Genomic DNA, 70,000 nt, shown 5'->3' with positions numbered 1-70,000 from the left:
AGACAAAAGCAGCCAGGACAGAGACAACTGGGTGGCCATAGACTCTAATGATTTTGTTAGACTATAAGCAGAAAGTTTTCATTTGCAAACACCTTGGAGAGGGTGCAGAGATCTCCAAGTGTGGGGATTGGGGCCTCAAGCACATGACCGATAAACAGGGACAAAGGACCTCTATGCTCAAGGGACTGAAGACAGACGAGGAGAGCCCTAGGGAGAATTGACGGGTGGTATAAGAGATGGTGGGTCCTTTTCATATAGCAGAGAACAGCCAAAGAAAGAAAGAATTAATGCCAAGTGCAGCTGGGGAGGCCCAGACTGGACCAAAGGAAAAAGGAATTTCTATCCAGGGCAGGGCAGTGGTGTGACAAGTCCCCCAGAAGGAGTCTGGAGCAGCCCAAGGCTTTGTGTGGCCAGGCAGAGGCAGGCAGGACGCAGAGCTGCCAGCAAAGGAAGGGGCCAGCGAGGTGGGGCAGCCGGGGGATGACAACAGCCTGCAGGGACAGAGGCACAGGGCATGGACACCGTAGGACAGCCTGGGCTGTAGAGGGCACAGGGATGGGCAGCAGCTGAAAGGCCCTGCCAGAGCCAACTGCTGCAGCACTTGGGCCATGGCTGCTGGCCCTGGGCCTGAAGCCAGCAGGGGACAAGTGAGCCTTGCTGTGCTGGGGCCTCATTGCCTCCTTGTCCCTGCTCAGCAGCCTGGCAGGGGCCGCCCCATGGTCCTGCCCTTGGCATTGCACATCCCCAGAGCCCAGTGGCCCGGGAAGAGCCCTGAGCAATGAGGGAGGGACAGGATCTGCCTTGACAGGGGCCTTGGCCCTTTGCATTCCTGAAACACATCCAGGTTTTCTCAGCATCAGAGACACCTTTCCCTTGTTTGTCCCCTCCTGTCATCACTGCCACCAGTGTTCTGCTCTAACTGGAACCTGTGGACACTTTCACACGCATGGTCCTCATTGGAACCCATTAAAACTTCAAGAAACTTTGGAGTTTGATTGTGACTTTGAGATCTTGAGAAGTTTTTTGAACACTCAGGGACTGAGTCTGATGTAAACAGCACCAAAATCCTGAGAGGTTCATTAAAGTCCTTGTGCTGTGTCTGTGCTGCTGAGCTGGGCTGGGCTCCTGGCAGAGCTCCCAGTCTCAACCAAGAAAACCTTCAAAAAGACATTTCTGCTGAGGAGCAGCTCCTCTCCCAGCCCAGCAGGGCTGAGGGCACTGCCTGCAGGCACTGAGGGTACAGGAGCCAGGCACAGACAGGCTAATCAGGATTGGGAAGACATTGAGCTAAGACTTCACTTGGAGAAACATCTTTACAGCTCTCTACATGGTGATAATATGTGGGTAATGATGTCTTGGGTTTTAGCTTTTATATTTTCCAGATTCTCTGCTGTTTAGTCTCTTACTCTGAAACTTCATATTACATGTTAGTAAGTTCTCTTCACGGGCTAGTTAGACAAAGCAATTGATTCCCAGCTAGACAATCAAGTACAACCAGTACCCATAAATCATAAACAACGGCTAAGGGCAGAGGGCAATCCAGGGAGCTGAGACTCCATAACCTGGGGCTGTGGTTGGATTATTGACCCCATGATACTGATGAACCAAATCTTATTAAAGTGTAAAAATCTTGTGAGCAGTATCCATCTTGGATTTGACTTGCATGTAGCTCCTGCCAGGCTCTAGCACTGCCCAACGCGTACCCTTTCAATAAATACCTGTTTTATTCCATTTGCTTTGTCTAGTCTCTGCTCCTAGTCAGCCTTTCCAGGCATCAGTTCCAGGGCAATGTCCCCTGTGCTCCGGGAGGGATGTCTTGGAGCCAGCACATCCCACAGCCTGGAGGATGTGTCATGAGGACTGTCCCAGTTTCTCTGAGGCAGGGGAGGAGGAGGAAAAGGGGGAGGAGGAAGATGAGGAGGAGGATGTGTTGCAGAGCAGGGCTGCCCTGGGCAGTGTCAGAGGAACAGGGCAGGACGGCTCCTGCTGCCAGGGACGGCTGCAGGGGCTGAAGCTGGGGCTGCAGCCAGGGCTGCCCAGGGCTGTCCTGCACAGCAGCTCCTGCAGCCCTCAGGGCTCTTGGCCAGCCCAGGGCATGTGCCACCTGCCAGGGGCAGCTCTCAGCCTGCCTGGCAGTTCCCCATGGACTGTGGGGAGAAGTTGGAGGGGGAAGGAGCCACCCCCATCAGGGCAGATTCCTCCTGCTCTGGAGATGGTGCTGCATGGCCAGAGCTGCTCTCATCTTTCCCCTCAAGGGAAGGGAAAGGGGCTGTCAGGTGTGTCTGTGTCACTGAGACTCCTGCACTGTCCCACTGGGCATCAGCAGATCTGCCTCACATCTCCCTCACAAAGTGCCTCCTCACCCTCCTGTGCCTAGAGACAGCAGCAGCAGCACCTTGGCTTGCAGCATCTCAGTTTGTCTGAGCTGCCCTTAAGGCCCTGCTGCCAGGGAGATGCCCCTGGGCAGTGCCCTGTGGTGGGAGGGTTGTGCAAGGCAGAGCTGAGCCCCCAGGGCTGGGCTGGGCTCTGGGAGCACTGGCAGGGACAAGGCTTGGATAGGGAGAAACAGCTCCCAGCAGGCACAACCCCAGGGGGCAGAGAGACAGACAAACCCTTGGTATCCCTTCCTCTTTAGATGCACAGGGAAAGAAAGAAAGGTTTAGAGGAAGTTACTTTGAAACCAGATCTTTCAAAAAGTCTGCTTTATTTTTCAAGCACATTTTAAGTGCAATCACTCTGAAATAGAGGGAGGTGTAATGAGCAAAGTGCACAAGTGTACGACCAGCATGTCTCACTGCACTGGGCCAGAGGGATCCCTGTTTTCTCTCTCGGCACTCCAGTGCTCAGGATGAGAGCAAGCAGTGCTGAAAGAGGATTTCTCTCCTTTCGAAAGCAAAACACCGAGGTCAAAGATCAAGAAAAAAAAAAAATTCACAGAAATTTTCCCAAAGAAAAAGAAACAATTTTGGGTAAATATGTAAGAAAATAGTATGCATTGACTCAAGAAAATCCATCCAAACTTGCCTATGTCTTCTTCCAACAGCCCACCATGGCCATATTGAAGAAATGTCCAACAGCAGCTCCATCAGCCACTTCCTCCTGCTGCCATTGGCAGACACGTGGCAGCTGCAGCTCCTGCACTTCTGCCTCTTCCTGGGCATCTCCCTGGCTGCCCTCCTGGGCAACGGCCTCATCATCAGCGCTGTAGCCTGTGGCCACCACCTGCACACCCCCATGTTCTTCTTCCTGCTCAACCTGGCCCTCACTGACCTGGGCTGCATCTGCACCACTGTCCCCAAAGCCATACATAGTTCTCTCTGGGACACCAGGACCATCTCCTACTCAGGATGTGCTGCACAGCTCTTTCTGTTTCTGTTCTTCATTGGAACAGAATTATCCCTCCTGACTGTGATGTGCTACGACCGCTACGTGTCCATCTGCAAACCCCTGCACTACGGGACCCTCCTGGGCAGCAGAGCTTGTGCCCACATGGCAGCAGCTGCCTGGGCCAATGGCTTTCTCACTTCTCTGCTGCACACAGCCAACATATTTTTCCTGCCCCTGTGCAAGGGCAATGCCCTGGGCCAGTTCTTCTGTGAGGTTCCACACATCCTCAAGCTCTCGTGCTCCACATCTTACCTCAGGGATGTTGGACTTACTGTGGTTGGTGCCTGTATAACTATTGGTTGTTTTGTGTTCATTGTTTTCTCCTATGTGCAGATCTTCAGGGCTGAACTGAGGATCCCCTCTAAGCAGGGACGGCACAAAGCCTTTTCCACCTGCCTCCCTCACCTGGCTGTGGTCTCCCTCTTTATCAGCACTGGCACATTTGCCTACCTAAAGCCCCCCTCCATCTCCTCCCCATCCCTGGATGTCTCAGTCACAGTTCTGTACTCAGTGGTGCCTCCAGCCCTGAACCCCCTCATCTACAGCCTGAGGAATGAGGAGCTCAAGGTTGCCCTGGGGAAAATGATGACTGTATCTTCAGGAGCAATATCCACTCTGTTTTCCTGCAGAGCCTTCAGAATGTAACCCTTGAAATTCTCAGATTTTTTCTCATAGTTGTCTATATATTTTTCCACTGGTACTTCATCTTATTCTTTTCCTACTTTTGAAATGCTTTTTAAAAATATTATTTTATTAGTCTTTACATTCCTGCATTAATATCTACCTTTCTTTTAAAAGACGAAAATATCTAAGAGACCGGTTTCCTGTGGATTTTAATAAAAACAAGTTACTTGTGTGTCCAAGATGCTTCCTCAGCCCTTCTCTGTCTCTGCAGGGCAGTGCCTGTGAGCAGAGGCAGTGGTGAAGAGACTCCCAGCACAGCAGCACAGCCAGGCACAATGGCCCTGGCTCTTCCCACATCTGCTCTTCCCAACTCCACCCTCTCCTTGCCAGCCCTTCTGTGGCTGTAAGGCCGCAGTGCTCTGGCAGCTTGGTCACTGTCCTGCTGCGTGTCCGTGCTGTGAGCACAGGCAGGGACAGGCCATGGGCACTGCTGGGACACAGCTGGGCTCCAGCACAGCAGCTCCATCAGCAAAGGGCATCTCCTGAGGGCAGGGCAGGAAGGCTTTGCTCTCCTCCAGAGCTGCTGTCAGCAATGTGCTCCAGGAATGCAAAGCAAAGCCCAGTGCCTGGGGCAGAGGGGCAGTGTGCAGGGGGCACACAGCAGTGTCCTGGCACAGCCAGAGCTCCTGGCATGGACCTGAGGGAGCAGCAGAGCAGGGCCTGGGCTGTGTCATTGTTCTGGCCACAGCCTGGGAAGGTGCCCCAGGGCAATTGTCCCACACCAGCCCCTGCAACCACCTAACCCAGCACTGGCCTCTCCCCCACCTGCAGGAGGTTGTTTGTCCCTGCATGGAGGGACACCAAGTGACCAGTGAGCAGTCTGTGTTTGCTCTGTACTGAGGGGATTTCAGCAGTGCATCGTGTGTGTGTGGGGAGATGAACCCAAGTGAGCACAAACACCATCATCAGCACTCGGGGGTGGCACAGTTCTGGTGGCACAAACGGTGCCTTGAGGCCACTAAACTCTGGGAAACCACCTGAATTCATTGCTGGGCTGTGCTTTAGATTCCATAGAGAGAAACAGGCTGGGCAAGGGGGCTTCAGGAAAAAATGCTCAGGACAGCCATGGACTGCACAGAGAGACCATTGGGGTGGGGGTTTGTGGGGAGAAATCAGAGCTGCCTCCCTTCTGAACCACCCTGAGCACCAGGACATGGCAGTGCTGTGTTCTGGGCACTGATCTGGAACTGAGGGATGTGGAAAAGGCCTTTGGTGTCAGGGATGTTGAGAAGGCTGGGCAGTGTCACTCTGAGACCTCTCTCAAAGCCCTTGGAAAGGCCAGAGCCATCCCAGAGGGTCCTGGGCACTTGGGAAGGGCAGACATGGAACCAGTCTGCAAACAGGGCAGGTAGGGGCACTGGGAGAGTCACAGACTGGTCAGGCTCAGCAGGGAAGGGCATGTGGCAAATATTCCTGCAGCCATTCCAGGCACTGTCAGCACAAGGCAGGGATGGAAGAACCCCCATGGGAGGGAAAAGAATGGGATGTTGTGTACCCAGACTTTAGCCAGGCCTGGGACATGGTCTGCTGTGCTCTCCTCAGAGCCAGACTGGACAGAGCTGGGCTGCAGGAGTGAAACATGGGGTTGGTGGGAATTTGGCTGATCAATGAGGGTCAAATGTCATCTGTGTCACAGAGTCCCCTTGGCAGCCACTCTCTGGTGACATCCCACAGTGACCAGCCCTTGACCACCACTGGGGAACATTTCTATTATCTCTATAATGGCATGAAATGCACTTTCAATTCCTTTGTGGATGCTCCCAAGTTGCAGGCAGCCTGTGACCAAACACATCCAGTTAATGATGACTGCAAAAGATAATTGGGCAAGATGATTGAGTTGGGTAAATTTGCCTTGCCATCAGGTGCAAACCAAGCAACATGAAAAGGGAGAAAAAACTTATGCAGCAGAAGAATGTCAATACCCACAATAAAAAGCGCCACAAACAATCTAACTACAAAAAGCAAAGACCATAAACAGAAGCAAACAAATCCACAGGAAATCTCCTATCAGTGGAAAATGTTTAACTACCCAAGGGCAGAAGTGTAGGTGGTGTTCTGAAAGAAAAATGTCATAAAAAATAAATAAATCCCCTATTCCCTTTGCTCCCCCCACGTCTCTCAGTTTATTGCTGATCACAGTGTGACACGGAATGGAACATCCCTCGGGTCAGTCCAGCCCAGCTGTCCCATCCCTCTTCCCTCAGGAACACTTGCCCACCCCAAACCCATGGGTTGGAGGGAATTGCTGGCATGTCTGATGTGGGGTGAGCACTGTGACAAGGACAGGAGAAGAGAACATTTACTTTTATCAAGGACAGTAAAACAGAAGAGCACAGGCTTGGAGAAACAGATCAAAGATGTCACTCAGGCAAACACAAGTCATTCAAAATGCAAGCAGGATGCCAGCTCAGCTCTGAAAGACTACTGATAAAGCAGAAATTATGCAAAACAAGGAAATTGCCATCATTCAAAAGCAGGATGGAGGAACAGCCACCATTACCAGATGCTGAAGACAGACCCCAAAGAACCACATAAGGATTTGTGAAAATGGGTACCACTATGTCAAATAAAGTCAAAGGAAGTGGGGATAGCTAATGAAGGCATAATCAGTGTGTGTGATAAATCTGTTTACCTGATGCCCATTACACACAAATGGATGAAGGATTACCAGAGTGACCACCATGCTGTAATAAAGAATACTCAAAACCCTGTTCAGAAGTTTCTATCCAGCACATTTCAGTATCAGTGCTGTCCGTGACTCCATTATGTCCCTGGTACAGTTCCACAATAGCCCCTTGGTTCTATTGGGGTCCATATTGTCAAAACGGTTCCTTGGTTCTGCACTGCCACAATGCTCTCCTTGGTTCCACGAAGCCTTGGTGTGTCACAACTTCCCCTTGGCTGATGAACTGCTACAGTGCCTCTTGGATCTGCAGTATTGCAATGGACAATTGGTTACAAGCAGCCTTGCTGGGTCACAATGAATATTTGGTTCAATGGGGCCCCAGTGTCCCAATGGCCCCTTGGTTCCATGAGGCCTCGCAGTATAACAATGGCCCCTCAGTTCCATGAGGTTTTGTACTGTCAACAATGGTCTCCATGGTCCTGCAGTGTGAAAATGGCTGCTTGGTTCCATGGGGTTCCTCAGTGTCACAGTGGTGCCCTTGGTTCCATGAGGCTCTGCAATGTCACAATGTCCCAGAGTTTCCATGAGCTTTTGTCCCTTCAATGATGTCCTTTGTTCCAGTGAGGCTCCTCAGTGTTCCACTGGAATTGTGATTCCATGAGGTTCCATAGTGTACCATGATTGCCTTGATTCCAAGAGGTTCTGTTGTGTCACACTGGACCCTTGGTTCCATGAGGTTCCATGGTGTGGCCATGGTCTCCTGGGATCTGCAGTATCACTATGGACCATTGGTTCCATGCAGCCCTGCTGTGTCACAGCAGCTCCTTGGTTCCATGAAGCCCCACTGCATAACAATGGAATCTTGGTCCTGTGAGGTTCTGTACTGTCACAATGCTTTCCTTGGTTCTGGACTGTAACAATGGACCCTTGGTTCCATGAGCATCCAAAATGTCACCATGGTCTCCTGGGATCTGCACTGTCATGATGGACAATTGGTTCCATGGGACCCTGCTGTGTCACAATAAACGCTTAGTGCCATGAGGTTCTGGAGTGTCACAATGGTCTCCCTGGTTCAATGATGCCTTGGAGTGTCACAATGGCTGCTTGGTTCCATGAGCTTCCATAGTGTCACAATGGTCTCCTTGTTTCTGCCATAATGGACCCTCGGTTCCATAGGGTTCCTAAATGTCACAGGTCTCCTTGGTTCCATGTGGCCCTGCTGTTTCCCCATGGTCCCCCTTGGCTCCATGAGTTTCTGTGCTGTCAGCAATAGTTCTCTTGTTCCAATGGTGCCACTATGTCACACTGGACCCTGGGTTCCATGAAGTTCTTGATTGTCACAATGGCCCCTTGGATCCATGGGGTCCCATAGTGTCACCATGGTCTCCTTGGATCTGCATTGTCACAATGGACCATTGGTTCCATGTGGCCTGGCTGTGTCACAATGGTCTCCTTGATTCCATAATTCCCCTCAATGTCACAATGGAGCCTTGTTTCTGTGAGGCTCTGAACTGTCACAATTGTCTCCTTGGTTCCATGAGCCCCTGCTGTGTCACAAGGGTGTTCTCGGTTCCATGAAGATACAAAAGCTTTGCATGAACATGAAGCAGCAACTGCTTAACACACCTGGGAACATATTTCTGCATTCAAAAGAGGGGTGAAAGGTGAGAATGGCACCAGCATCTTCCATCTGCAACAGAGATCCAGGGAAAGGGCAGAGAACCCAGCTGAAAGACTCAGAGAATTCTGCTTACAGAGGTCATTTCTGGTCACACTGTCCCTTGTAGAAAGGTGACAGCACTCCAGCCAGCCTGTACTAAGAATGTGGTTCCTGAGTGGGGTTTGCTGTTCAGGAAACCTGCTCAGGCATTTCCATTCTTTCCTCACCAACAGGAAAACTTCTGCTGGGCCTGTGCGCAGGCATAGCCTGAGGAGAGCAGGTGGGACATGGTAACAATAGGCATGTCTTTCTGCAGAGCTTCTCTCATTCTGTCTCTCTTTCTTGCTCTTCTAATGCTCTTTATATGAAACACCTCAACTACTGAAGTGTTTAAAGGTTTTGAGGTTAAATGGGCAAACATTACGAAGTTACTGCTATGAGAAGATTTTTATGATAACTTGGATGCTATATTAAATACTTTTCCAAAATGTCATGATTTTATTTACTTAGCCAGTAAAATTTTTTGTCATTTTCACCTCTTGAGAATATGTGGCTGGTGTTTCTCCTATGCACCAAACCCGAGTAAAGGAACCTTTGGTCACCCCCAGCATTTCAGTGTTCTGGGGTGTTACAGCCCTGCAGGCTCACAATGGCCTCTTGTTTCCATGAGGCCATGCTGTGTCACAATGGCCCTTGGTTCCATGAGCATGTGCAGTGTCACACAGGTTGGTGCCATTTGTCCTTGCTGCCCCTCCCATCCCAGTGCCCCAGGAACAGCCCCGAGCCACCCATGAGGGACAGGCCCTGCTGGGCCAGGCCTGGGCTCAGGCCTTGGCCTTTCTGCTGCCTCCAACCAGCCCAGGCCTTGCTCAGCATTGCAGTTCCTGCTCACAGCCAATGGCTCCTGCAATCCTGCCCTCAAGGATCTGCTCTCACCAGTGCCTGGGGAGCCTTTGGCAGTCCCTGCCCTCAGTGGGGCCACTGATGCTCCAAGGGACTTGGAGTTTTGCTTCTGACTCCTTGGGCAGCTTCTTCAACCTTCTCTCAGTGCCTGGAGCTCCTGGACCCAGCCCCAAATCCACCGTGGGCATCATTAAAATACAGAAAGCCCTCAGGAGTTCTTTGTCTTCCTTCCAATGTCTTCAAGTCTCCAGGGCTTGTGCAGCTGCTTGGAGTCAGTTTGGAGTTCTGCTAAGGAGGAAAATTTCAAAGTTCCCCTCATTATATTTTTCTTTTTTTTATCAAAGGAATGTTTTCCTACTTTTCATTTTGGAGAAGAGGTGACAGAAGCCTTCCCCGATGCTTAAGGTCTCCTTAGTTGTCCGGGCACAGAGAAGAAGCTCCTGAAAGTTTGAACATGTTTGGACAACCTGCTTCTCATCTCCAGCATCACTATGAGGGACATTGCCCACCTTTTGGGAATGGCATCCCAAAATATCCATAAATTTTCATGTACTTTATTCTCCATTTTTAATATTTAATTATTAAATTTATTTATTATATTAGTTTTTATTCATGTTTTTTATTACTTAGTTTTTATATTTTAAAAAATCAATACATTTCTTACAGCCAAGGAAATTAATCTTCATTGGTTCTACGTAGCACAACTCCCTAATTAATTAATTTAGCTATAGTGATTTTTTTTTCTCCCTCATTATGATAATTAGTAATGTTTGTAGACATTTTGTCATTTTTATTATCATCTTATTCTCAGGCAGGGTCAGAAGAGGAATTCAGGATCTGGGGAGACATTTCTGGGGAACATTTGGGGCAATTTTGGGTCAGGGGATGGAATTTAGAGCGAACTAGATGGAGGATACTTGGGGTAGCCATGTGGGAACTTGGAGGGGCACTTAGGGATTCTGATGGACAATTCGAGGTGTGGGGGAGCACTTGGGGGTCCAGGGGCACTTGGAGGTCAGGGAGGGGAATCTGGGGCCCTTCGGGATCCGGACGGGCACTTGGGGGGCTCTAACAGGGCTCTGTGGGAGCGGTGGGTGATGGGAGTTGTAGGCGGGGTATAATATGTTTTAACGGGGCCGTGGAGCATCACGGGAGTTGCAAGCACTCCTGCAATGATTGTTTATATCCGCCACAGAGCATGATGGGACCTGTAGTCCCGGAAGTGGCTCAGACGGGGCATCTGAGGGTCTGGAAAGGCATTTCGGGGAGACTTTTGCGTCCAACCCATGACTTCAGACCCTCAGACGGAACATGTACGGTTCGGGAGCCCTTGGGGGGAGCTCAAGGAGCTCTATCCAGGCTCCTTATGGCACGGGGCACCGCAGGAGTTTTAGGCACTCCAACGGGGCTCTATTGGGCCCGGGGCATGATGGGAGTTAGAGGCAAAAAGAAAAGATGGCGCCGACACCAGGCACCCACCTCGAGGTCCCGATGTCCAGCACTGATTGGCTGCGGGCAGTGATGGGCAGAGTCCTCAGCAAATGGGAGGTGGCAGAGGCGGGAACAGCCCATTCAACCCCTGCAGTCCCTCCAGTACAGACCAGTTCATCCCCAGTGCATCCCCAGTACAACCCCAGTGCTCCTCCTGCCCCTCCCAGTACAGCCCAGTTCATCCTCAGTACAGCCTAGTCCAACCCAATACACCTGAGTCCCTTCAAGTTCCCCCCAGTGTCATCCATTGTAAGCTCCAGTGTCCCCCAGAGTTCCCCACAGTGTTCCCAGTGTCCCCAGTTTGTCCCAGTATTTCCCAGTGTAATAAATAAGAGGACTTTTGTTCGCTCCCTGACAGGCTTTAGGCCTTGAAGGAATATTGCCAGAGACTTGTGAGGCCAGGATGTTAATTGCTCTGCTTTGATCCTCTGACAAGACCTTGAAAAAGATACCGCCAGAACTTGTTAATTGTTTTGCTCTGCTTGCTAGCTCGTTTGATAGGCTTGCATAATCACATATTGTTTTAAGTGCCAAGAAAGGAGTCAGTGGATGAGGAAGACTACTCACCCTCATCCCCCGACCACCAGAAGGCAGAAAAAGACCCCCTAGCAACTGGAAGAGCATGCGCAGAACTACTAGAGGAGGAGCACGTAACCCGAAAACTGAACAGCATAAAAGAAACAAACTAAGGGGGGTGGGGCGCGGCAGTTAGTGGAGCGAGACTCCTCTGCTGTCCAGCGCTGACTTTGCTTTTGCCTTCTGTAACCAATAAATCTTTTAAATTGTTATTTGATCTTTTATGGCCCATTGCGCTCATTTATAACAAATTTTGGTGCCGTGACTCGGATCGAGATTTTGGAGGGGCTCTCTGCCTGCGGGGATGCACGCCCCACCATTTTGGTGGCCCCACGGACGGGGGTCCTACCCCAACCTCGACCGACAAACCTAAAATTAAGAAAGCAAAAGCAAAGGTAGGAGGGCCCGGTTGACCCCTTAAATTTTGTGCACAAAGTCCGGACGAAGACGCAGGACGCGTAAGTATAAGGGATCCGTTCGGGCGGGGTCGGGATCCTGGAGTACAATGTGTGGTGTGTGTGTGATAGGGGGACTGACAGCCAGATTCCCCAAGCGAGTGTGGACCCTTAGTAGTGCGGTTCCCATCGGCCCGCGAGGGCGTGGGCCACGAAACAGGGGAAGCCAAAGTGATTTTTGGTGAGAGTGAAGGTACTCCGGAGGAAATGGGGCAGGGGAAGAGTAAACCTCCTGCAAACGTTAAACTCCCACCCATACCTAGAGATAGTCCCTTAGGATTTTTACTAGAAAACTGGGACCATTTCCCTGGAATGGAAGGGAAGGATAAGGCAAAAATGATATATTACTGTGTAGAAGTCTGGGGTGGGAAGGAGATTTCAAGAAACGTGTTTTGGCCAATATTTGGGTCAACAGAGGATTGGATAAAACAGAGATTAAATATTTGGGTAAATACAAAAAAACCTGTTTGTTTAGAGGAAAGTGAGTGTGCAAAAATTTGGATAGCCCGTCCTGAGGTTTTTATCTTTAAATTGACCAAAAAAGGGAATAACAAAAATAAGAAAAAGGGAGGTAGGAAAGAAGAAATCCTGATGGTACCCCCTCCACATGTGCCCCCACCGCAGACCCCTGCCCCCAGTGCACCTCCTCCAGAGGAGGATTCGGATTCAGATCATTCGAGCTACTCAGGACCAGTCACTAGAGGGAGATCTAGGAAACAACAAGAAAATTTATTCCCATTAAGAGAAATGCCTATGGGGGGTCCTCAGGCAGGAATAGGATTTATATCTGTACCCCTCAGTTCAGGGGATGTTAGGGAATTTAAAAAGGAAATGGGACTTTTATTAGAAGACCCGCTGGGAGTTGCTGAAAGAGTGGACCAATTTTTGGGTCCTAATATGTACACCTGGGATGAATTACAGTCCATTTTGAACATCCTGTTTACAGCTGAAGAGAAAAATATGATTAGGAGGGAGGGGATGCGTATCTGGGACACCCAACACACTCAGGGTCCTTCAGCTCACACCAAATGGCCCCTTTAAAAATCCTCAGTGGGATCATCAGAATCCTGCACATCGAACACACATGCAGGACTTGAGGACAATCATAGTTCAGGGAATTAGAGAATCAGTCCCGAGAGGCCAGAACATCAATAAAGCATTTAATGAGAGACAAAAGAAGGATGAAACCCCCACAGAGTGGTTAAAGAAGTTGAGAAAGAATTTCCAGCTTTATTCAGGAATGGATCCAGATGGTCAAATGGGACAGGCAGTGTTGAAGGTACATTTTGTGTCTAAATCTTGGGAAGATATAAGGAAGAAGATACAAAAGCTGGAAGATTGGCAGGATAGAGGCTTAGATGAGCTATTGAGAGAGGCCCAAAAGGTGTATGTCCGAAGGGAAGAGGAAAGTCAGAAACGGCAAGTTAGAATGATGGTTGCTGCGGTATGAGAAAGTAGGGAACAGGGTCAGAGAGAGACACAGAGGCGGCCAGTAAGAGAGCTTAAGGAGTCTAGGGATTCAAAGGAGAGACAGGACATTAAGGTGTGTTTTTATTGCGGGAAAAAAGGACATTTCAAGAAAGAGTGTAGGGTCAGGATTCGAGATGAAAAGGAGTTCAAGACAGATTAGAGGGGTCAGGGGCTCTATCTCTTGGGGACACGGAAACATCATAAGGAGCCCTTGATAAAACTGAAGGTGGGTCCTCATGGCCAGGAAATAGTTTTTCTGGTTGACACAGGAGCTGAAAGATCAACTATTCAGTTTTTGCCAAAAGGATGTAGTCTATCTAAAGAGACTGCCACGGTAGTAGGAGCAAAGGGAGAACCCTTTGAGGTGGGGGTTATTAAAAGGGTAACAGTTGAATCAGAATCAAGAATCGGGTTGGGAGACTTTTTGTTAGTATCAGAATCTGAATATAATTTATTGGGGAGAGATATGATTATAGAACTAGGAATTAGGATAGAAGTAGTAGAGAAGGAACTGCAAATTAAACTCTGTCCTCTCAGAGTGGAGGACGAAGAAAAGATAAACCCTGAAGTATGGTATAATCCAGGAAACGTGGGGCAGCTAAAAATAGCCCCATTTTCGGTGATTATTAGAAATCCGGAAGTCCCGGTAAAAATAAAGCAATATCCCATATCCCATGAGGGTCGATGGGGATTAAAACCTGAGGTAGAGAGATTGTTGAGCAAGGGGCTGCTAGAACCATGCATGTCACCCTTCAACACACTGATACTGCCTGTGCACAAATCAGATGGCACTTATCGGTTAGTACACGACTTAAGGGAAATTAATAAATGCACAGTGGCTCAGTTCCCCGTGGTGGCAAATCCATATACACTCTTAAGTAAATTGGGGCCTAACAACTTATGGTATAGTGTCATAGATTTAAAGGATGCCTTTTGGGCTTGCCCTCTCGACGAGGCGAGCCGGGATTACTTTGCATTTGAATGGGAGGACCCCGATACAGGGAGGAGGCAACAGCTGAGGTGGACAGTGTTACCTCAGGGGTTCACAGAATCTCCAAATTTGTTTGGACAGGCATTGGAACAAATTTTGCAGGATTACCAAACAGGACCGGGAGTAACCCTGATACAATATGTAGATGATCTGCTTCTGGCAGGAGAACATGAGGAGGATGTAAGGAAAGAAAGTATAAGGCTGTTGAATTTTCTGGGGCTTAAGGGGTTAAAAGTTTCTAAGACTAAACTTCAGTTTGTAGAGGAGGAGGTAAAATATTTGGGCACTATTTAAAGAAGGGAGAGAAGAAAATAGACCCTGAAAGGATCCAAGCAATTATGTCACTACCTATTCCAAAAAACAAGAGACAAGTTCGTCAAATTTTAGGACTTACCGGGTACTGCAGGCAGTGGATTGAAAATTATAGCAGTAAAGCTAGATTTCTTTACCATAAATTAACACAAGAAGGGCTAATGAAATGGAGTCAAGAAGACACAGAGAAACTTCAGGAATTAAAGGAAAGTTTAGTCCATGCCCCGGTCTTAAGCCTCCCGGGTGTGAGGAGACCATTTTTCTTATTTATAAACATAGAAGAGGGCATTGCATTTGGGGTACTTACCCAGGATTGGGCAGGGAAAAAGAAGCCCATTGCATATTTATCAAAAATTTTAGATCCTGTGAGTAGGGGCTGGCCAACCTGTTTACAAATAGTGGCCGGATGTGCCCTCTTGGTGGAAGAAGCTAGAAAAATTACTTTTAATGGTAATCTCAAAGTAATGTCCCCTCACAACATCCAGAGCGTATTACAGCAAAAAGCAGAAAAATGGATTTCAGATGCTAGGCTTTTAAAGTATGAAGGAATTCTATTAGAGGCACCAAATTTGACGTTAGAAACCACTGCACTACAGAACCCGGCTGCATTTTTATACGGGGAACCGGAGCATGAATGTTTGACCCATGACTGTATAGCTACAATAGAGGAGCAGACGAAGATTAGAAGAAGAGGAATTAGAAAGTGGTGAAAGACTTTTTGTGGATGGATCCTCCAGGGTAATAGAAGGGAAAAGAAAATCAGGGTATGCAATAGTGCAGGGTCCGAACTTGCAGGTGGTAGAGTCTGCAATTAGATAGATCATGGTCTGCCCAGGCATGTGAATTATATGCAATATTAAGGGCCTTGAAACTTCTTGAGGGGAAGGAGGGGACAATATATACTGATTCTAGATATGGATTTGGAGTAGTCCATACATTTGGAAAGCTATGGGAAGAAAGGGACCTTATCAACTTACAGGGGAAGGATTTGATACACCAGAAACTTATAGTTGAGATACTAAAAGCTCTGAGAGGGCCGACAAGGTTAGCAGTGGTTCATTTAAAGGGACACCAACGAGGAATAGATTTAAAAAGCAGGGGGAACAACGCTGCAGATCAGGAGGAAAAATGGGCAGCCCTAAAAGAAATGGTCCTAAAAGAAAAAGGGGGGCAAAGGAGCAAAGATGGAGTCAAGGACAGTGAAAACACTGATACAATTTTTACGAATGAAGAGAAAGAGAGACTTAGAAAAATGGGTGTTACAGAGGAAGCAGGAAAGTGGATATTAGCAGACGGCCGGGAAGTGCTACCAAAGGCGATAGCTCAAAGGGTATTGTATAAATTACATCAGAGAACTCATTCGGGAGCCCAGGGGCTGGTGGATCACTTTGCCGCTAGGCACATGAGCATTGGGCTCCACGATATAGCTAAACATATCACAAAGAGATGTCCTACCTGTTTGCGGGTAAATCGAAGTAACCTCAGAAAACTACCCCATGGGGGAAGGCCTCTAGCAAAACAACCCTTTCCAAATATTCAAGTGGATTTTACCGAATTGCCAGAGGTGGGGAGGATTAAATATCTTTTAGTAGTAGTAGATCATCTTACTCATTATGTAGAAGCCTTCCCGACATCAAGGGAAACCGCACGAACAGTAGTAAAAGCCCTGCTGGAGGAGATAGTCCCCAGGTATGGTGTGCCAGAAACAATTGACTCTGATAAGGGGCCGCACTTTACATCAAAGGTAACTCAGGAGCTGGCAGCAGCATTAGGAATAAAATGGGAACAACATACTCCTTGGCACCCTCAAAGTTCAGGCCGGGTAGAAAGGATGAATGGAGAAATAAAAAAACAACTTACTAAATTGGTACTAGAAACAAAATTATCATGGGTCAAATGCATTCCCCTAGCCTTGCTGAACATTCAGACTCAACCCCGAGCAGATTTGGGAATTTCCCCATTCGAGATGTTATATGGCATGCCCTATAGTTTAGAAAAGGCACAGACAAACCCAAATGTTAGTGAACGATACATTAACGAGTATTTAATAGCTTTGATGAAATTCAAAAAGCAGCTATGGGAAAAAGGAATGTTGGTTCAGAGACCACCATTAGATCTTGTATTACATCAGGTTCAGCCCGGGGACTGGGTACTGGTCCGAAGTTGGAAGGAAAATCCGATAACACCCAAGTGGGAAGGACCTTACCAGGTGTTGCTTACAACAGACACAGCAGTACGCACTGTGGAAAAAGGGTGGACTCACGCAAGCCGAATCAAGGGACCAGTAGATCCGTCTAAATTCACCAACGACTCTGGGTGGGAAGTAAAAGGCACACCTGGGAGCCTGAAACTGACACTCAAGAAGCGAGTAAGCTCTAATTAAATGACAGATTACATTATTCTCACCCCACCACAGGTATGACAGTTTTTCCACATGGGAGATAGACTGTGGGATCCAACATACTATTCCTTCCTAGCAGAGCTCCGAGCAACAGGAGCACCAGTGGGGGGGGGAAGATCTGCTGAATGCAGCAGTGAGAATAAGATGTAATGCTGAAAATTGCTGGGGAAATTGTAACCCTTTTGTATGCTTTATTTGTTTAGTTTGTAAGGAGGAGTGGTGGACCCATTGCAGCAACAGTTACCCTCCAAGGGGAGTGTGTAAAAATTGTTATTCGGACCAAAGGCTACTCACCTCTCAGGTCCTGGCTACCAAAGTGGCTGCCAGAGAACTCTTAAGAGGGTCTGAAGAGTGGTGGAAAATTTTTGCAAAAGGGATAAACCCCCAATTCTATTGTTATCACTCTAACGAACCTGCCCCATTTGTGGCCAAAATAGTAGCCACCCTGTGCAGACGGTGGGTACCTGAACTTAGTTGCTATACCCCTCTGATTAAGAACCGCAAGTGGTATAAATACATAAAACGTATCAAAAAGCATGGGTCAAACACCCCTCCTGAAGAATACTCCTGCTGCCGAGAAGATGGAACTCCCCATAGCTCGTGGCAACCGAGTTGATGGGCAAGGCAGAGGAGATGAGAGCAGTGGAGGGGGGCGCCCAAGTAAAAGGGGAGAACGAGGAACAGGTACCCAGAGCCGTCGAGAATCCAAGGGAAGAGAAAAGTCTGAGGTAAATTGGGAAGCGTATAAAAAGAGCAGTTGTGGAAAATGGGGAAGCTACCACCTCCAATTAGGAATCCTATATATAATGCTTTTGAGATCTGCGCTTGCAAGCCATGAACCCTTTAAATGGTCACTAATACAATGGGAAGGTCAGAAAGAAATTCAAACACAAATTACTTTGAGAGGTCCTAGCTTTAACATAACCCTGGATGACCTACTTGATAGGACAGGTTCTAGCCCCTATAGTGTATTCTACATATGTCCAGCATCTAACCCAGGGAGGTCATACTGTAACTACCCCGGAGAATTTTACTGTGGATATTGGGGCTGTGAAACAATTTCCCTGGGATGGTCGGTCCAAATCCAAGATAAATACTTAAGAGTTGAAAGAGGTCCACATGGATGTAAAAAGCCCTGGACAGATCCGTCAGGGGTGGTGACTTATATCGGTACTTGCAAATGGGTCTATCTTAACGTCACGCAACCCCAAGACCCAGGATGGGTAGTAGAAAAATTCTGGGGAGTTAGAATATGGGAACCTGGAAGAGACTGGGGGGGACATATTGTTATAAAGAAGGAAATTGTACCCCATAATCCTCAACCTGTTGGACTAAATCCTGCAATAACAGACTCAGAAGCCACAATAATAAATCAAGGTGACTTAGACAACATGACCCCAGAAAATTTCATGGAGGCCAGTAATAGATCACAGTTAATGGAGACCACAGCCATGACACAACCAAGTAGAGGGACCCTATGGAAGATCCTACAAGCCACCTTTAGGGTGTTAAATGGCACATACCCCAATTTAACTAAAGAGTGCTGGTTGTGCTACAGTATTAATCCACCCTTTTATGAAGCCTTAGGTTGTGTAGCAAAGTCTAGAAAAATAAACGGGACCAATCCCTCCTTGTGCCTTTGGAAAAGGGGAAAAGAAAGCACCCCAGGGGTATCGGTGGCTCAGGTAACTGGGAAGGGGAGAGGTATAGGCAACATACCTCGGAATAAAGACCACCTCTGCGGGGTAAAAATGGCTGTAACCGACTCCCACAAACCGGCCCAATGGTTAATCCCTGCTGCAAACACCAAGTGGGTTTGTAACACATTAGGGGTAACCCCGTGTATATCAATATCTAATTTCAATGAAACATCCGAATACTGCATTCAGGTCATGGTAGTCCCCCGGATTGTGTACCACCCAAAAGACTATGTGTATGCTCATCAATTCACTCCAAAACACCACTTAGAGAAACGAGAACCATTTACAGCCCTCACAGTTGCTATATTACTAAGTATAGGAAGTGCTGGGGTGGGGACAGGAGTGGCTTCCTTAGTGAACCAACAGCAAGGATTTAAGGATCTTAGAATTTCAGTAGATGAAGATTTAAGTAAAATAGAGAAGGCAATAGACGGTCTCGTAAAATCAGTAAGATCTCTTTCGGAAGTTGTATTGCAGAATAGACGGGGATTAGACCTGTTGTTTTTACAGCAAGAGGGACTGTGTGTGGCTTTACAAGAGGTGTGTTGCACCTATGCAGACCACACTGGGATAGTAACTGACACCATGGCTGAGCTCTGAAAACAACTGGAGCAGGGCAAAAGAGAAAGGGAGGCCCAGCAAAATTGGTATGAGTATTGGTTTAAATATTCTCCCTGGCTAACGGCTCTCTTGTCAAGCATAATTGGACCTGTGATTTTAATAATTTTAGGGCTTGCTTTCAGCCCCTGTATTTTCAACAAAATAATTAGCATTGTAAAAAGCAGGTTAGAAACCGCTCATCTCATGTTAATACGAGCAAAATATGAAGCCTTAAATGGGGAAGAGGAAAAAGATTATCTGGAGTTAAGTAGGAGGGAATTACAAAGATTTAGCGAAGTAATAATATAGAAAAAGGGGGGACTTGTAATAAATAAGAGGCCTTTTGTTCGCTCCCTGACAGGCTTTAGGCCTTGAAGGAATATTGCCAGAGACTTGTGAGGCCAGGATGTTAATTGCTCTGCTTTGATCCTCTGACAAGACCTTGAAAAAGATACCGCTAGAACTTGTTAATTGTTTTGCTCTGCTTGCTAGCTCGTTTGATAGGCCTTAAAAGAATAAAGTCAGAATGTGTTCTGCTTTGCTTGCATAATCACATATTGTTTTAAGTGCCAAGAAAGGAGTCAGTGGATGAGGAAGACTACTCACCCTCATCCCCCGACCACCAGAAGGCAGAAAAAGACCCCCTAGCAACTGGAAGAGCATGTGCAGAACTACTAGAGGAGGAGCACGTAACCCGAAAACTGAACAGCATAAAAGAAACAAACTAAGGGGGGTGGGGCGCGGCAGTTAGTGGAGCGAGACTCCTCTGCTGTCCAGCGCTGACTTTGCTTTTGCCTTCTGTAACCAATAAATCTTTTAAATTGTTATTTGTTCTTTTATGGCCCATTGCGCTCATTTATAACACCAGTATCAACCCCAGTACGTCCCAGTGTCTCCCACAGGGTTCCCAGTGTTCCCCAGTATGTCCCCGTCCTCCCTAGTGTATCCAATGAAACGTGAACTCCTCACGGTTGCCGTGGCCCCCAAACCCAGCAGTGGGGTCAGTGCAGTGTCCATGGCCACAGCCCCTGGCAGTGGCCAGTGCAGTTTGGGATGATGATCCACCCTCACAGCTGGCCCAGGGCAGGTCTGGGGTGGATTTGGTGGCACCTTGGGCTGGCACAAACCTGAGAAGTGTGTCTGATTGCAGTGGGGAAAATGAGATTTAGACGGCTTAAAAAAAAAGAAAAAATAAAATAAAAAAAAGAAAAGAAAAACATCTCTTTTTCTGAGTGCAGCCAGGGCAATGTGGAGCAAGGCTGTCCACACTGGGTCAGACCTCAAGGCACAGCTTCTCTGAGCAGGCCAGACCTCCTGAGGAGATAACCTGGATCAGTATCAATCACTGAATGCTGCAATCACCTCTGCTCTAAAGACAACAGTATAAAATACACCCTTCAAAATAGAAATGTGTATTTCTCAGAAGCTCTTTGATGCATTTCTCCATAACCGGAGTTGAAAGCCTTCCTGATGAACTGCACCAGACCAGAGGGAAATCAAGGCACAGCCATGGTTTGTTAGGAAACTTCTCAAGAATTCAGTCAGAGTAAAACTCCAAAGATTCTGATCCTATTCATGGGTCCCACTGAGGGACACGAGTGATAAAAATCCCCAGGTTCCAGTTAGAGCAGGAAATTGGAGGCAGAGAGGACAGGTGGGGACAAAAAGAAGCCAAGTCTTGGTGCCCTGGGGCACAGCAGGATCTGTGCCACCAAGGGCTGGGAGGAGACACCTTGTCCTGAGTCACTGGGGCCTCCTGGCACAGCCCCAGCAAGGCTGGGCACTGTCATCCCTTGTGCTGCCCTCAGCATCTCCCCACATCCCAGTGGCCTCAGGGATCTGCTGGGACCAGTCCCTGGGGAGCCTTGGTCAGGAATGGCCCTGGGGGCTCCTTCATGCTCCCAGGGACTGCAGGTTTTTCAGAGGACTTTGGGTTTTGCTTTTGCCTTGGTGTCTCTGAGAGCTTTGTGCAATCATGGCCTCCAGTTATCTGCTTTAATTAGTCTCATGAGAGCCTTTCTCAGTAACAACATTGAGTAGGGATTAATGCCACTAGGTGCTTCAGTTTTTTAAGCTTCTTTACATTTTCCTTTCCACAGTGAGTCTCTGAGAACTGGTGGAACTCTAAGAGGGGGTTTCTTTTTGGCTTTTTGGAAGCAATCTAAGGCTCCTAAATTTTCCCACTGCAAATTGACATACTCCTTCATTGTGTGCCAGCCCAAGTCTCCACCAAGGATGTTCCCCTTCCCCAAAATAGAACCCTGCAAGGAATGTTTGAGATCTTTGCACTCATTGGTTCCCTTATGCCTTGTAGTGTCACAAAGGCCCCTTGGTTCCATGAGTTTCCAGATTGTCACAGTGGAAATTTGGGTCCATGGGGCCCCACAGTGTCACAATGCTCTTTCTGGATCCATGGGCCTTGATCTGTCACAATGGATTTTTGGTTCCATGAGGTTCTGTAATCAGCAATGGTCTCTGTAGTTCCAAAGTGTCACAATGGACCCTTGGTTCTGTGAGGTTCATTGGTGTCACCAAGGTCCCCTTGGTTCCAGGAGGCATCACAATGTCACAATGCACCCTTGGTTCCATGAGGTTCCTGCAGCAGGACTTCCCCTATGGCCCAGCAGAGCTCATCTATTCTGTCCATCAGCTGGGCCATAACTCAGGGCATCTTCCCCCTCTCAGGAACTGCTGAGATAACCCAGGCCGGACATCTGTCCTGTCCTGAGTTCTCTCTGGTGCCAGGGAGGTGGAATTCCCAGCTGACCATGAACAGCTTGCTTTGTGAGGAGACTGAAGGGAGATAAGCCTTGAATTTCTGGATGACGCACACTTCATTTAAAAGACTATAAAAGCCACACAAAACTTTGACAAAGCGGAATTCTTCTGCATAGTCCCTGGAAATGGGTAGGGCTTCTCTCCCAAGTCTGGGTGCAACTTTGTGGTTCCTTTTGTGGAAGCTGAGTGAAAGGGCTCCATGTGTACTCCCTCATCAGTTCAGTGGTAAATTACATTGACTTCTGATCTGTGCTATTTCTTCACTAGCTGTAATATAGGTAACTTTATTGTGCAATATGTTTGTATTTATCTTCTTTTGTTTCTCCTGTGCAGTAAGTAGTCATTTTATAGTCTCTTATCCGTTAATCTTGAGTCCATTCAGTAAAAAATTCATTTTATAGTGAACCTTATCTGCCATTCTAAAGAACTTGTGAGCAAGAGCAATTTGGGCTGCAGGTCACCTGAAACAGAGCTACTGCCAGAAACCTGAACATAAGGCAGGACTTGTCTAACCTTTCACTCTATTCAAAACATATTTCATTTAAAAACAGAAAGAGAGATGATCTTTTTTCCCATTTATTCCTTTCCTGTTTATTGATTGATATCAGCAATCTCCAGTTGACATTGATCCCAAGCACCTCCTAATGCAGTCTGAATAGATATGAAAATCAAAACCCTTTAATGGCTGACAATCAATCAGACTCTGTCCCTTACCCCCACCCCACCATTTCCCCCATCCAGCCCCTGACACTCAGAGCAGCCTTGTGCAAATCTGAGCTTCCTCCACTCCAGGCTGTGCCTGCAGCTTTCAGCTCCTTGGCACCAACTCCCACCTGCTTTCCTTGCAGAAAGAGCTGCCTGAGACACAGAGGGATGTTCATTTATTGTGAGCAAACAAACCAGGGGAAGGCACAGCTCCATAAAAACATGCTGGATATTACATCCCCTTTCCACAGCTGTCTCAGAGCTATAGGAAACACGTTCTGCGCCCAGCACAGGTCCCAAGATGCCCCAAACACTCCCTGCCCTGATTCTGCCCAGATTTGCTCTTTGCACACGAGTCACACACTGAAGTCAGGAGCTCCATCCATGCCCAGAAGGAGGAAAAGAGAGAAAGTGGCTGAAGAGCTCTCTTGTGCACAGCTACAGCTGCACTAATGCCAATATTCTGGGCTCACAGGAACTTGATCCATCAGCCTGTGCAGCATCTGTTCCCTGGGTAGGAATCTGGATGCATGGCCAGGCCCAAGGAGTGCTGGGCAATGGAGCCACATCCAGGGGTGTCCCCAGGACTCAGGATTGGGGCCAGAGCAGTTCAATCTCTTTCTTGCTGATCTTGACGAGGCCATCGAGGGCACCCTCAGTCAGTTGCCAGGTGAGCCCCAGCTGGGTGGGAGTGTGGCTGTGCTGCAGGGCAGGAAGCTCTGCAGAGGGATCTGCACAGGCTGGAACCATGGGCCAGGACAATGGGATGAGGTTCACCAAGGCCAAGGGCTGGCTCCTGCCCTGGGCTCACAACCACCCCAAATCCCTGGCCATGCCCTGCCCCTGATCCCCACAGCCTGTCCTGTTTCCTTCATCCCTGCATTGCCAGGCACTTTCTGAGATAAGGGAGCTCTGCTGTGGGGATGGAGGGAGGTGCAAGTGCGACCACTGCAATGGGAACCACAACTCATCAGGTTTGTGTCCTTTGGGGTCTGGAACTGGTGAGACTCAGAGGTGTAGACAGGTTTCTCTTCATGGCCAACATAAAAAATGTAACAATGATATAATTTTAATAAACTTTAAAATTCTTCCCTCAGCTCTGTGCAATGTCAAAGCATTATCTGATGTGTTCTTCATGCACAAGGGATTTCCATACAGGAACAGTTTTAGACAAAGACATTAGAAAGGGTGATTCTGTGATAGATGTAGACACAGTTAATATGTTGACTACTGTGGAACATTAGAGAACAACTGGAGGAGGCAATCTGGGAGCAATAGGATGGACATAGAACCACGTGGTCTAGTGAAGAGATGTCCTTAGACATGGCCATTTAAACAGGAGAGGTGGAATCACCCAAATGAAGAGGGAGATGAAATAATAGACAGTAGGTGGTAACACAGGTAGAAGAGGAGATCAGTATTTCTTCTCCTGCCATCAGTAGAGTTCCAGGAAATTTCTGTATTCTCCTGGTGGGAAAACTTTGACATTTCTTCAAGTACTCAAATGCCCCAGCTTACGAGATTTGCTTGTGCACTGTGCAGGCTGCAGGTCTGCTACAGCCCCAGAGGGCTCCTGTCCCATAACCATCTGCTCTGGCCCATTCCAAAATGGGGAGCAGCACGTTCCTGGGATCATCAGGGAGTTGAGGTTGGAAAAGAACATCAGCAAGTCTGCAGCCCAGCTTGTTAGAAACTAGGTCAGACCAAGTGGTTTAAAGCTTGCTTTGGTGTGAATTTGAAAATCCCAAAGGCCAGGGAAGGGGCAGCATCTCAGAGCCTGTCTGAGCCCATGGGAGCAAAGGTTTTCCACATGTCCTGTCTCATCTCCCCTCATTCCCCTTCCACCCATTGTGTTGTGTCTCCCCTCAGGCCCCCAGTGAAGAGCCTGGCTCTGTGTTCTCCATCAGCTCCTGGCTGGCACTGCCAGGCAGGCATGAGGAGCCCCTCAGCCCTCCCTGCTCCGGGCTGGACAAGCCCAGCTCCCTCAGCCTCTCCTCAGAGCCAAGGGCTCAGCCCCACCTTGGAGGCGCTTCCCTCACCTGCTCCAGCTGCCAGACATCTTTCCTGCCCTGGGGAACCCAAACCAGCCCACAGTGACCTGGATAATCCACGTCCTTGATGTCCTGGTCACACGGCCCTGGCCCCTTGTCCCTGTGTCAGGCTCTGGGATTGATTTGTGGAACATCCTTGGGGGAGGCTGTGGCTCCAGGTGGACCTGGGGAATACAGAGGGACAGGGGACCCTGCTGGGCATGAACAGCCTTGGAATTCTCTGGGGAAACTGTGAGGGGGGATGGGCCAGAGTAACCAACCCAGTGACCTCACACAGCCCTGCTGGGATGTCACAGAGCCCCCTGTGAGGTCACAGTCTGCTCTGTCATGGCACAGACACACCCTATAATGTCATAGCTGCTCAGTGACCTCACATAGCCCACTCTGTGATGTCATAGCACACTCTGTGGCCCCACATTTCCAGATGATAAATTGCCTACCCCAGGTGAGATAACACAATGCTTTTTCTCCAAAACCACTGGCCTCTGGAAACCACACAATGCCCGTTGTGTAAGAAGGGGAACTGGAATTCACCAGCCTCAGTGTCCTGCCAACTCAGCCAGGCTGACTGGAACATTGGGATCCATGACCACCAGGGACCACCAGAGAGACTCCCAGGACAGAAGAACACATGGGTAGAGGGGAGGGGAAATATGTTAATGATCTGGAGGAAATTATTATCATATGTGTGTTTAGTCCAGGACAATCAATGGATATGTGTGCAAAACACAGAATATAAACAGAAACTTTCCTGTACTCAGCATGCACAGCTTCAGGAGGAGCTGTCCCCTGGGCATCCAGCCAAACAAAGAATGCTGCTTTTTAATGCTGCATGGGTGTTAAGGAGTTTTTTCATGTGGCCGAATTTTTAGCAACACTGCCCCTTCCCAGGAAAGCTCTGTCTCCTGCTGTTCACAAACAGAGAAGGGCTGGTGGGAGATGGGGTGGTCGGAGGCTGCCTGGGGTACAGTGACCATGAAATAATGGAGTTTTCAATACTGTGTGGAAAGAGGGCATCAACAAAATTTCTTCCCCAGACATAAGGAGAGCAGACTTTGGCCTGATACAGATTTGGAGAGTACCAAAACAGGTACTGATTTTTTAAGTGAAACAGCCCTTAAAAACAAAGGTGTCCAGGAAGAAATCTTAAGGGAGAAGGAGCATTCTGTCCTAGTGTGCAAAAAGGTGAGACAGCAAGGAAAATGACTGGCCTTGCTGCACATGCAGCTGTTTGGAGGAACTTGGGGAATAAAAAGAGGATGCATCTCCTTTGCACAGAAGGGCAGGCAACGGAGGTTATGATTAAGGCTATTGTTAGGTCATGCAAAAATAAAATTAGGGAGGAAAATTAACAATTAGGACTTCACCTGGCCATGTCTGTGAAGGATAACCAAAGTTATTTTATAAATACATTAATGGCAAAAGGAGGGGTGAGACCAACCTCCATTCCTTATTGGCAAGGATATGGCTACCAAAGATGAGGAAAAGGCTGAGGTACTTAATGGCTTCATTTATTCAGATTTAAACAATAAGCCAGGTTGTTCTCAGGACAAGTGTTCTGAGCTGCTAGATGGGGACAGGGAGCAGAAGAGAGCCCCTGTGTCTTGGGGTGAATTTATGATGCTTGTATATCCCCAGTCGTCTGTTCTGTTGGTGTTGAATATTGAGTGCTGCAGCTTTAAGACTGGTTCCAGGAGTGAAGGGGGAGAGAAGAGGTGCAGAGTTTGTTATCAGAGACTGCACTTGTTCCCCTGCATCTTTCACACAGACTGTGTTGTCTGCAGTGGACAGCAGGAGAGAGTTCTCCTTCGCTCTTGGTTAGTTTTTGGCTAGCTGAGGCAGAGAATTTCCCTGAACTGTGGGTTTTTTTCCTTTTTTTTGGAATTGTTTGAACCTGCTCTGGACTGAAAACCCAGAAGAGCTCCAGGAGCTCACACCTGTGGTCCACCAGACCTGGCCTGGCCGTGGCATTTCCAGAGCTGGAGGGACTGAGAACAGACTGAGTGAGCTGGGCTGCAACCCACAGAAGGGACATTCTGAATTTGTCATCTCTTCAGAGCAGCGGGAGGTTTTGCTGTTTAATATTGTTCGTTTTTGTGCTGAGAAATGTTTTGTCTGTTAAATAAACAGCTTTTTTTTCCACTTCTCTCTGAGGAAATATTTCCCCTAACCAGTGGGTGAGGGACTGCTTGAATCTGTTTCCTAGAGGGACCCCATTCAGAGATTTTCTCTCTAAATTTGCCCTAAACCAGGACACCCTGTCATCCAGGAGGAAGCAGCTGGTGACCTGCTGAGCCACTCAGATGCTCACAGGTGTGTCTGGGACCAGATGGGATCCATCCTAGGGGGATGAGGGAGCTGCTGGATGAGCTCCCCAAGCTGCTCTCCATCCTTCATCATCAGTCCTGGCTCAGCAGGGAGGTGTCAGAGGACTGGAGGCAAATGTTGTGGGAAATGCAAGCACAGAGAGCTCTCAGGACCTTGTGCTTTATGGCTTAGAGATAGAGGTGGACCTAAGACCTTGGAGAAGGCTTAGAGAATTAGAACCCAGAAAGTGAAACAGTCATAAAACAAGGATATAAGTTTTTAGTTTAAGTAGAAATATGTTTTAAGCAAACAGATATGCTTTACGCAAGCAAAGGGATATTTTAAGTAAGAGAGTAAAAGATTTTAAAGTTTAGCAATAGAGCCTTTTATAAAGTTAGATAGAAGATTAAGATGTAACAATGTAAGTTTCTGAAGTGTTATATAATTGTGTGTTGGGTTGATGTGGCCAGAAATGTGTATTCTATCATCATCTGTTGAAGCTGGGTGGGGTAGTAATTCCTTATCTCTGTGGCACATATCATCTGCTAATGGGCCATCTTTAAGACTAGGTAGGGCAGTCATCTTTATCTTTTCCACAACCAATCCTCCCTCCAGGAAAATATAATCTGCTAATGAGCTATTAAGTCCCACTGTATAACTAATAAAATTACATAATCCCATTGGGAGATGTTCCAGCCTTTAACAGTTACACGTTTTTTCCATCTTACTTGCTTGGACCTTTGCTACTCATACTTTTTTTTTTTGCTTCATGTTCATAAGATTTAACGTACAGACAATGGTGGTAACATTTAACAATGATATTTGTATATCATTTTTACTTTATAATTAGACTTTCCTGAGGTACACAGCAGGTTGTTTCATATTTTTCCATTATTTACTAAGTACTTTTTTGTCTTTGAGCAAAGGCAATCCCACGAATAGGTTTGCCTGTACTTGAGGCAGTGTTAATTTATACTGTTTTCCTTAGCAAACCTTTGACATGGTGTTCAAGTTTAGGACAAAACTGGGGAAAAGCCTCCAAAGGAGCCCCCCAAAATAAACCCCCCTCACAATTCCTCCCCCCCACTGGGCTTGGAGAGAATTTTACTCGGGGGGAAAAGTGGAAAAAACTTGTTTATTAACAAACACAAGAAAAAACACTTCCCAGCAACAGGAAAGTACAATCCCAGATGACAAAAGAAATGTTTTCACCGAAGTGAGAGACGGTCGCTGCTGGGAAGGGCGAGAAGCTTCTTGGGCAGGCTCCGGAGGCAGTCTCTGATGTCCAGGTCCCGTCCGGAGCAGGTACAGATCTTGGAGCTGAAGGAGAGAAGGGGGGAGGGGAAGGCAGCAGCAGCCAGGGCAGAGCCGGGGCAGCAGCAGCGGGGCAGAAGCAATAGGGCAGAAGCAGCGGGGCAGAAGCAGCGGCCGGGGTAGCTAGCAAGCGCGCAGCCAGCAGCAGCAGCAGCAGCCGGGCAGCAGCAGCAAGCCAAGCAGCACAGCCCCCAGGGCACCACCCCCCCGGGGGGGGAAAGGGCACCGGCGGCAGCTCCATGCAGACAGCGAGGTGTGGGGGCGGGAGAGGAGCAGACACAACACCAACCCAGAACACATGGGCTACTGGGACTTTGTATCTATCTACTATATTAAGGCGCTCAGACTGGGCGGGACTTGCTTGGTTGATGGAATTTTGAGTGTTGACTAACTAAGTGGCCTTTGCCAAATGCTTCTTTTAGTTCTTGAGAGATCCCCCACCCAATGCTTTTAAGGTGGTTTTTAACAATTTATTGTACTTTTTTACTTTACCTGCAACTTGTGCATGGTAAGGGATGTGGTACACCTACTTAATACCATGTTTTTTAGCTTAGGTGTTGATGAGATTATTTTTAAAATGAGTTCTATTGTTTGACTTCATCTTCTCAGGGGTACCATGCCTCTAAAGGACTTGCTTTTTCAGGCCCAGGATGGTGTTGGGGGCAGTAGCATGAGACACAGGGTAAGTTTTTAACTACCCGGTGGTGGCTTTTACTATGGTCAGTACATAACGTTTACCCTGGTGGGTTTGAGGCAATGTGATGTAATTAATTTGCTAGGCTTTTTCATACTTATACTTGGACCACTGTCTTTTGTACTAAAGGGGCTTTACCTGCTTGGCCTGCTTGATGGCAGCGCAGGTCTTACAATTATGAATAACTTGCATAATATTGTTTATGGTAAGATTCACTTTTTGGTTTCGTGCTTACTTATAGGTGACATCTCTACCCTGATGGCCTGAGGCATTATGGGCCCATCGAGCCAAGAACAACTTTCCCTTATGTTTCCAATCTAAGTCGATTTTTAACTCCTTTATTTTTGCAGCTTGATTTACCTGCTGATTATTTCGCTGCTTTTTATTAGCTCTGCTTTTGGGGATATGGGCATTTACATGGCGAACCTTTACAGGTAGTTTTTTTAACTGAGTAGTGATGTTTTTTTACTCAGCAGCAGCCCAGATTGGTTTTCTTCTACGCTGCCAGTTTGCCTTTTTTTTTATTTTTTCAGCCATCCCCACAGAGCATTGGATATTATTCAGGAATTAGTATACAAATAGAGCTTTGGCTACTTTTTTCTTTTGGCAATGTTAGGGGCCAGTTGGACGGCTTTGAGTTCAGCGAATTGACTAGATTTCCCTTTTTTTTGGTAGCCTCTGCAACCTGTCGTGTAAGGCTCCATACAGCTGCTTTCCATCTTCGATTCATTCTTAAGACGTGACAGGAACTGTTGGTGAATAGAGCATAGCGTGTTGCCTCTGCTGGCAGCTGGTTGTAGGGCGGGCTTTTTTAGCTTGGGTCATTGGTTCTTGTTTTTTGTCTGTTATACCAAAACTTTCGCTTTTTGGCTAGTTGGTAATTATTTCTAAAATTTTAGGGAGATTTAGTTTTCCAATTTGGGCATTCTGTGTAATGAGAGCAATCTACTTGCTCCATGTAGCACAGGTGGCATGGTGAGTGGAGGGAATTTTTCTTTGGAACATCCACCCCAACACTGGCAGTTGGGGTGCCAGGAGGAGTTGTGCTTCTGTATTAATTACCTTTGAAGCAGCTTAGACTCCTTCATAGGTGGCCAAGATTTTTTTTTCTATTGGGGTGTAATTACTTTTAGACCCTCTGTAGCTCTGACTTTAAAATTTCAGTGGTCGGCCTCGGGTTTTGCCAGGTACTTTTTGCTAAAGATTTTAAGACAAACCATGGTTTCTGGCTGCAGAGTAAAGCACATTTTTCACATTTGGTTCCGTTTTGATTGGGCCAAGGGCCACGGCACAAGCAATTTTTTGCTTTATTTGGGCAAAAGCTTGTTGCTGCTTAGGGCCTCAATGGAAATTGGTCTTTTTGCGGGTACCCAGGTAAAGAGGGCTCACAATCTGACTGTATTCAGGAATGTGCATTTTTTAGAAACTTATAGCACTTTTCTTGTTCTTGTTTTAGTTCTTTTCTTGTTGGTTGGTGGAGACATAGCTGTAATTTTGTTGATGGAATCAGTAGGAATTTGACGCCGTCCATCTTGCCACTTCACTTTTAAAAACTGAATATCCCAAGCAGGTTTCTTAACTTTATTTTTTTTAATAGCAAAGCCGGCTTTTAGGAGGATTTGGATAATTTTTTCTTCTTTCTCAAACACCTTTGCTGCTGTGTTTTTCTACACAATGATGTCATCAATATATTGTAAATGTTCTGGAGCCTTACCCTTTTTTAGTGTAGTCTGGATCAGTCTATGACAGATGGTAGGATTGTACTTCCACCCCTGGGGCAGTTGGTTCCAAGTATATTGCACACCCCTTTATGTAAAGGCAAACTGAGGCCTGCATTCTGCTGCCAAAGGAATGGAGAAAAATGCATTGGTGATATCGATAGTGGCATACCACTTTGCTGCCTTGGACTTTAACTCATACTGCAGCTCCAGCATGTCCGGCACGGCAGCACTCAATGGTGGAGTCATTTCATTTAATGCACGGTAGTCCACGGTAAATTTCCATTTTCTATCAGATTTATGCACAGGCCAGATGGGGCTATTGAAGGGTGAGTGGGTTTTGCTGACCACCCCTTGGATCTCTAGCTCCCGGATTATCTTGTGGATGGGAACTACAGCATTTCGGGTTGCTCTATATTGTCGGCGATGCACTATTGAAGTGGCAATTTGTACCTTTTGCTCTTTTACCTTTAGGAGTCCTACAGTAATTGGATTCTCAGACAGTCCAGGCAGGGTGTTTAATTGCTGGATTTTTTGTGTCATTACAGCTGCTATCCCAAATGCCCACTTGAGTCCTTTTGGGTCCTTAAAATAGCCGCTTCGAAGGTAATTTATGCACAAAATGCATGGGGCCTCTGGACCAGTTACAATAATGTGTCTTTTCTATTCCTTTTCAGTTAAACTCACTTCAGCTTCTACCAGGCTGAAGTCTTGCGATCCACCTGTCACACCAGCAGTAGAAACAGATTCTGCCCCCACATATCTTGATGGGATTATTGTACATTGCACCTGTGTTAACTAAAGCTTTATACTTTTGTGGTTTTGATGGGCCAGGCCACTGAATTTGCACAGTCCAAAAAACACGATTCTCCCTCGCCTCACCCTGGCCAGAGGCAGGGCCCCTCTAAGCTTGTTTATCCTTCTTTCCTGGGGCATACGTCTTAGAAGTTCCTTCGAGAGGGTCAGATATGTCATTATCACTATCATATTTGGCATTTTGGTTACGAGCAACAGGAGCAGCTCTCCTTTTGGTGGAACTTCCTCTTTCAATCTTGCCTTCCTTCAAATCCCTCACCCGTTGTGCCAGGGCAGCCGTAGACTTTCCATTCCATCTCCTCATGTTCTTTCTACAATTCCACAAGAAAAACCACAACTTAGCTCGAGGATTGTACCTCCTTTCCTCATAGGGGGAACGTTGATGTTGAGTACCAGGGTTTCTAATTTGTACAGCTGAAATTTGGAGGAGGTCCTCCTTAATTTCCTCCCTAAGTCTCTGATGATTTTTCTCTATCTTATCTTTTAAGTTCTGCAAGTGTGTTTCCACAGCTGCAATTCTGGCATGGGTTGGGCCATGCACAGCATCTGCAAAGGCCTGGAGCTTCTTGGCCATATTAAGCATAGTCTCATACACCTCATCCTGCTTTATCATTGCTAATGCAGAAGCTTATTCAGGTGGTCCCAGTCATACAAGTTTCCTCCACATCACAGGGGTACATGGTACTAGGTCCGGATTCTTAGTTGTTATATCATTCAAAAAAATAATTTCTGCCACTGCCATTTCCCTCAGGCATTGGATCCCTTGCTTTATGGTTTTTCATAGTGTCTGCTGCATATAAAGGTTATTCACACATAGGTATTTTTGTTCCACACTATTCAGGACACATGCCCAGAGGCTGTGAAGGTTAGTTCCTTTTATTATTTTTTGATCGATGACAGGGTCATGCGATAGGGATTTCAAATGTATCGCTTCCGTGCCATCCAGAATGGCAGCCTCGCCTGCTGCATCCCAAAGCCGGACCAGCCAACTAATTATGGATTCATCAGGTCGCCTTGCATAATTTTTTCTTAGACCACGAAGGTCCCTCAAGGAAAAGGACTTAATATTAGTTTCTGATCTTGCACCAGTCGCTTTAACTCCAGGTTTCATTTCAGGAGGTGTTGAGGGTCCTTCTCCTGCATCATCATCATCATCGTCCTCCACTGGCCAATCAGTCTCAGCTGTGCACTTTTTACTTCTTGTGCTGGTAGCCACAGCCATTGGTTGAAGCTTACTCTCCGGTTTAGGTCCTGGTTTCAAGCCTAGGGGGTTGGCAGCAATTTGGGTGACTGGGATAGTAGATAACTTATTTCCCTGTTCCCTTTCCTCTGCCTGCTGCTTTATAGTATCTAGCAGAGTGCTATAGATATATCCCAGGGCCCAGCTTACTGTAATAATTTTTTTCTCCTTAGAGTTATCCTGACACTTTCAGGTGTTTTGCAACCTTGACTGGATCCTGAATCTGTTTAGATGGGAAGTTCCAGACTACAGGGTCAGAAAATTCCTTTAGAATTTGGCCCATGTTTTCCCATTTCCTACTCCACTAAGAGTTCCTTTTGCTTGGCTTTACTGCTAAATCAGGAGTTTCACCAGCCCCTTTAGAAATTTCAGCCTTCATTTTATATAAGCTGAAGACAGTATAGAAAAAACTTACTAAATTAAATACTAGAAAGATGGTTTCCTTAATATTCAGGGAGAACTGAACATTTTCTAATAGAGATGTAAATGATTTAGAGGAGAAGAAGGAAAATAAAGGCAAGAAATTTTCTTTCCCTGCTTCTCTTCTAATAAATTGAGTGCACAACAAAAACCACGAATCCCTGAAGCAGATTCTAACATTCTTATAAACCTCCTGCAAATCATTACAACCAAGCCTAGCCCAATAAATATTTTGGTTAATACCCCTTTAATGCAAAAACTACGTACTAGGGACGACACCGGGGCTATCTCTGGATAAGAGAACAAACCCAAGGACCACAGGGGTATTAACACTTCAAAAAACCCTAAAGACCAAACATACAGGCAGGCTTCCACTCCAAAAGAAATTATGGGTTTGAAAAACATACCAATACCAACACAAATAATTGAAAACAAAATATTATTATAGTAAAGTTTTTTCCACTTTCTCTTGTTTCCCCATACGGGCCACCAAATTTATTTCTCCAAGTTTAGGACAAAAATTGGGTGGAAACCTCCAAAGGAGCCCCCCAGAGAATAAACCCCCCCACAATTCCTCCCCCACACTGGGCTCAGAAAGAATTTTCCTCAGGGGGGAAAAGTGGAAAAAACCTATTTATTAATGAACACAAGAAAAACTCTCCCCAGCACAAGGAAAGAACGATCTCAGATGACATAAAAACATTTTCACCAAAGTAAGTGAGGATGAACGAGCTCAGACAGTCGCTGCTGGGACGGGCAAGAAGCTTCTTTGGCAGACTCCAGAGGCAGTCTCTGATGTTCACGTCCCCATCCGGAGACGGTACAGATTTCTGAGGTGAGGAGAATAAGGAAGGGGGAGAAAAAAAAAAACAGCAGCAGCAGGAGCAGATGTAGCGGGGCAGCGGCAGCAAGCAGCAGCAGCAAGCAGAAGCAGCAAACCAGCAGCAGCAAGCCAGCAGCAGCTGCAAGCCAGCAGCAGCAAACCAGCAGCAGCTGCAAGCCAGCAAGCAGCAGCAGCAGCAACAGGCAGCTGGGGCAAGCCGGGGCTAGGGAGGAGCGGCCACAGCGGCAGGCAGCTCCGTGCAGACAGCGAGGGGGCAGGGAGAGGAGTAGACATAACACCAACCCGGGACAGTGACCCTGTAGGTCCAAGAGACCGTGGTGACACCAAGGCCTCATGGAACCAAGGAGGCCATTTTGACAATATGGACCCTAATGGAACCAAGGGTCCATTGTTATACAGCAGGGCCTCATGAAACCAAGGGGCCTTTGTGAAACTGTGCAAGGGGCATAATGGAGTCAAGGACACCACTGATACTGAAAAATCCACTGGATAGACACTTTTAAAGACAGTTTTGAGTATTTGAAAGCAGGTATTCTTTATTACAGCATGGTGGTCACTTGGGTAATCCTTCATCCAGTTGTGTGCATTGGGCATCAGGCGAACAGAGTTTTTATCACACGCACTGATTACGTATTCATTAGTTATCCCCACTTCCTTTGAATTTATTTGACACATTTGCAACCCATATCACAAGTCTTTATATGGTTCATTCGGATTTGTCTTCGACATCCAGTGTCCTTTTTAGGTGGCTGCTCCTCGACCCCTACTTTTGAGTATAGGCAATATTATTGCTTTGCATAATTTCTGCTTTGTCAGCCTTGCAGAGCTGAGGTGGCATCCTGCTTGCAATTTGTGTGACTTCTGTTTGCCTCAGCTACATCCTTTATCCATTTCTCCAAGGCTGTGCTGTTCTGTTCTACTGTCCTTGATGACAGTAAATGTTGTTCTCTTTTCCTGTCCTTGTCACAGTGCTCAACCCAAGAAGCGTGTCTGCAACCCCCTCCAACCCATGCACTTGGGGTGGGCAAGTGTTCCTGAGGGAGCAGGGATGGCACAGCCGGGCTGGACTGACCCAAGGAATGTTCCATTCCATGTCACACCATAAGCAGCAATAAACTGAGACAAGCACGGGGGAGGGGTGGAGAGGAAATTAATTTCTTTTTAAAGGCATTTTCCTTTCAGAACAGCACTTATGATGCCTAAAGTTTTAGCTTTTATATTTTTTTAGATTCTGTACTGCCTTACTGTGTGATTCTGAACTTCATATAAAATGTTTGTCTCTTCAGTTAGACAAAACAATCCTTTTCCAGCCTGAGAATCAAGGACGGCCATTACAGCCTTAGGCCAAAAAAGGATAAACAATAGTGAATTAAAGAGAGCAAACTGAGAGGGTAGGACTTTATAAAATGAAGACGTAACTGGAAAATTAACCACGATATGTAAAAGGATCAACATTTATAAAATTGTGAAGACCCGTGACCGGTCGTCCATCGTGCATTCAACTTGGGTGGAACCAGGGCCGGGCTCATGTACTGCCCAAGATGTATCATTTAAAAGTCTTTCAATAAATAACTACATTAATCCTTTAACTCTGTCTAGACTCTGTTCCAGATCAGCCTATTTAGGCATTACTGTCTCTCCTGTAATTCCTGAATCATAGTTTGAATTTGAGGAAAAAAGCTGCTGGACGACCGTCTCCATGCTGCATTCCAAAGCCCGTGCACTTTACTCCTCCTTCCTTCCTGTGAAGAAAGAACGATGTCAATGGGACACTGATGATTCCTCCTTGAACAGGAGACCAGTGATCTGACAGAGGCATGCCCAAAGGCTCTGATTTCACATCCCTGACACAGCTCAATCCTCAGGGCTCTCCTCTGGGTGGTGTTTTTGATCCTCCTTCCCCCATAGAAATCTGCACCTCACTGGAATTCTGTTTGGCAGTGAAGGCACAATCTGGAAATTGTTTTAACTTTACGCTCAGATATTTAGCAGGGAGGGGAGAAGAAATGCAAAGGAATTTTTCATCTCTTTCCAACCTTTCATTTCTGCTTTCTGCAGCCCAATAAATAGAGCTCCACCATTGAAAAGTGGGTCACAGCCTTAATTCTAAGCCCACAGTGGCTTGAGCAAGCAGGAATTTCAGGGGTTTCCCTGCCCTGCTCTGGGCTGCTCCTTGCCCTGGCTTTGCTGGCTGCAGCTGCAGCAAGAACAGGCCCCAGGGTCAGGGAAGGCCAATCCTTCCTCAGCTTTCCCTGCCCTGGGGCCAAGAGGCTGTTCCCAACACACTGTGTGTCCAGCCTGAGCCATGCCAGGGCCACAGGCTGGGGCCAGCCCGGCCACATTGCAGTCTGTGTCCGGCTGACTCCGTACCCTGCCCAGCACCAGATCCTGCAGGCACAGCTGCTCTCTGCATTCCCTGCGCTCACAGACACGGCCAGGCTCTGCCCAGGGGAGCTCCTCTCCCTGCTGATCATCAACAGGGAAACAAGGCTGATCTCACACGTGCCCCAGCATGGGACCAGCAGTGGGGGAGCGCCAGAAGGGCAGTGGGGAAAGGGACAGAGACGGGAACAGGACTCCAAGGGGGGACCCTTAGCAAGTATCAGGCAATGACAGAACTCCCAGCACACAGCCTCTGCAAGGATGGAGGACACAAGAGGCACTTGGAGCACCTGCACATGCAGAGAACACATCAGCATGGAGGTGTTTCAGGTCCATGGACCACAGAAGCTGTTCCCCTAGGAAGGACTGTCCCTGCCCATGGCCTCTGAGGAGCTGAGCAGGATGAGCTCACAGGGAGGTTAGCCTGTAGAGCAGCTTCTGCCTTCAGATGGGTGAAAGTGTGTTTGGTAATGGCTGTGCTCACCTTGGATCTCCTCCAGCATTTTTCTGAAAATCTCAAGCTCATTCTCTTTGGTCTCTGAGCATTTCAGTTTACCGAAAGTATGAGTTTGAATTCTTTGGAGGAGCAGCCACATTTCTAGCTCTATACTGGACGGCATCACCATCGGCAAGTTCTTCTCCTTTGTCCCTGTGTAAAAAGAACGATGTCACTGATGTTTCCTCCTTGAGCACGAGACCAGCTATCTGACCCAAGCATGCCCAAAGTCTCTGATTTATCCTCCCTGACACAGGGCCTCCCTTCAGGGTTCTCCTGTGGGTGGTTTTTCCTTCCTCCTTTCCCCTTAGAAATCCTCAACTCACAGGAATTCTGTTTGGCCATGAAGGCACAATCTGGAAATTGTTTTACCTTTACCCTCAGACTTTTAGCAGGGTGAGGAAAAGAAATGCAAAGCAAATTTTCATCTCTTTCCAACCTTTCATTTCTGCTTTCTGCAGCCCAATAATGAGAGCTCCACCACTGAACAGTGGCCCACAGGTTCAATTCTAAGCCCACAATGGCTTGAGCCAGCAGGAATTCCAGGGGTTTCCCTGGCCTGCTCTGGGCTGCTTCTTGCCATGGCTTTGCTGACTGCAGCTGCAGCAAGAACAGGCCCCAGAGTCAGGGAAGGCCAATCCTTCCTCAGCTTTCCCTGCCCTGGGGCCAAGATCACCAGAAGGGCAGTGGGGAAAGGGACAGAGACGGGAACAGGACTTCAAGGGGGAATCCTTAGCAAGTATCAAGCAATGAGAGAACTCCCAGCACACACCCCCTGCAAGGATGGGGGACACAAGAGGCACTTGGAGCACCTGCACATGCAGAGAACACATCAGCATGGAGGTGTTTCAGGTCCATGGACCACAGAAGCTGTTCCCCTAGGAAGGACTGTCCCTGCCCATGGCCTCTGAGGAGCTGAGCAGGATGAGCTCACAGGGTGGTTGGCCTGTAGAGCAGCTTCTGCCTTCAGATGGGTGAAAGTGTGCTTGGCAATGGTCCTGCTCACCTTGGATCTTCTCCTCCAGCTCTTCTTTGAAAACCTGAAGCTCATACTTCATGGTATCCAGACATTCATTTACATCATCTTCAATAGCCTGAATTTTTTGAGAGAGCTGTCGTTTGTTCTTCTGCAACATGTTCTCCAGGGCTAATGCAATATTCTCCACATTCATTCCTGTGAAGAAAGAACAATGTCACCAGGCCACTGATGTTTCCTCCTTGAGCAGGAGAACAGCTATGTGACACAAGCATGCCCAAAGGCTCTGATTTAACCTTTCTGACACAGGGTCTCCCTTCAGGGCTCTCCTGTGGGTGGTATCTACCTTTCTCCTGCCTCCTTAGAAATTCTCAAATTGCAGGAATTCTGTTTGGCCATGAAGCCACAATCTGGAAATGGTTTTAACTTTACCCACAAACTTTAAACCGGGTGAGGACAAGAAATGCAAAACAAATTTCCATCTCTTCCCAACCTTTCATTTCTGATTTCTGCAGACCAATAAAGAGAGCTCCACCACTGAACAGTGGCCCACAGCCTTAATTCTAAGCCCATGTGTTGGTTTCACGTGCTTGGGGGGAGGGGCTCTCCCGTCTCTGGGAGCTTCCCCTGTGAGCTGCTGGCACCAATCAGACAGTTGATTTGGTAATGGACAGCTCGGGAAACCAATGAAAAGTTATTTCACTTTCACAAATCACAGTGGATGAGGTTTGCTGGCTCTCTTTCGGCTTCCGGTCTCCGGGGGTGGTGGTGCCCGGCCGGGGGGTTGCAGCCCGGCTCTGGGCTCGGCCTGGAGTCCGGCCCGGTGCCCCGGCTTTCTGGGGGGCCCAGCTCAGCACCCTGGCTCTGCTGGGAGACCGGCGTGGGACCCCGGCCCCGGCTTGGTGGGGGGCCCGGCCCGGCCGCATGGTCCAGCCCCCCCCTCCCTGACCGCATGGCCCCGCGCGGCCCGGAGCTCCCCTTTCCACGGGGCACGGCCGAGCAGGGGGGATCGGGGAGCCAGCAAAGGCTCTCCCTTCCCCCCTTCCCTCCTCATTCTGAAAGAAGAGGCCTCCAGCTACCCATGCTGTTTCTTCACGATCTGGATACAATTGTAACTTCTTTATGCCTGGATAAGATCCTCGATTTTTCTAAGCTCTCCTGAATGGGAAGAAATAAAGCCTGGAGACTTCAAAAGTCAGCGCAATGAAGATAAAGTTCCTGATGGGAAGATATTGAAAAGATGCAAATTGATAAGTAGCTGAAAACCTTTTTGTGGGCTAAGGGGATTGTGACTTCGCTAAAATTCCTTTAAACTGTGAAATATACTTGGGGAGGTTTTGGGTGCTTGAGAAGAAGAACCTTATTTTTGCCTTGGAGAAATAGAGCTCTCTGTTCTGGGACTGAAATGTGAACAGAGACATTTAATAGAGAAAGAGATGACATTTTTGCCTCGGGGAATGAAGCTCTCTCTGTCCTGGGACTGGAATAAAGACAGAGACATTTGGGAGTGAAGGAGATGAAGAGAATCTTGTTTTTTCAGCAGCTTGCCTTTAAAAGTACTACCCCATGTGTGTAACATAACCCATTGCACAGCTCTGGAAGGACTGTGACAGAATGGGAGGAGTCATAATGTGCAATATTTTCCCGGGCGGATGTGGATTGTGAAGGTGAAGACGCCCCCTAAGCCATAACCAAAAAAGGATTTTTCTCTCTTAAGTGAACTGAACTGATTATTTGAATGTATCACTGACTGAAGTGCTCTCTGTATGTTTGTTGGTAAGAAATGTCGAATGAAGTGGAGGAGGAAACAATCTAGGGATCTTATTCTAAATATTTTTTGTGTTATTAATAAATTTCTTCTTGTACTTTTCTAAGTTTTAAGCCTACCTTGTCTCTACTCCTGGGTCCCGTCTCGAAAAGAAATTAAATATATTAAGGTTGGCAAACCCAAGTCACACTGTGACAGCCCACAATAGCTTGAGCCAGCAGGAATTCCAGATGTTTCCCTGCCCTGCTCTGGGCTGCTCCTTGCACTGGCTTTGCTGGCTGCAGCTGCAGCAAGAACAGGCCCCAGGGTCAGGGAAGGCCAACCCTTCCTCAGCTTTCCCTGCCCTGGGGCCAAGAGGCTGTTCCCAACACACTGTGTGTCCAGCCTGAGCCATGCCAGGGCCACAGGCTGGGGCCAGCCCGGCCACATTGCAGTCTGTGCCCGGCTGACTCCTTCCCCTGCCCAGCACCAGATCCTGCAGGCACAGCTGCTCTCTGCATTCCCTGCGCTCACAGACACGGCCAGGCTCTGCCCAGGGGAGCTCCTCTCCCTGCTGATCATCAACAGGGAAACAAGGTTGATCTCACACGTGCCCCAGCATGGGACCAGCAGTGGGGGAGCGCCAGAAGGGCAGTGGGGAAAGGGACAGAGACGGGAACAGGACTTCAAGGGGGGATCCTTAGCAAGTATCAAGCAATGACAGAACACCCAGTACACAGCCTCTGCAAGGATGGGGGACACAAGAGGCACTTGGAGCACCTGCACATGCAGAGAACACATCAGCATGGAGGTGTTTCAGGTCCATGGACCACAGAAGCTGTTCCCCATGGAAGGAATGTCCCTGCCCATGGCCTCTGAGGAGCTGAGCAGGATGAGCTCATAGAGTGGTTGGCCTGTAGAGCAGCTTCTGCCTTCAGATGGATAAAAGTGTGCTTGGTAATGGCTGTGCTCACCTTGGATCTTCTCCAGCTCTTCTCTGCGAACCTGAAGCTCATACTTTATGGTCATTGGCCAATCCTCTACATCTTCTTCCAGAGACTGAATTCTTTGGGAGAGCTGCAGGACATTCTTCCTCAACCTGGATTCCAGGACCCGTGCCCTTTCCTTCTCCTTCTTTCCTGTGAAGAAAGAAAACTGGGCCACTGATGTTTCCTCCTTGAGCAGGAGAGCAGTGATCTGACACAGGCATGCCCACAGGCTCTGATTTAACCTCCCTGACTCAGGGCCTCCCTTCAGGGCTCTCCTCTGGGTGGTTTTTTCCTTTCTCCTTCCCCCTTAGAAATCCGCACCTCACTGCAATTCTCTTTGGCCATGAAGACACTATCTGAAAATGGTTTTACTTTACCCTTAGACTTTTAGCAGGGAGGGGAGAAGAAACACAAATGAAATTTTCATCTCTTTCCAGCATTTCATTAGTGCACTCTGCAGCCCTATAAATAGAGCTTCACCATTGAAAAGTGGCCCACAGGCTCAATTCTAAGCCCACAGTGGCTTGAGCCAGCAGGAATTCCAGATATTTCCCTGCCCTGCTCTGGGCTGCTCCTTGCCCTGGCTTTGCTGGCTGCAGCTGCAGCAAGAACAGGCCCCAGGGTCAGGGAAGGCCAATCCTTCCTCAGCTTTCCCTGCCCTGGGGCCAAGAGGCTGTTCCCAACACACTGTGTGTCCAGCCTGAGCCATGCCAGGGCCACAGGCTGGGGCCAGCCCGGCCACATTGCAGTCTGTGCCCGGCTGACTCCTTCCCCGGCCCAGCACCAGATCCTGCAGGCACAGCTGCTCTCTGCATTCCCTGCGCTCACAGACACGGCCAGGCTCTGCCCAGGGGAGCTCCTCTCCCTGCTGATCATCAACAGGGAAACAAGGCTGATCTCACACGTGCCCCAGCATGGGACCAGAAGTGGGGGAGCGCCAGAAGGGCAGTGGGGAAAAGGAAGGAGACGGGAACAGGACTCCAAGGGGGGACCCTTAGCAAGTATCAGGCAATGACAGAACTCCCAGCACACAGCCTCTGCAAGGATGGGGGACACAAGAGGGACTTTGAGTACCTGCAGAGAACACATCAGCATGGAGGTGTTTCAGGTCCATGGACCACAGAAGCTGTTCCCCTAGGAAGGAATGTCCCTGCCCATGGCCTCTGAGGAGCTGAGCAGGATGAGCTCACAGGGTGGTTGGCCTGTAAAGCAGCTTCTGCCTGCACCTGGGTGAAAATTTTCTTGGCAATGGCCAAGCTCACCTTGGATCTTTTCCACCTCTTCTCTTACGAGCTGAACATCAGACTGTGTGGAGCCCTCCAATTCTTTGAAATCTTTAAGCAGAGCTTCCATTTTATTCTTGAGGTCCTGGAAGTCCTTGCTCATCTTGGATTCCAGATCCTTTGTGGTCTTCTCTCTCTCTCTCCTGTCTGTAGAAAAAGATTAGTGTCACTGGGAAACTGACATTTCTCCCTTGAGCGGGAGACCACTCAGTCTTTCTGGGGATGCTCATATCCTCTTTTTAAAAGTCTCTTCCTGAGGGTCTCTTAGATCTTGCTGCTGGTTGATTTTTCTTCCAGTCTCGGAAGAACTAATCGCTTCAGAGTAATTAAACACTGTGCTCAAGGTGCAATCTGGAAATGGATTCTTTTTTTCCTGTATTTCTTTGTTCAGATGTGAAACAAAAAGCTCAGACCTAGTTCCCTCACATCCTGCCTGTTCACCAACTTGTTTGCTCCAGACTTCATTTTCTTTAGATCATCCTTTCTAATTGAGCAGCCTTTGAAAAGAATTAACTCATCCCTGAAAAACAGAGATGTGGTATTCACAGGCTGATGCACCTCTGGGTACCACTTAGCACTACCCTGCCTTTCAAATCCTATTGCAACCAGAGTTTGCCCTGGGAAGGAGCCTTGGCCCCCCTACTGTAGCCCCAGTTTTCTTCCTGACATGGAGACTTTTTCTCTAAGAGCTTTTGCCTGTTGTAAGGAGTCTTGGCACTACTGAGAGCCCTTCTAACAGGGCTTGGAACTTCTGTGTTGCTGATGAGGAATACTGGGAAGAATCCCATTGCCTTCTCACAGCCCAAAGGCCTGGACATAGTGGAGAGCACAGGTCACACTAAATTCCAAGTGTTCCTTGAGGGAATGACATTCCCCTGCCAGCGTCCCAGATGGAAAGAGCAGGGGCAGGAGGACAGCTGGCTTTAAAATCCAGGGAGTGCGATCCAGCAGAGGCCAGGCTGTCCTGGTCTGTGCTGAGAACACAGCTGGAATATCTCAGCATCCTGGGATCTTGGGGTCCTGCATGGGGATGGGATGGAGAAGGGCCTGGGGAAGGGAATATAACAAAGGACTGGCTGGAGACCTTTGGAAATTGAATTTATGGACAGTGGGATTGTTTGATCTGACTGCACCGGGCTGTCATGCACAACAGACCTCTGGATCTCCTTCTTGCTTGGCAGGGTTTAGTTTCCAGGTAGTGTGGGCAAGGACTGGCAGTGACCTGCACAGAAAGGCTTTTGCCTTTTTTCCCTGTTGCTAAGCCCAGGATGAGATTCCTGGTTTAGTGCACAAAGAAAGGAAAGGAAATCCCAGAAGGGATGTGCTATGCCTTTGAAATAATTACCACTTGCAAGGAAAACCCTCTACTAGAGTAGGATGTGTCTCTGGTCAAAGAAGGTCGTCCCTCTGATCAAACTGATCCCACCCCAAAGGCCAGGCCTCCTGCTGTGCACTTCGGGAAGACACCTCCACTGGCCTCACTCCCCTCAGGGATAACACATCCCATCCCATCCCATCCCATCCCATCCCATCCCATCCCATCCCATCCCATCCCATCCCATCCCATCCCATCCCATTCCATCCCATCCCATTCCATCCCATCCCACCCCACCCCACCTCACTCCATCCCATCCCATCCCATCCCATCCCATCCCATCCCATCCCATCCCATCCCATCCCATCCCATCCCACCCCACCTCACCCATCCCATCCCATCCCACCCCACCCCACCTCACCCATCCCATCCCATCCCATCCCATCCCATCCCATCCCATCCCATCCCATCCCATCCCATCCCATCCCATCCCACCCCACCCCACCTCACCCCATCCCATCCCATGGATGGCCACAGACAAGAGCAATGGGATACATGAGTCCTCACTCACTGTATTCGTTGCATATCTTGTCGATTATCGCTACTGTGGCTTTCTCAAGCACACAGAAAGCTACTGCACCTGCTGCACATCAGGTACATATGAAAACAAAAACAGAAGGAAAATCAGGACATTAACAAGGGCCTTTCCCCAAGGAACTCCAGGACTGCACTGAGCAGGTTCTGGGGCAGAACACATCCCACAGCTGGCCCAGGAGCCATGAGGTCTTGTGGACCAGGAGCCCCACAGCAGTGCTGGGGGGTTCCTGACCCTTGGGGCCACCGAGGCTCTCCTGGGCCAGGAAGCTGCTTCAGCTGCCACAGCTCTCAGGCACCACACAGCTGCCTCAGTACCACCAGAGCACAGCCACCCTCGAGAGGGTGAGACTCTTCTGCCTCACACTCCAGGAGTGGAGAGGAACCTCCCGGGTCCCTTCACTGTCCCTTGGCACATTCATTTCAGTCTGACCCTCAAAGCTTGCTCAGGAACACCCCCTGCTAGAGTAGGACGTGTCTCTGGTCAAAGAAGGTCACCCCTCTGACCAAACTGATCCCACCCCAAAGGCCAGGCCTCCTGCTGTGCTCTGGGAGGGGTTCTGCAGGCAATGGGCTCAGGGGAGAGACCTCCACTGGCCTCACTGCTCCCAGGAATGACACGTTCCATCCCAAGGGCTCCCAAGGATGGCCACAGACAAGAGCAATGGGACACATGAGTCCACACTTACTTATGGACTCAAATTGGCCTCCTTGGAGGCCAATGCTGCCATGAACTCCTTTATTTGAGGCCATTAGGTTCACATGAGAAGAAAAAGAAAAATGAAAAGGAGGAAGCTTCACTACAGAATTTCCCTACGGATTTAAAAATGCAGTAGAGAGATTTTTGGTATATATATCCCAAAATATATTCCTTATTCTACTCAAATCTCTGATCTACTCAGGGTTTTACAATTTACTTATTTTCCCTTGCACCAGTGTCTAAATAAAAATAATAGAGCCCTTACCAATATTTAGAGCCATATCCCTCTTTCGTATCTTCTGTGTCTTTTTCTCGAGGTTCATTCTGCAATGCAAGGGAAAAGAGGGGAAAAAATCTCTGTGGAGGGCACAGGACTAGAGAAGATAACACAGTTGATAAGATGTTCTGTTGTACTCCCAGCTGGTTCCTAATGCATCTTATCTCCCCTGGAGCTCTGAGAATTCTCACAGATACACACTTCATCTTCCTTGGTCAAAGTTAAGACCTTCTGCTTTTGCAGAGTGCAGAACCTGGTGTTCAACCCCAGCCACAATTTTCCACAGAGGTAAGGGACCATTTTCCATTGCTTCAGACTCATATCTTGGCAGTTATCCTGACAAGCTATGAAGAAATCTATGGAGAAAGGATAAGTGACCTTGGCTGGCTGCCAGATGCCCATCGAACTTCTCTCACTCCCCCTCCTCAATTGGACAGGAGATTAAAGAGAGAGCTCACATAAAGCCTGGGACATCCCTCACCTGGTGCCATCATGGGCAAACCAGATTCGACTTGGGGACGATTGCTTTGCTTTCTTGGCAATTCCCAAGAGAGCAGGAAACGGAGTAACAAAGACAAAACTGAAACCCCCTCACTCCCACCCTCCCTTCCTCATGGTTGTGAACACTCCTAGTGCAGGGGCAGCTGCAGTGCCAGACGCAAGTTGAGCTCCAGGTGGGAGCTGGAGACAAGAGCCCATGTACTAACAAAGCACAACAAAGGGCACCAAGAGCAATGGCACAGCTGGGGAAAAGACACTGAGAGTCCCAGCAGGAGCTGAGGGCTCAGGAGGAAGAGCCAGAGTTGGGCCTTGGGCAAGCAGACTGTGGGGGGATAAAACTGAGGGGTTCCTTTGTTGTAGGAACAGCTCAAGCCATTCCTGTGATACTGCCCTGGGAATAAATGGCTTTATGGAATCAGACATCTGAGATTCTGCTGTGGGAAACCTGGGCTGGAACCAGGGAGGACACAGGGGCTGAGTGTGGGAGTGGGGGGTGTGGGGAGTCTAGCAGGGCCCATTGGGGCACTGGGGCCACTGCTGTGGAGGGGCTCTGGCCCCAGCACTGAACACCTCTGGTGGCTGGAGTGGGATGGCCAGAGAGCCTCGGGAATGGTCACACTGGGAAGTTTCCTTAACATCCCATTCTGCAGAGCTGGCTGCAGAAAGCACGGCCTCACTGACCCTTCCAGCAAAGCCGCCTGTCCCTTCTGACCACATCCATCAGAGCAGCAATGATGGGGTGAAGGCAGAAGCAGGGGCTGCTCAGGAGTGAGGAAAGGTCTGCTCAGGGCAAGCTCACTGCCGTGCTCTGCTCTCTCTCTCTTTCTTGCACTCCATTTCCCTGAGCTGACTACTCCTCGTGAATTTTTGTTTTCTTTGCCAAGGGCCACGTTCCAGAGAAGGAGGAGAGCCTGGACTGAATTAAGGAACCCCCTGCCAAAAACTGCTGCATGTCAAGAAAGCTTTCCTGGTGTGCAAGGGGAGTATAAGCCCAGGTGAGGAAAAGAGCTTCCCTGAGGACTGTAATAGAGAAATGCCAGCAGGGACCCAAGAGAAGTCACAGGCTGAGGCCCATGGCTGTCCCATGGGTTCACCCCAGGACTGAACCCTGCTCTATTTCCTCCCACTACCTTTTACTATTTTGCTCTGGTCTGAAAGGAAGTAAAGAATATAAATGGCATAAAACACTCAAGATTTGAGGGGTTTTCCCCTGAAAGCAGAGCAATAGAGTGATGGCTTCTTATACAGAATCAGTGAATAGATGATGTGCACATGGAGCTGTCCTGAATGTGCCTCTGCTATTGTGAACACAGACATTTACCTCAGATCACCACTCATGGAAAGATGGTTGTGCTTCCAGGAATGGTCACCCCACTTCTCACAGTCAGAGACAAATTGTTCTCTCTGTCTGTCTTTGTCCCTCTCTCATATTTTGAAGGAGCCCTGACAACAGGTTTAGACAGGGAAATTAATTTATGCAGGGCCAGATCTGCAATCCTGAGCCAAAGCTGAAGCTTTGGGGGGAAAAAAGAAAAGGAAGGGGAAAAGAGAGGAGAAGGCAGGAGAAGGAAAAAGAAAATGCAGGAAGGGGGGAAGAGAGAAGAAAGAAAAAGTACAGCCAGGAAAAAAACCAAACAAAACGAACAAATGAAAAAAAACAAAACAAAACAAAACAAAAAACCAAACCTCTCTCTTCTGCATTGTCAGTGATGTCTCTGCTGGCCAGAAACCAGAAGAGTCTGGTCAGCCAACAGAGGCACATTAACTTAGACATTCTGAATTTTGCATTGAGTCTAGTACATTAATACCAGTATTTGAGCTAAATCCACGAGGGCTGTATGAATGGAGGTGAAATTCATTATGCTTTGTTTTGGTGCTAAGGTGAGCTATTATTTTAATTCTTATATTTATATTATTAAGTTTTAGTCACTCTATGAAATAACTACTCAATAAATATTCAGACAATCTAATCAGCCAACATCAAAGAAACAAACAATTGGCCACAATACAATTGTGGCATCCATGCTCTGCCTAATCAATATGCTACTTACTTTTTACTTTTTTCCCAATAAATATGTAGCAAGAGTCACGGCCACAATTTTTGCTATCTGGTAAAAAAACTTAAATAAGTAATTAAGGCCTGAGTTGACTATTTCTTCCCTCTGTAGCAATGAATTAGGAACTGGATTAGTATCTGCAAACTGTGGGTGGGAAGGGACAATGGACTTTGAATGGGATTGCTATGAAATATTAACTTTATGGTCTCCCAACAACCATTCTTGACAGGCTCCCACCCTCTGCAGCACAGCTGGGCCTTATTGAGGCAAAGGCACTGAAAGCCCTGGGGGCTCTTCAAGCCTCAGCAGAGCCCAGTGAAGGCCCCAGGAAGGCAGCAGCATCCTTTTCCCATTCCATTCTCTCTGGCAGAACTGCACACAGCACTTGAGGGGTCAGCAGTGCCCAGACCAGGGAGTGCTCAGTGCCGGGCAGCCTTGTGAGGAGGGGGTGTCACTGCTGTATATTGCCAGCAGTGATTGCACTGGCCTTGCCCAGAGGGGCGACTGCAGGTGCAGACTGCTCTGCTGCAGATATTTCTCTTTGGGCAGTCACACCTTTTGTTGCTGGTTTTGCTGTTGCAGACACTGATATTTTTGGGAAATCCCACCAGCACGTGAAGGACAGCTGGGGGATTCCCACCCCAGCCACCCACCGGTGCAGTGGTTCCTGCCTGGCACAGCTCCCCTGTCGCTGGGCAGGTGTGGTGTAAATGTGCTGGGCAGGGGGTTCAAACCCTTCCCCTGGCTGTGCTCCTCTCACACAGCCCAGGGTGCTGCTGGCTTTGCTGCTGGCTCATGTGCTCACCTCCCATGTGCTGCCTTTTCACCCTGGAGCTCGGCCAGCTCAGCCAAGAGCCCCAGCAGATGGGTGTTTTACTCGTGGCTTCCTGGAAAGACCATTCCTGCCCGTGGGAGAGGCTGCCCTGCAGGGCCTATCACATTTCCTGGGCTCCTTCACCCTTCAGAGCTTCTTCTCCTGCCACCACCTGGTTCAGCACCCCGAGTTCATCAAAGTCTTCTCCTCTGCAGCCCCAGCTCTGGGCTTTGCTGCTGGCCTCAGTCCCTGCCCCTCGGTGCCTGGGACCCCACTAATTCCTGGTTGTGGCAGCCCAGGCTGGCACTGATGAGCAGATTCCTGACCAGCTCTTCCCTCTGGGCCAGGACCAGGCCCCCATGAGCATCCCCCTGTTCCCCTACCAGGCAGCTCTGCTGAGCCATCATTCCACGATCCCCCACGCTGTGGGAACCCTTTGCCTTGCCTGGCCCTGAATGCCAGGGCAGTTGCCATTCCCCATGGGAACCTGCTCACTGGCCTGGACACCCCTCCAGGTTGCCCACAGAGCATTTCTGCCAGCCCTCCCTGAAACTCCCAAGGAGTTTCTAAACTGCCAAGACAGTGTCCCCGCTTTCTGACCCCTCCACTGCTCACTCACACAAGTCAGCTTAACCTTTGAGGATCTCCAGGCATGCCAGCTGCTCCTCACACCTCCCATCCTCATCCTCCCTGACACTCCCTCTGGCAGAGCTTCTCCCCTCCCACTGCATTCCACCAGCACTCAGGCATGTTAGGGATGTTTTTGGCTCAGAAAAAAATGATGTGGGCCGCTTTTGAGCTCAAAATAAGCAATTTTGGGTTGTTAGGAGCACAGAAACTCCCACTCAGGAGCATTTGGGCTAAGAAACTGCAAGTTTGGGAGCTTTGGATTCAGAAATAGTGATTTAGGGAGCTTTGGGGTCCCAAACACTGATTTAGAGAGACTGGGGGCTCTGAACAAGCCCAAATTTTAGGCAGCATTGGGGTTGAAAAACACCAATCTAGAGAGCACTTGGCTCAAAACCACTGCTTTGGGGAACTTCTGGCCTCAGGAAATCCCATCTAGGCAGCTTTTCAGCTCAGAATTCCAATTTAGGGATCTTTTGGCCCCAGAAACACATTTAAGGAATTGCAGTACTCAAAAAGGGATGTCAGGAAGCTTTGAGGGTCAGGAAAAGCAACTTGGGGAGCTTCAAGGCTCAGAAACATCAATTTAATGAGTTTTAGGTCTCCGAAAAATCAATGTCCAGAGACTTTGGGCTCAAAAGCAGAAATTTAGGATACTTTTGGGGCGAGCAATTCCACTTCAAGGTGCTTTTGGCCTCAAAAATAGCCATCTGGGGAACTTCACAAGGGAGAATGCATAAGCTTTAGGAGCACTGGGGCTCATAAATACCCACCTGGGGAGTTTTTGGGACCTGAAACAGCATTTGTGTTCAGAAATACTGATTTAGGGAGCACTGTGGGGCTCTTAAACACCGGTTCAGGAACACACAGGTTCTGAGAAATGCTGATTTGGGGAGTTCAAGACTGAGAAAAAACATCATATTAGGAGCCTTGGGAATCAGGGAGAGTGATTTGGGGATATTTTCAGATCAGAAAGAGCGATTTAAAGCGCTTTAGGGCTCCAAAAACCCCCCAATTTAAGCAGATTTCGGGCTCTGTAGTCCCCATTTAGAGAGCTTTGGAGCTCCAAATCAGTGATCTAGGGAGCTTTTGGGTTCAGAAGTGTCAGTTTCTGGAGCAGAAGGAGCAACCCGTGGGGAAACACAGGAGCAAGGGGCTGGTGCTTACCTGGACAAGGCTGGGAAGGAGCAGCTCCGCACCAGGGTGTGAGCAGCAGGGTGAGAGCACCAGGGGGCTCGTCCCGGTTATATCTCACCTCCCTGCTCCCATTCCCACCCCCACGGGCTCCTCCCGCCTCCCCCCAGCACCTCATTTCTCGGTTTTACACCGATTTCCCGTAAATGCCTCTAAAACTGAAAGTGAAAATGCTCTGAGCAGGGAGCAGATTCTTGGCCTGGGTGGGGGAAATATATTATCCTGTGTGATTTCTCAAAGTGAGAAACATTTCAGCACACATAATCTAATCTCATTTTGTTCTTGATGCAAGAAAAACATAACTTGTCACAGAATGTTACAGGGCCCCCACCCATTGCTCACTGTCACCTTCACGAGCTCATTCCATCACTCCATCTTTCCAGAGGCTGGTTCATCACAGGGGATGTGATAAAACCATTCACTGCCTGAATGGGACACAGGGTATGTTTGCAGTCATCCAGGGGTTGTTTTCACTACCACAGGCTCACAGCACTTGTCATGGTGGGTTTGGGATATAGTCAGTCTGTCAGCCCTCCCCATAGTTTTATTCCAGTCCTTGTGAGCAAAATTCTCCCTCAATAAGTTTTTGATTTGGGAGGTCAAAAACTCTTTTATTTGGTATTTTTGAGCTGTAATCCTCCCTAAATGAGTGTTTCCCAGCTCCCTAAATTGGTGGTACAGACACCAAAATATCCTTAAGTGGGTGTTTCTGAAGCAGAAGAAATCTCTATAAATTGGTGTTTCTGAGCTCAAAATATTGCTAAATTGCTTTCTTTGAAACTCTGAGCTTTCTAAGTTTGTTTGGTTAGTTCTTATTCTGAGCCAAAAACCTCCCAAAATCAGCATTTTCAAACCCAAAGGCCATCAAATTGCACTTTCTCTTTTCCTGAAATCACTGTTATGGTCCCAAAGCTGCTGAAATTGAGGTTTCTGAGCCATGAAGTTCCCAGAATCAGTGTTCCAGAGCCCTGACAACCCTAACTCAAGCCACGTGCCCTGCTTGCCATCAGAGCGTGGGGTTCACTCCCAGTGCTCCCAGTCCCCTCCCAGTGCATTCCCTGGGATGCCTCCAGGAGCAGGGAGCAGCCACTGGCTGTGCCCATTTCCCCCCCCCAGGCCAAGAATCTGCTCCCTGCTCAGAGCATTTTCACTTTCAGTTTTAGAGGCATTTACAGGAAATCGGTGTAAAACCAAGAAATGAGGTGCTGGGGGGAGGCGGGAGGAGCCCGTGGGGGTGGGAATGGGAGCAGGGAGGTGAGATATAACCGGGACGAGCCCCCTGGTGCTCTCACCCTGCTGCTCACACCCTGGTGCGGAGCTGCTCCTTCCCAGCCTTGTCCAGGTAAGCACCAGCCCCTTGCTCCTGTGTTTCCCCACGGGTTGCTCCTTCTGCTCCAGAAACTGACACTTCTGAACCCAAAAGCTCCCTAGATCACTGATTTGGAGCTCCAAAGCTCTCTAAATGGGGACTACAGAGCCCGAAATCTGCTTAAATTGGGGGGTTTTTGGAGCCCTAAAGCGCTTTAAATCGCTCTTTCTGATCTGAAAATATCCCCAAATCACTCTCCCTGATTCCCAAGGCTCCTAATATGATGTTTTTTCTCAGTCTTGAACTCCCCAAATCAGCATTTCTCAGAACCTGTGTGTTCCTGAACCGGTGTTTAAGAGCCCCACAGTGCTCCCTAAATCAGTATTTCTGAACACAAATGCTGTTTCAGGTCCCAAAAACTCCCCAGGTGGGTATTTATGAGCCCCAGTGCTCCTAAAGCTTATGCATTCTCCCTTGTGAAGTTCCCCAGATGGCTATTTTTGAGGCCAAAAGCACCTTGAAGTGGAATTGCTCGCCCCAAAAGTATCCTAAATTTCTGCTTTTGAGCCCAAAGTCTCTGGACATTGATTTTTCGGAGACCTAAAACTCATTAAATTGATGTTTCTGAGCCTTGAAGCTCCCCAAGTTGCTTTTCCTGACCCTCAAAGCTTCCTGACATCCCTTTTTGAGTACTGCAATTCCTTAAATGTGTTTCTGGGGCCAAAAGATCCCTAAATTGGAATTCTGAGCTGAAAAGCTGCCTAGATGGGATTTCCTGAGGCCAGAAGTTCCCCAAAGCAGTGGTTTTGAGCCAAGTGCTCTCTAGATTGGTGTTTTTCAACCCCAATGCTGCCTAAAATTTGGGCTTGTTCAGAGCCCCCAGTCTCTCTAAATCAGTGTTTGGGACCCCAAAGCTCCCTAAATCACTATTTCTGAATCCAAAGCTCCCAAACTTGCAGTTTCTTAGCCCAAATGCTCCTGAGTGGGAGTTTCTGTGCTCCTAACAACCCAAAATTGCTTATTTTGAGCTCAAAAGCGGCCCACATCATTTTTTTCTGAGCCAAAAACATCCCTAACATGCCTGAGTGCTGGTGGAATGCAGTGGGAGGGGAGAAGCTCTGCCAGAGGGAGTGTCAGGGAGGATGAGGATGGGAGGTGTGAGGAGCAGCTGGCATGCCTGGAGATCCTCAAAGGTTAAGCTGACTTGTGTGAGTGAGCAGTGGAGGGGTCAGAAAGCGGGGACACTGTCTTGGCAGTTTAGAAACTCCTTGGGAGTTTCAGGGAGGGCTGGCAGAAATGCTCTGTGGGCAACCTGGAGGGGTGTCCAGGCCAGTGAGCAGGTTCCCATGGGGAATGGCAACTGCCCTGGCATTCAGGGCCAGGCAAGGCAAAGGGTTCCCACAGCGTGGGGGATCGTGGAATGATGGCTCAGCAGAGCTGCCTGGTAGGGGAACAGGGGGATGCTCATGGGGGCCTGGTCCTGGCCCAGAGGGAAGAGCTGGTCAGGAATCTGCTCATCAGTGCCAGCCTGGGCTGCCACAACCAGGAATTAGTGGGGTCCCAGGCACCGAGGGGCAGGGACTGAGGCCAGCAGCAAAGCCCAGAGCTGGGGCTGCAGAGGAGAAGACTTTGATGAACTCGGGGTGCTGAACCAGGTGGTGGCAGGAGAAGAAGCTCTGAAGGGTGAAGGAGCCCAGGAAATGTGATAGGCCCTGCAGGGCAGCCTCTCCCACGGGCAGGAATGGTCTTTCCAGGAAGCCACGAGTAAAACACCCATCTGCTGGGGCTCTTGGCTGAGCTGGCCGAGCTCCAGGGTGAAAAGGCAGCACATGGGAGGTGAGCACATGAGCCAGCAGCAAAGCCAGCAGCACCCTGGGCTGTGTGAGAGGAGCACAGCCAGGGGAAGGGTTTGAACCCCCTGCCCAGCACATTTACACCACACCTGCCCAGCGACAGGGGAGCTGTGCCAGGCAGGAACCACTGCACCGGTGGGTGGCTGGGGTGGGAATCCCCCAGCTGTCCTTCACGTGCTGGTGGGATTTCCCCAAAAATATCAGTGTCTGCAACAGCAAAACCAGCAACAAAAGTGTGACTGCCAAAGAGAAATATCTGCAGCAGAGCAGTCTGCACCTGCAGTCGCCCCTCTGGGCAAGGCCAGTGCAATCACTGCTGGCAATATACAGCAGTGACACCCCCTCCTCACAAGGCTGCCCGGCACTGAGCACTCCCTGGTCTGGGCACTGCTGACCCCTCAAGTGCTGTGTGCAGTTCTGCCAGAGAGAATGGAATGGGAAAAGGATGCTGCTGCCTTCCTGGGGCCTTCACTGGGCTCTGCTGAGGCTTGAAGAGCCCCCAGGGCTTTCAGTGCCTTTGCCTCAATAAGGCCCAGCTGTGCTGCAGAGGGTGGGAGCCTGTCAAGAATGGTTGTTGGGAGACCATAAAGTTAATATTTCATAGCAATCCCATTCAAAGTCCATTGTCCCTTCCCACCCACAGTTTGCAGATACTAATCCAGTTCCTAATTCATTGCTACAGAGGGAAGAAATAGTCAACTCAGGCCTTAATTACTTATTTAAGTTTTTTTACCAGATAGCAAAAATTGTGGCCGTGACTCTTGCTACATATTTATTGGGAAAAAAGTAAAAAGTAATAGCATATTGATTAGGCAGAGCATGGATGCCACAATTGTATTGTGGCCAATTGTTTGTTTCTTTGATGTTGGCTGATTAGATTGTCTGAATATTTATTGAGTAGTTATTTCATAGAGTGACTAAAACTTAATAATATAAATATAAGAATTAAAATAATAGCTCACCTTAGCACCAAAACAAAGCATAATGAATTTCACCTCCATTCATACAGCCCTCGTGGATTTAGCTCAAATACTGGTATTAATGTACTAGACTCAATGCAAAATTCAGAATGTCTAAGTTAATGTGCCTCTGTTGGCTGACCAGACTCTTCTGGTTTCTGGCCAGCAGAGACATCACTGACAATGCAGAAGAGAGAGGTTTGGTTTTTTGTTTTGTTTTGTTTTGTTTTTTTTCATTTGTTCGTTTTGTTTGGTTTTTTTCCTGGCTGTACTTTTTCTTTCTTCTCTCTTCCCCCCTTCCTGCATTTTCTTTTTCCTTCTCCTGCCTTCTCCTCTCTTTTCCCCTTCCTTTTCTTTTTTCCCCCCAAAGCTTCAGCTTTGGCTCAGGATTGCAGATCTGGCCCTGCATAAATTAATTTCCCTGTCTAAACCTGTTGTCAGGGCTCCTTCAAAATATGAGAGAGGGACAAAGACAGACAGAGAGAACAATTTGTCTCTGACTGTGAGAAGTGGGGTGACCATTCCTGGAAGCACAACCATCTTTCCATGAGTGGTGATCTGAGGTAAATGTCTGTGTTCACAATAGCAGAGGCACATTCAGGACAGCTCCATGTGCACATCATCTATTCACTGATTCTGTATAAGAAGCCATCACTCTATTGCTCTGCTTTCAGGGGAAAACCCCTCAAATCTTGAGTGTTTTATGCCATTTATATTCTTTACTTCCTTTCAGACCAGAGCAAAATAGTAAAAGGTAGTGGGAGGAAATAGAGCAGGGTTCAGTCCTGGGGTGAACCCATGGGACAGCCATGGGCCTCAGCCTGTGACTTCTCTTGGGTCCCTGCTGGCATTTCTCTATTTACAGTCCTCAGGGAAGCTCTTTTCCTCACCTGGGCTTATACTCCCCTTGCACACCAGGAAAGCTTTCTTGACATGCAGCAGTTTTTGGCAGGGGGTTCCTTAATTCAGTCCAGGCTCTCCTCCTTCTCTGGAACGTGGCCCTTGGCAAAGAAAACAAAAATTCACGAGGAGTAGTCAGCTCAGGGAAATGGAGTGCAAGAAAGAGAGAGAGAGCAGAGCACGGCAGTGAGCTTGCCCTGAGCAGACCTTTCCTCACTCCTGAGCAGCCCCTGCTTCTGCCTTCACCCCATCATTGCTGCTCTGATGGATGTGGTCAGAAGGGACAGGCGGCTTTGCTGGAAGGGTCAGTGAGGCCGTGCTTTCTGCAGCCAGCTCTGCAGAATGGGATGTTAAGGAAACTTCCCAGTGTGACCATTCCCGAGGCTCTCTGGCCATCCCACTCCAGCCACCAGAGGTGTTCAGTGCTGGGGCCAGAGCCCCTCCACAGCAGTGGCCCCAGTGCCCCAATGGGCCCTGCTAGACTCCCCACACCCCCCACTCCCACACTCAGCCCCTGTGTCCTCCCTGGTTCCAGCCCAGGTTTCCCACAGCAGAATCTCAGATGTCTGATTCCATAAAGCCATTTATTCCCAGGGCAGTATCACAGGAATGGCTTGAGCTGTTCCTACAACAAAGGAACCCCTCAGTTTTATCCCCCCACAGTCTGCTTGCCCAAGGCCCAACTCTGGCTCTTCCTCCTGAGCCCTCAGCTCCTGCTGGGACTCTCAGTGTCTTTTCCCCAGCTGTGCCATTGCTCTTGGTGCCCTTTGTTGTGCTTTGTTAGTACATGGGCTCTTGTCTCCAGCTCTCACCTGGAGCTCAACTTGCGTCTGGCACTGCAGCTGCCCCTGCACTAGGAGTGTTCACAACCATGAGGAAGGGAGGGTGGGAGTGAGGGGGTTTCAGTTTTGTCTTTGTTACTCCGTTTCCTGCTCTCTTGGGAATTGCCAAGAAAGCAAAGCAATCGTCCCCAAGTCGAATCTGGTTTGCCCATGATGGCACCAGGTGAGGGATGTCCCAGGCTTTATGTGAGCTCTCTCTTTAATCTCCTGTCCAATTGAGGAGGGGGAGTGAGAGAAGTTCGATGGGCATCTGGCAGCCAGCCAAGGTCACTTATCCTTTCTCCATAGATTTCTTCATAGCTTGTCAGGATAACTGCCAAGATATGAGTCTGAAGCAATGGAAAATGGTCCCTTACCTCTGTGGAAAATTGTGGCTGGGGTTGAACACCAGGTTCTGCACTCTGCAAAAGCAGAAGGTCTTAACTTTGACCAAGGAAGATGAAGTGTGTATCTGTGAGAATTCTCAGAGCTCCAGGGGAGATAAGATGCATTAGGAACCAGCTGGGAGTACAACAGAACATCTTATCAACTGTGTTATCTTCTCTAGTCCTGTGCCCTCCACAGAGATTTTTTCCCCTCTTTTCCCTTGCATTGCAGAGTTAACCTCGAGAAAAGAACACAGGAGATAAGAGACAAGGACATGGCTCAATTTTTTGGTAAGAGCTGTATTACATCTATTTAGACAGTGATGGAAGGGAAAATAAGTAAATTGTAAAACCCTGAGTAGATCAGAGATTTGAGTAGTATAAGGGATATGTCTGTCAAAAATAAGCTCTTCTGTGCATTTTTTAAATCCGTAGGGAAATTCTGTAGTGAAGCTTCCTCCTTTTAATTTTTCTTTTTCTTCTCATGTGAACCTAATGGCCACAAATAAAGGAGTTCATGGCAGCATTGGCCTCCAAGGAGGCCAATTTGAGTCCATAAGTAAGTGTGGACTCATGTGTCCCATTGCTCTTGTCTGTGGCCATCCTTGGGAGCCCTTGGGATGGAACGTGTCATTCCTGGGAGCAGTGAGGCCAGTGGAGGTCACTCCCCTGAGCCCATTGCCTGCAGAACCCCTCCCAGAGCACAGCAGGAGGCCTGGCCTTTGGGGTGGGATCAGTTTGGTCAGAGGGGTGACCTTCTTTGACCAGAGACACGTCCTACTCTAGCAGGGGATGTTCCTGAGCAAGCTTTGAGGGTCAGACTGAAATGAATGTGCCAATGGACAGTGAAGGGACCCGGGAGGTTCCTCTCCACTCCTGGAGTGTGAGGCAGAAGAGTCTCACCCTCTCGAGGGTGGCTGTGCTCTGGTGGGACTGAGGCAGCTGTGTGGTGCCTGAGAGCTGTGGCAGCTGAAGCAGCTTCCTGGCCCAGGAGAGCCTCGGTGGCCCCGAGGGTCAGGAACCCCCCAGCACTGCTGTGGGGCTCCTGGTCCACAGGACCTCATGGCTCCTGGGCCAGCTGTGGGATGTGTTCTGCCCCAGAACCTGCTCAGTGCAGTCCTGGAGTTCCTTGGGGAAAGGCCCTTGTTAATGTCCTGATTTTCCTTCTGTTTTTGTTTTCATATGTACCTGATGTGCAGCAGGTGCAGTAGCTTTCTGTGTGCTTGAGAAAGCCACAGTAGCGATAATCGACAAGATATGCAACGAATACAGTGAGTGAGGACTCATGTATCCCATTGCTCTTGTCTGTGGCCATCCATGGGATGGGATGGGATGGGATGGGATGGGATGGGATGGGATGGGATGGGATGGGATGGGATGGGATGGGATGGGATGGGATGGGGTGGGGTGGGGTGGGGTGAGGTGGGGTGGGGTGAGGTGGGGTGGGGTGGGGTGGGATGGGATGGGATGGGATGGGATGGGATGGGATGGGATGGGATGGGATGGGATGGGATGGGATGGGATGGGATGGGATGGGATGGGATGGGATGGGATGGGATGGGATGGGATGGGATGGGATGGGATGGGATGTGTTATCCCTGAGGGGAGTGAGGCCAGTGGAGGTGTCTTCCCGAAGTGCACAGCAGGAGGCCTGGCCTTTGGGGTGGGATCAGTTTGATCAGAGGGACGACCTTCTTTGACCAGAGACACATCCTACTCTAGTAGAGGGTTTTCCTTGCAAGTGGTAATTATTTCAAAGGCATAGCACATCCCTTCTGGGATTTCCTTTCCTTTCTTTGTGCACTAAACCAGGAATCTCATCCTGGGCTTAGCAACAGGGAAAAAAGGCAAAAGCCTTTCTGTGCAGGTCACTGCCAGTCCTTGCCCACACTACCTGGAAACTAAACCCTGCCAAGCAAGAAGGAGATCCAGAGGTCTGTTGTGCATGACAGCCCGGTGCAGTCAGATCAAACAATCCCACTGTCCATAAATTCAATTTCCAAAGGTCTCCAGCCAGTCCTTTGTTATATTCCCTTCCCCAGGCCCTTCTCCATCCCATCCCCATGCAGGACCCCAAGATCCCAGGATGCTGAGATATTCCAGCTGTGTTCTCAGCACAGACCAGGACAGCCTGGCCTCTGCTGGATCGCACTCCCTGGATTTTAAAGCCAGCTGTCCTCCTGCCCCTGCTCTTTCCATCTGGGACGCTGGCAGGGGAATGTCATTCCCTCAAGGAACACTTGGAATTTAGTGTGACCTGTGCTCTCCACTATGTCCAGGCCTTTGGGCTGTGAGAAGGCAATGGGATTCTTCCCAGTATTCCTCATCAGCAACACAGAAGTTCCAAGCCCTGTTTAGAAGGGCTCTCAGTAGTGCCAAGACTCCTTACAAAGGCAAAAGCTCTTAGAGAAAAAGTCTCCATGTCAGGAAGAAAACTGGGGCTACAGTAGGGGGGCCAAGGCTCCTTCCCAGGGCAAACTCTGGTTGCAATAGGATTTGAAAGGCAGGGTAGTGCTAAGTGGTACCCAGAGGTGCATCAGCCTGTGAATACCACATCTCTGTTTTTCAGGGATGAGTTAATTCTTTTCAAAGGCTGCTCAATTAGAAAGGATGATCTAAAGAAAATGAAGTCTGGAGCAAACAAGTTGGTGAACAGGCAGGATGTGAGGGAACTAGGTCTGAGCTTTTTGTTTCACATCTGAACAAAGAAATACAGGAAAAAAAGAATCCATTTCCAGATTGCACCTTGAGCACAGTGTTTAATTACTCTGAAGCGATTAGTTCTTCCGAGACTGGAAGAAAAATCAACCAGCAGCAAGATCTAAGAGACCCTCAGGAAGAGACTTTTAAAAAGAGGATATGAGCATCCCCAGAAAGACTGAGTGGTCTCCCGCTCAAGGGAGAAATGTCAGTTTCCCAGTGACACTAATCTTTTTCTACAGACAGGAGAGAGAGAGAGAAGACCACAAAGGATCTGGAATCCAAGATGAGCAAGGACTTCCAGGACCTCAAGAATAAAATGGAAGCTCTGCTTAAAGATTTCAAAGAATTGGAGGGCTCTACGCAGAATGACGTTCAGCTCCTAAGACAAAAGGTGGAGAAGATCCAAGGTGAGCTTGGCCATTGCCAAGAAAATTTTCACCCAGGTGCAGGCAGAAGCTGCTTTACAGGCCAACCACCCTGTGAGCTCATCCTGCTCAGCTCCTCAGAGGCCATGGGCAGGGACAGTCCTTCCTAGGGGAACAGCTTCTGTGGTCCATGGACCTGAAACACCTCCATGCTGAAGTGTTCTCTGCAGGTACTCAAAGTCCCTCTTGTGTCCCCCATCCTTGCAGAGGCTGTGTGCTGGGAGTTCTCTCATTTGTCTGATACTTGCTAAGGGTCCCCCGTTGAAGTCCTGTTCCCGTCTCCTTCCCTTTCCCCGCTGCCCTTCTGGCGCTCCCCCACTGCTGGTCCCATGCTGGGGCACGTGTGAGATCAGCCTTGTTTCCCTGTTGATGATCAGCAGGGAGAGGAGCTCCCCTGGGCAGAGCCTGGCCGTGTCTGTGAGCGCAGGGAATGCAGAGAGCAGCTGTGCCTGCAGGATCTGGTGCTGGGCAGGGTACGGAGTCAACCGGACACAGACTGCAATGTGGCCGGGCTGGCCCCAGCCTGTGGCCCTGGCATGGCTCAGGCTGGACACACAGTGTGTTGGGAACAGCCTCTTGGCCCCAGGGCAGGGAAAGCTGAGGAAGGATTGGCCTTCCCTGACCCTGGGGCCTGTTCTTGCTGCAGCTGCAGCCAGCAAAGCCAGGGCAAGGAGCAGCCCAGAGCAGGGCAGGGAAACCCCTGGAATTCCTGCTTGCTCAAGCCACTGTGGGCTTAGAATTAAGGCTGTGACCCACTTTTCAATGGTGGAGCTCTATTTATTGGGCTGCAGAGTGCACTAATGAAATGCTGGAAAGAGATGAAAATTTCATTTGTGTTTCTTCTCCCCTCCCTGCTAAAAGTCTGAGGGTAAAGTAAAACCATTTTCAGATAGTGTCTTCATGGCCAAAGAGAATTGCAGTGAGGTGCGGATTTCTAAGGGGGAAGGAGAAAGGAAAAAACCACCCAGAGGAGAGCCCTGAAGGGAGGCCCTGAGTCAGGGAGGTTAAATCAGAGCCTTTGGGCATGCCTGTGTCAGATCACTACTCTCCTGCTCAAGGAGGAAACATCAGTGGCCCAGTTTTCTTTCTTCACAGGAAAGAAGGAGAAGGAAAGGGCACGGGTCCTGGAATCCAGGTTGAGGAAGAATGTCCGGCAGCTCTCCCAAAGAATTCAGTCTCTGGAAGAAGATGTAGAGAATTGGCCAATGACCATAAAGTATAAGCTTCAGGTTCGCAGAGAAGAGCTGGAGAAGATCCAAGGTGAGCACAGCCATTACCAAGCACACTTTCACCCATCTGAAAGCAGAAGCTGCTCTACAGGCCAACCACTCTATGAGCTCATCCTGCTCAGCTCCTCAGAGGCCATGGGCAGGGACATTCCTTCCATGGGGAACAGCTTCTGTGGTCCATGGACCTGAAACACCTCCATGCTGAAGTGTTCTCTGCAAGGGCAGGTGCTCCAAGTGCCTCTTGTGTCCCCCATCCTTGCAGAGGATGTGTGCTGGGAGTTCTTTCATTCCCTGATACTTGCTAAAGGTCCCCCTTGGAGTCCTGTTCCCGTCTCCTTCCCTTTCCCCGCTGCCCTTCTGGCGCTCCCCCACTGCTGGTCCCATGCTGGGGCACGTGTGAGATCAGCCTTGTTTCCCTGTTGATGATCAGCAGGGAGAGGAGCTCCCCTGGGCAGAGCCTGGCCGTGTCTGTGAGCGCAGGGAATGCAGAGAGCAGCTGTGCCTGCAGGATCTGGTGCTGGGCAGGGGAAGGAGTCAGCCGGGCACAGACTGCAATGTGGCCAGGCTGGCCCCAGCCTGTGGCCCTGGCATGGCTCAGGCTGGACACACAGTGTGTTGGGAACAGCCTCTTGGCCCCAGGGCAGGGAAAGCTGAGGAAGGATTTGCCTTCCCTGACCCTGGGGCCTGTTCTTGCTCCAGCTGCAGCCAGCAAAGCCATGGCAAGGAGCAGCCCAGAGCAGGGCAGGGAAACATCTGGAATTCCTGCTGGCTCAAGCCATTGTGGGCTTAGAATTAAAGCTGTGTGCCACTTTTCAGTGGTGGAGCTCTATTTATTGGGATGCAGAAAGGAGAATGAAAGTTTGGAAAGAGATGAAAATTTGTTTTGCATTTCTTTTCCTCAACCGGCTTAAAGTCTGTGGGTAAAGTTAAAACCATTTCCAGATTGTGCCTTCATGGCCAAACAGAATTCCTGGAAGTTGAGAATTTCTAAGGAGGCAGGAGAAAGGTAAATACCACCCACAGGAGAGCCCTGAAGGGAGACCCTGTGTCAGAAAGGTTAGATCAGAGCCTTTGGGCATGCTTGTGTCACATAGCTGTTCTCCTGCTCAAGGAGGAAACATCAGTGGCCTGGTGACATTGTTCTTTCTTCACAGGAATGAATGTGGAGAATATTGCATTAGCCCTGGAGAACATGTTGCAGAAGAACAAACGACAGCTCTCTCAAAAAATTCAGGCTATTGAAGAGGATATAAATGAATGTCTGGATACCATGAAGTATGAGCTTCAGGTTTTCAAAGAAGAGCTGGAGGAGAAGATCCAAGGTGAGCAGGACCATTGCCAAGCACACTTTCACCCATCTGAAGGCAGAAGCTGCTCTACAGGCCAACCACTCTATGAGCTCATCCTGCTCAGCTCCTCAGAGGCCTTGGGCAGGGACAGTCCTTCCATGGGGAACAGCTTCTGTGGTCCATGGACCTGAAACACCTCCATGCTGATGTCTTCTCTGCAGGTGCAGGTGCTCCAAGTGCCTCTTGTGTCCCCCATCCTTGCAGGGGGTGTGTGCTGGGAGTTCTCTCATTGCTTGATACTTGCTAAGGGTCCCCCCTTGAAGTCCTGTTCCCGTCTCTGTCCCTTTCCCCACTGCCCTTCTGGTGACCTTGGCCCCAGGGCAGGGAAAGCTGAGGAAGGATTGGCCTTCCCTTACTCTGGGGCCTGTTCTTGCTGCAGCTGCAGTCAGCAAAGCCAGGGCAAGGAGCAGCCCAGAGCAGACCAGGGAAACCCCTGGAATTCCTGCTGGCTCAAGCCATTGTGGGCTTAGAATTGAGCCTGTGGCTCACTTTTCAAAGCTGGAGCTGTCGTTATTGGGCTGCAGAAAGCAGAAATGAAAGGTTGGAAAGAGATGAAAATTTGCTTTGCATTTCTTTTCCTCACCCTGCTAAAAGTCTGAGGGTAAAGGTAAAACAATTTCCAGATTGTGCCTTCATGGCCAAACAGAATTCCTGTGAGTTGAGGATTTCTAAGGGGAAAGGAGGAAGGAAAAACCACCCACAGGAGAGCCCTGAAGGGAGACCCTGTGTCAGGGAGGATAAATCAGAGACTTTAGGCATGCTTGGGTCAGATAGCTGGTCTCGTGCTCAAGGAGGAAACATCAGTGACATCGTTCTTTCTACACAGGGACAAAGGAGAAGAACTTGCCAATGGTGATGTCGTCCAGTATAGAGCTAGAAATGTGGCTGCTCCTCCAAAGAATTAAAACTCATACTTTCGGTAAACTGAAATGCTCGGAGATCAGAGAGCATGAGCTTGAGATTTTCAGAAAAATGCTGGAGAAAATCCAAGGTGAGCACAGCCATTACCAAGCACACTTTCACCCATCTGAAGGCAGAAGCTGCTCTACAGGCCAACCACTCTATGAGCTCATCCTGCTCAGCTCCTCAGAGGCCTTGGGCAGGGACAGTCCTTCCATGGGGAACAGCTTCTGTGGTCCATGGACCTGAAACACCTCCATGCTGATGTGTTCTCTGCATGTGCAGGTGCTCCAAGTGCCTCTTGTGTCCTCCATCCTTGCAGAGGCTGTGTGCTGGGAGTTCTCTCGTTGCCTGATACTTGCTGAGGGTCCCCCCTTGGAGTCCTGTTCCCGTCTCCTTCCTTTTCCCCACTGCCCTTCTGGCGCTCCCCCACTGCTGGTCCCATGCTGGGGCACGTGTGAGATCAGCCTTGTTTCCCTGTTGATGATCAGCAGGGAGAGGAGCTCCCCTGGGCAGAGCCTGGCCGTGTCTGTGAGCGCAGGGAATGCAGAGAGCAGCTGTGCCTGCAGGATCTGGTGCTGGGCAGGGTACGGAGTCAGCCGGACACAGACTGCAATGTGGCCGGGCTGGCCCCAGCCTGTGGCCCTGGCATGGCTCAGGCTGGACACACAGTGTGTTGGGAACAGCCTCTTGGCCCCAGGGCAGGGAAAGCTGAGGAAGGATTGGCCTTCCCTGACCCTGGGGCCTGTTCTTGCTGCAGCTGCAGCCAGCAAAGCCAGGGCAAGGAGCAGCCCAGAGCAGGGCAGGGAAACCCCTGGAATTCCTGCTTGCTCAAGCCACTGTGGGCTTAGAATTAAGGCTGTGACCCACTTTTCAATGGTGGAGCTCTATTTATTGGGCTGCAGAAAGCAGAAATGAAAGGTTGGAAAGAGATGAAAAATTCCTTTGCATTTCTTCTCCCCTCCCTGCTAAAAATCTGAGGGTAAAGTTAAAACCATTTCCAGATTGTGTCTTCACTGCCAAAGAGAATTGCAGTGAGGTGCAGATTTCTATGGGGGAAGGAGGATCAAAAACATCACCCAGAGGAGAGCCCTGAGGATTGAGCTGTGTCAGGGATGTGAAATCAGAGCCTTTGGGCAGGCCTGTGTCAGATCACTGGTCTCCTGTTCAAGGAGGAATCATCAGTGTCCCATTGACATCGTTCTTTCTTCACAGGAAGGAAGAAGGAGTAGAGTGCACGGGCTTTGGAATGCAGCATGGAGACGGTCGTCCAGCAGCTTTTTTCCTCAAATTCAAACTATGATTCAGGAATTACAGGAGAGACAGTAATGCCTAAATACGCTGATCTGGAACAGAGTCTAGACAGAGTTAAAGGATTAATGTAGTTATTTATTGAAAGACTTTTAAATGATACATCTTGGGCAGTACATGAGCCCGGCCCTGGTTCTACCCAAGTTGAATGCACGATGGACGACCGGTCACGGGTCTTCACAATTTTATAAATGTTGATCCTTTTACATATCGTGGTTAATTTTCCAGTTACGTCTTCATTTTATAAAGTCCTACCCTCTCAGTTTGCTCTCTTTAATTCACTATTGTTTATCCTTTTTTGGCCTAAGGCTGTAATGGCCGTCCTTGATTCTCAGGCTGGAAAAGGATTGTTTTGTCTAACTGAAGAGAACTTACTAATATTGTATATGAAGTTCAGAATCACACAGTAAGACAGTACAAAATCTAAAAAAATGAAAGCTAAAACTTTAGGCATCATAAGTGCTGTTCTGAAAGGAAAATGCCTTTAAAAAGAAATTAATTTCCTCTCCACCCCTCCCCCGTGCTTGTCTCAGTTTATTGCTGCTTATGGTGTGACATGGAATGGAACATCCCTTGGGTCAGTCCAGCCCGGCTGTGCCATCCCTGCTCCCTCAGGAACACTTGCCCACCCCAAGTGCATGGGTTGGAGGGGGTTGCAGACACGCTTCTTGGGTTGAGCACTGTGACAAGGACAGGAAAAGAGAACAACATTTACTGTCATCAAGGACAGTAGAACAGAACAGCACAGCCTTGGAGAAATGGATAAAGGATGTAGCTGAGGCAAACAGAAGTCACACAAATTGCAAGCAGGATGCCACCTCAGCTCTGCAAGGCTGACAAAGCAGAAATTATGCAAAGCAATAATATTGCCTATACTCAAAAGTGGGGGTCGAGGAGCAGCCACCTAAAAAGGACACTGGATGTCGAAGACAAATCCCAATGAACCATATAAAGACTTGTGATATGGGTTGCAAATGTGTCAAATAAATTCAAAGGAAGTGGGGATAACTAATGAATACGTAATCAGTGCGTGTGATAAAAACTCTGTTCGCCTGATGCCCAATGCACACAACTGGATGAAGGATTACCCAAGTGACCACCATGCTGTAATAAAGAATACCTGCTTTCAAATACTCAAAACTGTCTTTAAAAGTGTCTATCCAGTGGATTTTTCAGTATCAGTGGTGTCCTTGACTCCATTATGCCCCTTGCACAGTTTCACAAAGGCCCCTTGGTTTCATGAGGCCCTGCTGTATAACAATGGTTCCATTAGGGTCCATATTGTCAAAATGGCCTCCTTGGTTCCATGAGGCCTTGGTGTCACCACGGTCTCTTGGACCTACAGGGTCACTGTCCCGGGTTGGTGTTATGTCTACTCCTCTCCCTGCCCCCTCGCTGTCTGCACGGAGCTGCCTGCCGCTGTGGCCGCTCCTCCCTAGCCCCGGCTTGCCCCAGCTGCCTGTTGCTGCTGCTGCTGCTTGCTGGCTTGCAACTGCTGCTGGTTTGCTGCTGCTGGCTTGCTGCTGCTGCTTGCTGCCGCTGCCCCGCTACAGCTGCCCGTGCTGCTGCTGCTTTTTTTTTTTCTCCCCCTTCCTTATTCCCCTCACCTCAGAAATCTGTACCGTCTCCGGATGGGGACGTGAACATCAGAGACTGCCTCTGGAATCTGCCAAAGAAGCTTCTTGCCCATCTGTCAGGGTCCACACCGCATGCGGAGTCCTGATAGGTTCTTTTAGGGATCTCAAAGCGCAAAAGACACAACAGGGGACAAAACCAGTTTACTTTTGCAAAAGATGCACTTTTATTTAGTGCCAACAAAATGCGATAGAGGGACAGAGAGAGAGAGAGAGACAGAGACAGAGAGAGAGACAGAGACAGAGACAGAGAGAGAGAAAAGGGGTTGGGATTATAGCTACCAAGACGGGCAGACGATCCTCGTGGAACCAGCCAATAGATGTCTGTTGCTGTCCGGGGAGATCTCAGGGGTCTTCAGTTTGAGGGTGTCTTTTATAGTCTTTTCCAAGGCGTCGGGCGACTGGCCAAAATGGGGGAAGATTTATGGACTATTGTATGTGGAGATTGTTGCTCAAAGAAGCAGGTGGAAACAGGACAGTGCGCAAGTGGCCTGCGTAGGAGCAGTGCACCATGGCAAGCTCCAGGCACACCAACAGTCCTTGTGATCAGTCCTGCAGCAAGTAGCCTGCGTAGGAGCAGCACACCGTGACCAGTCCATTGTTCTCACACCTGAGGGAGCAGACCGGCCCTGGTTGGGATGGGCACCACCTGAGAACAGTCACTTCTCTTCCCTGGCCAGCGCCTTTAAACTGCAGTTCTTTAGGCCTCCGGCGAGGGTCGTTGGGCAGAACAAATGAGAGGCTCTTAGATGGACTCTCACACCACCCCTTGACCAACAAGGGTTGTGGCATCTTCAGGACCCGTCACTGGTAGCATATCCCAGAAAACAGGGACAGAAAAAAAAATTAGGGATCAGAGAGAGAGAGGGAAAGAGGAAAGGACAAGGAAAGAAATCGACACAAAGATAATAAATCAAAATAATCACAACAAATTTATTGAAAAACAATTTTCACAACAAATTGAAAAACAATTTTTCAAACAAATCACGATCATAACAAATTGAAAAACAATTTTTTAAACAAATCACAATCATGACAAATTGAAAAACAATTTTTCAAACAAATCACAATCATATTAGTTGAAAACTTTCGAACAATCAAAATTAATCAATAAAATAACTTTCAAACAATTATTCAAATATTAAAGCAAATCAATCAATAAAATAACTTTAAACAATTAAAATTAAAGTAAATCAATATTGATTATAACATGTTTAACAAAATTGATTAAAGCAATTGTTTTTCTAAAATAATTTTCAAACAAAAAACTTAACATTACTAAAACGAATAATACTAATCATACAAACACAAAAATTTGAATGATTTTTTTAAATCCACTGCTACATTTTCTACAAACACTAAATCACAAGCAGTTCTTAAGCATGCACACCCATTGCTCATACACCCCAATAGCATTTCAGGAATCTCCTTTGGACAACTTTCAAAGTTACAGACATTCTGATCTATGTCTAAGCAAATATCTTGAGCTCTGATTGCATTACTTTTACAGATAAACCCTTGTTGTTTCCAGACAATGTAAGTTTCCAAATTAATAGTTTGTTACTTTTCACCGATTTGACAGGCCCATTCTCTATGCTCAAAAGGATAGAGAATAGCTCCGTCGTGATTCAGCCCTGATGCAATGAGAGGGAATATTGAATGTAATGAAACATTACATATGGTCAGTGCAAAGGCTGTGGCTGTGCTTATGCTGGGGAAGTAGTTTCACCAGGATTGGAATTCCTTTTCGAAATCATGAACATTATTCCAAATTATTCTCCGAATTTCAGTAGGAAAAGTGGTTTCCTCCACTTCTCGTATAATTGAGGCAGCAACTGACTGCATCCACAATTGAACCTGGATACAGCAGAGAGCTAAAGAAATGTTAGCCAATTTATTCATTAATACTTCTAAATCAATACTGTTCAAAATTCCCAATCTTGTTCCCACAACACCGGTTATGTCTCTTGTTTGTTTCTTGAGAGAGTCCTCCTGGTATTGCATTGGCAATTTGACTTGTTTAAAAGACCATGCTGATTTAAACAATATTTGTTTTTGGCTAGTTTACCAAATTACCTAAGATCCAATTTTAAAGATTTTCAGGCTCAGTATAACTGGTGGTTGGGTAGTAGGTGTTATAACATCAACATCAAGTAACCCTCAGCATTTTATATTGTTTTTACCACACATAATTTCATAGGAAAATTGTACAACAGTTCAATTTGATTTTGAATCTTCACAAAATATACAGGTTCGATGAGGGATTCAGCAATTAAATCTTCATGTTCCATGGTATTATTCTATGAAAAGTAAACACAACAGAATCTGCAACAAAGAGGCAGGAGGTTAAAATGATGGAACTATTCAGCATGTAATGCAGATTGGAATTCCGTTAACTTCCCAATAATTTGCTGCTAAAAAGGGAGCCACTCCGTACCTCCTTTAAATACAGGATAAGAATCAGTGTAGTTGCAGACAAAGGAGGCACTCCATGCTTCAAGCTGGAAAACATTCCAAATAACCATTAGCAACCCAACCCAAGAGCCACCCCGTCCCCCAGCAATAATTTGTTCAGCAGAAACAACATTAGTGAACAAAAAATTAGTGAACAAAGATTGTTTGGGAGAGAGAGCAGAGGCTACTTTAATTACCAAGACAGGTTTGTCATAGCTGCTACCCAAGCTCTCAGTTTCTGTTATTGCCAGATTTTTTACAGTTCCTTCTGTTACTGTAAATTTCTGGGCCACCCCATCAGGGGGGGCAGTCCCAGTAGTGGCTGTCTTCAAAAACTTCACTTCCTGAGAAGGTGTTTGCATTTTCTCTGAGGCAATTTGCAAGTTAGGGCTTTCCAAATGGGAGATTATTTTTTGTTGGGTATCCCCCACTACTTCTATTTCATTTCTTCCCAAAAGGGTATCACCAATATATTGATAAACAGCCCTATTGTCAGGTTTGGGTTTTTGGTTTGGCCATACAGGGGAGTTTTGCAAGTCCTGTATAACCGGTTTGATCCCTTCTTTGGCACCAGAAGGAGGAGGGTATTGTTTTACATTTACAGGTAATTGCATAGGTGATTTATAGCCAGCAGTGAGTTTTATTTCATGTATAATTTGCAAGCAAGCAGCTTTTTGAATGTTTCCTAGGAGTAGGTCGGGAGTACCAACTAAAGCTACAAGGTCTCCCCTTTCCAAAGGGTTAAGCCCTGCTGCCCAATAAACTGCACACTGAGTTGGGGACCATAAGTTACGTTTGACTTCTGTTGTTAAGAAAGTCCCATGTCCCCAGTACCCACTAGCTGCTTCTTCTGATAATTTAGTAGCAGTGTACAGGATTTTTGTAGTGGTTATTTGTGGGTCAAAATTCTCATCATTGATAAAACTGTATTCTGTTTTAACCAAAGGTCTCAAGCTAGGGCAGCAATATTCCCCACTATTTTTCATCAGTCAGTTCTTTTTGAGGATATATTTGATTAGTTTCTTTCTCTTCTGTTTCTTTTGGCAAATCAGAGTGTTTTAAAGTGTTGGTGTGTTCTTGTCTTAGGGCAGCTCTTAAAGAATGATTCTCATCTCTTAAAGAATGAATCTCATCTCTCAAAGCGTGATTGTCATTCCTTTCTTCATCTAATTGTTTTTGCAAAATTTCTATGTGATTTCTTTCTTGCGCTAATTGGTTTTGTAAAGTTTCTACATGATCTGCTTCCTGCTCTAATAGTTTTTGCAAGGCTTCTACCAAGTCTTGCAAAGAGTCTATAACTGCCTTTTCTTCACTCACTTGTCTGAAACGAGCTTGCACAGCTGCTGAGAGATAAGCACCTAGAACTGTGCAAAGTATGGTTTTATTATTCTCAGTTTGAATTTGGTTTCATGTTGCAAAGAGTGTATTCTATCAATCACATTTTCTAAATTAAACAAATTATTGTATGCCCAATCTTCTCCCCCTTGGGAGGGTCTGGCTTTGTACTTAGCTAGCAAAGCATAAAAAGCATTTTTATCTTCTTCAGACATTTTTACGAAGGGACTAAAACCACTCTCAGGGAGGCACACTTAAAATTACACAAAAAGCACAGCTAAAACTGTGTTTCCTTTCTCGTCCCTGGAGCGGGTGAAGAGACCACACTACTTGGGAG

General features: G+C 48.2%; 2 protein-coding genes and 1 long non-coding RNA gene across 5 annotated transcripts; 2 read left to right on the top strand and 1 right to left on the bottom strand.

Moving 5' to 3' along the window:
* The first annotated feature begins 11,566 nt into the window (after positions 1–11,566).
* Positions 11,567–16,860, top strand: LOC130266090 (uncharacterized). The gene is made up of 3 exons (XR_008842736.1): positions 11,567–11,651; positions 11,727–11,785; positions 16,687–16,860. It is a non-coding gene; the product is annotated as an uncharacterized LOC130266090 (long non-coding RNA).
* Positions 16,861–34,652: 17,792 nt separating this feature from the next.
* Positions 34,653–50,155, bottom strand: LOC130266084 (golgin subfamily B member 1-like). 2 transcript variants are annotated; one of them, XM_056515404.1, is made up of 8 exons: positions 50,069–50,155; positions 44,891–44,949; positions 43,903–43,974; positions 41,996–42,163; positions 40,719–40,883; positions 38,028–38,195; positions 37,010–37,174; positions 34,653–35,885 (listed from the first exon to the last, which is right to left on the bottom strand). In XM_056515404.1, exons 2-8 carry the CDS (start codon positions 44,946–44,948, stop codon positions 35,869–35,871), a joined length of 813 nt encoding a protein of 270 aa, XP_056371379.1. In that variant the 5' UTR covers position 44,949; positions 50,069–50,155; the 3' UTR covers positions 34,653–35,868. The 2 variants fall into 2 exon arrangements, with proteins under 2 accessions (XP_056371379.1, XP_056371380.1); XM_056515405.1 differs by lacking the exon at positions 37,010–37,174.
* A 1,144-nt stretch (positions 50,156–51,299) lies between these two features.
* Positions 51,300–65,380, top strand: LOC130266086 (leucine zipper protein 1-like). Of its 2 annotated transcripts, none has more exons than XM_056515406.1 (8): positions 51,300–51,437; positions 56,556–56,614; positions 57,523–57,594; positions 59,266–59,433; positions 60,547–60,711; positions 61,835–62,002; positions 62,856–63,020; positions 64,145–65,380. In XM_056515406.1, the coding sequence occupies exons 2-8, from the start codon at positions 56,599–56,601 to the stop codon at positions 64,159–64,161; spliced, it is 771 nt and encodes a 256-aa protein (XP_056371381.1). In that variant the 5' UTR covers positions 51,300–51,437; positions 56,556–56,598; the 3' UTR covers positions 64,162–65,380. The 2 variants fall into 2 exon arrangements, with proteins under 2 accessions (XP_056371381.1, XP_056371382.1); XM_056515407.1 differs by having other exon boundaries at positions 51,341–51,437; positions 57,562–57,594.
* Positions 65,381–70,000: the final 4,620 nt, after the last annotated feature.

This window comes from Oenanthe melanoleuca, unplaced genomic scaffold, assembly GCF_029582105.1.
Source record: "Oenanthe melanoleuca isolate GR-GAL-2019-014 unplaced genomic scaffold, OMel1.0 S001, whole genome shotgun sequence".
In the NCBI taxonomy this organism is placed as follows: Eukaryota; Metazoa; Chordata; class Aves; order Passeriformes; family Muscicapidae; genus Oenanthe; species Oenanthe melanoleuca.
This window is presented reverse-complemented; position numbering and strand designations above follow the sequence as displayed.

Bases quoted from the DNA above. Each gene is read 5' to 3' on its own strand.
- LOC130266084 (XM_056515404.1), bottom strand. From the start codon at position 44,948: ATGAACCTCGAGAAAAAGACACAGAAGATACGAAAGAGGGATATGGCT. The intron at 43,975-44,890 runs GTAAGGGCTCTA...CCTGATGTGCAG, and splicing joins GGATATGGCTCTAAATATTG to CAGGTGCAGTAGCTTTCTGT. The intron at 40,884-41,995 runs GTGAGCTTGGCC...CTTTCTTCACAG, and splicing joins AGAGGTGGAAAAGATCCAAG to GAAAGAAGGAGAAGGAAAGG.
- LOC130266086 (XM_056515406.1), top strand. The intron at 59,434-60,546 runs GTGAGCTTGGCC...CTTTCTTCACAG, and splicing joins AAAGGTGGAGAAGATCCAAG to GAAAGAAGGAGAAGGAAAGG. The intron at 62,003-62,855 runs GTGAGCAGGACC...CTTTCTACACAG, and splicing joins GCTGGAGGAGAAGATCCAAG to GGACAAAGGAGAAGAACTTG.